The 70,811-nt window shown below is 37.7% G+C and overlaps 6 protein-coding genes across 10 annotated transcripts; 4 read left to right on the forward strand and 2 right to left on the reverse strand.

Moving 5' to 3' along the window:
* Nucleotides 1-10,526: 10,526 nt before the first annotated feature.
* On the forward strand, nt 10,527-12,178 carry LOC113312741. The gene is made up of 2 exons (XM_026561479.1): nt 10,527-11,057; nt 11,168-12,178. The coding sequence occupies exons 1-2, from the start codon at nt 10,527-10,529 to the stop codon at nt 12,176-12,178; spliced, it is 1,542 nt and encodes a 513-aa protein (XP_026417264.1).
* Nucleotides 11,844-19,984, forward strand: LOC113311123. Of its 5 annotated transcripts, none has more exons than XM_026559972.1 (4): nt 11,844-13,386; nt 16,303-16,313; nt 16,589-19,183; nt 19,278-19,984. In XM_026559972.1, exons 1-3 carry the CDS (start codon nt 12,300-12,302, stop codon nt 16,607-16,609), a joined length of 1,119 nt encoding a protein of 372 aa, XP_026415757.1. In that variant the 5' UTR covers nt 11,844-12,299; the 3' UTR covers nt 16,610-19,183; nt 19,278-19,984. The 5 variants fall into 5 exon arrangements, with proteins under 5 accessions (XP_026415757.1, XP_026415755.1, XP_026415756.1 ...); XM_026559970.1 differs by lacking the exon at nt 16,303-16,313 and having other exon boundaries at nt 11,846-15,084; nt 19,278-19,490; nt 19,583-19,984; XM_026559971.1 differs by lacking the exon at nt 16,303-16,313 and having other exon boundaries at nt 11,846-15,084; nt 19,278-19,452; nt 19,583-19,984.
* On the forward strand, nt 18,618-22,417 carry LOC113312742. The gene is made up of 6 exons (XM_026561480.1): nt 18,618-18,871; nt 19,278-19,452; nt 19,844-19,999; nt 20,703-20,936; nt 21,064-21,165; nt 21,266-22,417. Exons 1-6 carry the CDS (start codon nt 18,618-18,620, stop codon nt 22,028-22,030), a joined length of 1,686 nt encoding a protein of 561 aa, XP_026417265.1. The 3' UTR covers nt 22,031-22,417.
* A 25,530-nt stretch (nt 22,418-47,947) lies between these two features.
* On the reverse strand, nt 47,948-53,447 carry LOC113309746 (probable LRR receptor-like serine/threonine-protein kinase At1g67720). The gene is made up of 15 exons (XM_026558259.1): nt 53,123-53,447; nt 52,095-52,629; nt 51,306-51,811; nt 51,065-51,197; nt 50,881-50,952; nt 50,706-50,774; nt 50,549-50,620; nt 50,383-50,451; nt 50,054-50,208; nt 49,704-49,948; nt 49,466-49,592; nt 49,294-49,362; nt 49,021-49,207; nt 48,659-48,794; nt 47,948-48,544 (listed from the first exon to the last, which is right to left on the reverse strand). Exons 1-15 carry the CDS (start codon nt 53,208-53,210, stop codon nt 48,212-48,214), a joined length of 2,796 nt encoding a protein of 931 aa, XP_026414044.1. The 5' UTR covers nt 53,211-53,447; the 3' UTR covers nt 47,948-48,211.
* Nucleotides 53,448-54,013: 566 nt separating this feature from the next.
* LOC113312743 (zinc finger BED domain-containing protein DAYSLEEPER-like) lies at nt 54,014-57,744 on the reverse strand. Its single transcript, XM_026561481.1, has 4 exons — nt 57,439-57,744; nt 56,651-56,960; nt 56,468-56,568; nt 54,014-54,097 (listed from the first exon to the last, which is right to left on the reverse strand). Exons 1-4 carry the CDS (start codon nt 57,742-57,744, stop codon nt 54,014-54,016), a joined length of 801 nt encoding a protein of 266 aa, XP_026417266.1.
* Nucleotides 57,745-66,639: 8,895 nt separating this feature from the next.
* Nucleotides 66,640-69,750, forward strand: LOC113312744. Its single transcript, XM_026561482.1, has 5 exons — nt 66,640-66,812; nt 66,979-68,031; nt 68,297-68,429; nt 68,609-68,810; nt 69,062-69,750. Exons 1-5 carry the CDS (start codon nt 66,640-66,642, stop codon nt 69,748-69,750), a joined length of 2,250 nt encoding a protein of 749 aa, XP_026417267.1.
* Nucleotides 69,751-70,811: the final 1,061 nt, after the last annotated feature.

Genomic DNA, 70,811 nt, shown 5'->3' on the forward strand with positions numbered 1-70,811 from the left:
ATTGTCGTGGAGTAACATCCTTAGTATCTGGTGAACCAGATTTATCTTTAGAGGATTCAGAATTTTCTGCAACTTTAAGAGAAATCACCTTTTTTCCAGACCGGTGTTCATTATCAAAGATCTTTAACTTTCCAACGAGAGTATTTCTGGAGAGTGTAGAAAGATCGTCAATGGCATGTTTCTTCGACTCATATCTTGATGGTAGAGACCTGAGAATTTTGCATACAATAACTTTCTCCGGAATAGTTCTTCCTAAAGAATATGAGGAGTTAACTATTTGAGAAAGTCTTTGGTTAAACTCATCAAAGGTTTCATCATCAGACATGCGAAGGTTTTCCCAGTCAGAAGCTAGTTTTTGAAGTCTTGTTTCTTTCTCTGCGGCATTCCCTTCAAATAAGGTTTCTAAGATATCCCAAGCATCTTTAGACTTATTGCATGTAGTCACGTGGTACTGAAGATATGGGGTAATGGCATGGATGATAGAACTTAATATGTTAGAATTTTGCTTTGCAGCAAGAATCTCAAGATCATCATAATCACCAATATCCTTTGAAACAGTTACACCGTCTACTGTAACTAATGGAGGATTATAGCCATTAACAATACGAACCCATGATTGAAAATCCCGCGCCTGTATAAAGGAACGCATAGAAATTTTCCACCATAAATAGTTCGTGCCATCGAAGGCTGGCGGTACGTTTATAGAGATAGCACTTTTGTCCATAATAATCAGATTGCTTCAAATACAGACTTATAAGGTCTTAGCGTGTTTGCCTGCTATGATACCAATTGAAAAAAGCGGGGGTATAACAACCACACCCAATAATTCGTTTGGAAAGCTGTAGGGGCTAACTCCAATATAATTTCGAGAGAATCAACTAGACAGTCAGACTCAATCAAGGAAAGATATCAAAGAGTTATATCTCTTTCTCAAATCAATCAACAACTCAACATGAAGGAATCCTTTAACTGATTGATATGAGAATCACTTGAACGGTACCAAAGACCAATTTCCAAGTGTCAATCAATTTTTATCCAACAAACAAGGTCAGATTTCTCAATTGATTGAATTACGCACAACCTGCGATATTTCAATTATAAAGATAAACAATATAATGCGGAAGAGAAATAACACAGACACCAGAAATTTTGTTAACGAGGAAAACGCAAATGCATAAAACCCTGGGACCTAGTCCAGAATAAACACACACTGATTATAAGATGTTACACCAATTTCCAACTACCTATTCGGACTATATGTAATACCTTCTTCAGTTGTATTCAAGCACATGTAGAACTCCTAAAAAAACACCAATTATCTTTAGGAAATATTCTCGTAAATCTTCTAGTAGAACACAAATTCTCTTTAAAAGTTATTCTCGAAAAACTTCTGGCAGAACAAAGTTCTCTTCAGAAGTACTCTGAAAAATCTTCTAGCAGAATGTTAATTCTCTTTAGAAGATGCAACAACAACTGATACTTTTCGATCTTTTATTTTCACAAAATACCGGTTTAATTTCCCTTTAGATGTGAATCAAGGTTTTGGAAATCTTGTGTTTGTTTTGAGAAAAATAATTACTAGGTAAAGGTAATATCAAAAAAAAACTTGTAGATTAAGGATTATTATACTCTTCAAAAAAAGGAAGAGAAATCTAATTATTCTACAACAAGAACAACTAGAATAAATCTAGAGACATCTTGTTTAAAACTTCTTAAGGATTTTTACGAGATACCTTAATCGAAGTTTTCTTTCTAGTTTCGATTTCGATTAACAAGTGTTGGTATACGATCGAGAACTAAAATCTATCAAAACCTAGGGTTTATGATCAACAACTCTTGAATGGTCTTATATTAGAAGACAAGACCTTAGAATAGACAAGAGGTGAAAAACCTAGGTAGATTTTATGCCAGTGATGGTAGGCCTTGACACAACCCGCACTAGGTAGGAACAAATTTTGGCACTTCCAGCGCCGCATTCGTTTTGGTACATACGATGAAGTAGACGCAACTTCGATGGAATTACGTATTCATGAAAAATAAAACGGTATACCCACATCCCTATTCAGACTTGCAGAGCTACTGGGGGGAGAGAATTCCCATATTCACGATCCTGCTAGCTGCAGAGCTACAGGGGGATTCCCCCCTTCACATCTGCTAGGATGATTTAACATGTTTCGCTGGTTAAAGGGTGAGTTCTAATTCCAAATTTAGATAAAAATGATTTAACATGTTCACTGGAGACCTCAATCATCATGATAAAAATGGATTGTTCACCGTTTTCATTCTGTAAGAAGCGGTGAAAGTGGTGGTGATGTGGTAAGAACAATTCGAAATTTTAAATTCAGAAAACGAATTTGTTAAATTATTGTGATCTTTAAATTTTAATTCTTTTTCCAAAATTAAACGAAGATGTAAAGGATACTGGCAAAGAATGCATAAAAATAGTTTTTAATAAGAAAGTTGTTTTAATCTTCGGAGGGCGCTGAAAAGATTTCCATACTTATTAGATGGTAATAAAGTACCAACTAGATTCTCATATTCCCTATTTCACAAGCATTTCAAAATGGTGCACCATATTCCTCACAGGAACAAGTTCATCCCGAAAGAATGAACAATCAAAATTACAACCAATCAAATTCCAATCTAAAGACTAATAACACTGCCAAAACAAAACAAAAAACGAAGAGGCAGTGGTCAAAAGAACTCAAAAATAGCGAGACAAAAAGCCAACAAGGTTTATCTTCATCAAGTAAGTTTAACATGGTTGAGTACATAGCATATGAACATCAAGCAGAATTAGCTAGATCAGCACAATTTGGTTTAGTGGGCAACTTCAAAACAGACGTATTTTACATGACAAATATTTTCTGATTATAACAAGATTAAAATTATTTCCATAAACTCTTCGACAATGAATTTTCAGCAACATATATTACGGCTAAGGGAAATTGGTAAGGTACAGAAACAATTGGATGCACAACAAATACCATAATATGTTTATTATGAGGACAATGATGCCTTTGAATACTTGCAACATTGGTTGAATGGTTTTACTTCAATATAGTTAGTTTTAATTTTCTTTAAATAAAATGTATTTCAAGATTTTTAAGGTAAATTGACTATTAGTAAATGTGTTATACTAATAATAGAAATTTTCTATGAGAGATTTCAGAAATATTGGCAAACATTTATTGGAAATAGGAAAACCGAAATTAGGTACTTTACTGAATATCTTAAGAATATTTTTGTTTTTGGAATTTCCTTGTTGTCCAAACAACCTTGGTCTAAAAATACTTGAGTTTTCATTTCTTGCAAACTATCCAAAGATCCGGGAAAACTTCATTCGTGTTTCTAGTGGAGCCGTCTATCCAGAGAGGAAAGTATAATTAGGCGAAATCTTATACGACCGCTCGTTTAAAGACTTTTGTGGATCAAGAAGCTCTACGTGTACCGTTGGTGGGAAACTAGATAATTGCATTGTTATTTTAGTTTTCGATTATTGATTTGATTGACTAACGGTTGTTGAAATTTTGATTGCACCTAGTTTGATTATATTTGGGAGCCTTCTCTTCTGACATAAGGGCCACTCAAACTAGATCAGAGTATCGACGGGATCTTTAAAACCATTTGTGAATCTAAAGACGTCTTGTGATAATCCATTGTTAACAGACTCCATTCTGTGTGTGATTCATCACAAGAGGATTCAAGTTTGTATTGTGCAGGTTATTGAGAAGGCAATTGAAGATTTGAAGACGAAGAAGATTTTATTATTAGTTTCTGTATCTTGTGAATTTGTGCACGCATCTTGATCGGCTGGGATCCAACTAGATCTTGTTTATCTTTGATAGACTTGTGATTATCTACTTGATAATATCAACATCACTTTATAGTTACTCTCTGAGTTCTATATTGATTGATTGCGAATCCAGAAATTGGTTATTTCGGTAATCAAGTTTTTGGGTTGATCTAACCAGACAAAAGAGTTTATTAGTTTAAACGGAAGAGCCTTTGTTGACAACTCATACGGAAGAGCCTTTGCCAAAGATTGAATAGAGTGGTTACCAAACAGATTCATTCCTTTGTTGTTTGGAATTCGATCTAAAGGAATGGTGAGGAAACTAAGTAGCTAGGGGTAGTCTACTTGGTCTCAACTATACGATGTTGGCATTAGATTTTGTATATCGGATTAATTCTGAGAGTATTCAAAACTGGACTAGGTCCCGGGGGTTTTCTGCATTTGTGGTTTCCTCATTAGCAAAATTTTTTTGTGTCATTTACTTTATTATTCCGCAATTATAATTTGGTTATTGTAATTTGAAGTAAATACACTTGTACGTTAATTCATAATCACTTAATATTAGTCATATAGTATTTCGGTTTAACACCGTACCATTATCAAGTGAACACTTTGTTGTTGTATTGTCTCGATTTCATATCCATAGACGATCACACAGGGTGTATACCGTAGTTGTCGTATTGTCTCGAATTTTTCCATAGATGATTATACTTGGTATATGACTTATAGGTTGATATTTAAAAGATTGTGGTATATTTGGATACCCTCGTCTTTCAACATAAAAACCTTAAATTTTGTTCCTCGACTTCACCGGTTCCTCTTCTAATGGATCTATCATCAAACTGATAAAAATATAAAGTTGATGACACTGTATTTCTACTATAACATTGCTGGGTTGAACCCACCAAGCGTTGGTATGTCAAGTTCGGTTGTCATATTTTATCTCCAAAACTCGAATGAGCTGTTTGATTAGATTACTATATTGTCAACTTCATTATGTTAGACTGGGAACATTAAAAATGTTAAGAATCGCTCGTGTTACTGTGAAGAACCTGAAGACCTATCAGCATTAACGAACACATCATCCTTTTATTCGAGGTTAGTAACTACATGAGATTAAGGAAGTAGACTTGCAAAAGTTGTTTCCTAGTTGAATGAATCAAAGGATCTATTGTAGGACCGATCCTTTAAATAGTGATTTATACTAAGACCGATCCTAAGGATCTCTAGTAGGACCAATCCCTTATCAAGGATCTCTACTATGACCGATCACAAGGATATCTCTTATGACCATTCCCATGGATCCGTAGATGGACCTATCCTTAGGTTAAACAATATGAATGATTTCGGTTTTTCCAACTACTTTAGGTTTACATAGATATAAAATGTTAGAACACTGCTCGGTCGAACTCGCAAGCGTTGCTATCTCAAGCTTGTTTGTCAAGTTTAGGTGTCAAAACTATAAGTCTTAATTTCTAATTTACTTCTAGCTATGTCTCGGATTAGGATCCAATGTGTAGTTGAGCTTTAGAATTCACGTCGTTCATCGATTAAAGACGAAAATCTACTAATGGGAGCTTGGAGGAACTTTATCAACAAAAGGTATGTGGAGACTTAGACTCATCTATCACTCAGAAGTATATTCTATTCTATCTCCTATTGAGACTAAGTCGTATAGTTATATATACTTTACATTATGCACATTTGATATTTCGAGCTGAGTTTAACTCGCTTATATCTTTCTCGAAATATGTGTTGGAAAGCTTTTTGCTTTAACTACGTTCATCATTATTCTTGACGAGTTTAGTTGGAAACAATTTATTTGTTGGAAACTAAATAATGAGTCAAAAGATGATCATGTGAAAATCGCCTTGTAACATCTTACATGATTTGTGTAAGACAGTCATTTGATGTAGACTCAGAATGTTTCGTATTGATCATTCGATCACTTGAAATTTACTTATAAGCTAATAGTTTGTGTGAGACGGCTATTGTCGTCTTCTAAGGATGTTTCAATGCTTGAAATTGGAGTTTAGAACAATCAACCATTGTCTGGATATAGCACCGTAAATGCATACCCGTATGCAAACTGTTGTAAAAATTATTCAGGTCCGGGAACCAAGTATGCATACCCGTATGCGAACGGTTTTAACTTTTAAAGTCCTGGAACCAAGTTTGCGTACCCGTTTGCAAACTGTTTCACCCGAGTTCGGTCTGGAACGACAGTATGCGTACCCGTTTGCGGACTGTCAAAAAAGATTAAAGTCTGGAACTCTAGTTTGTGTACCCGTTTGCAAACTGAGTTGATTTAAGTTTTAAAATCAGTTAAGTATGATTTCATACACATGAACAAATACATTTATAAATTGAGGAATGCAATCTTTGCAAACCGTGGCTAAAATTTCGTGAACTGATTCTTTTGAATCAATCCGATTTTGCTTCAATTGTGTCTTGTATACTTATATGAGAATATAAACAATTGAACAACTCTATGAGTAACAAAATTAGACTCATTTAATTATCATTTGATCCAGAAGTTTTAAGATGAATGTGGTTAATACAAAAGTGTTCATATGGCTAACTTCGGTTAACTATTGTTGAACCAACTCAATATACACGTTTAGGTACGGTTACTCATATCTAAATGAAGGTATATTTCATTTGTGTGTAACAAGCTAAGACCATATAACGGTGGAGAGATATTTCTTTGGTTTTAAGCAAACTTAGCTTGAATCTTAAATCAGATTATCATCTAACGGTGAATATTGATTGCTTTATTTCAAAGTTATCAAACCTTGATTTGAAGGCTATATAAGGGAGAACTCTAGCAATTGGAAAACATAATCCCCACACCTCATGTGTGAAACTAGTTGCGACTAGAGTCGATTCTCCTTTAACCTAGGTTTTTCCTAAAACCATCATAGGTTAACGACTTGAAGACTTCATTGGGATTCTGAAGCCAGACCCAACTATTTTCTCTGTAGTTGCATCTTACTTGTTCTATCGTATTGAGTACTATCTTCCCTAATATTTTCTTGAGATTTATCTCTGATATGTAAGATATAAAAAGTAATCACAAAGCTCTTCATCTCATTTTTTTTTTGATTCCACAATAACTTGTTCTACTACCATATAGTTAAGTTATTGTGAGGTGATTGATATTTCTAGGATGTTTTTCGGGAATGTAAGACCTGATTATCAATTGGTTCCTGTTCACCTTGATTTATCAAAAGACGTAACAAAAACTTCATAGGTATTTCTGTGCGAAATAGATTTATCTGTCGGAATAGACTTTTCTGTGGGAGACAGATTTGTTTATTCAACTACACTCAACTACATTCCAGTCCGAAGTTAACTTGTAGTAGGCTAGAGTCTGTAGCCGCTTAATACAGTGTAGTGTTCAAATCTGGACTAGGTCCCAGGGTTTTTCTGCATTTGCGGTTTCCTAGTTAACAAAATTTCTGGTGTCTGTGTTATTTCTTTTCCGCATTATATTTGTTTATATAATTGAAATATCATAGGTTGTGCGTAGTTCAATCAATTGGTAAATCCGACCTTTGGTTGTTGATTGAAATTGATTGACACTTGAACATTGGTTTTTGATACCGTTCAAGTTATTTCTCATATCAATCGGGCTCACAGATTTCTATCTGTTCGATTGCAGATTGTGTTGAGAAATTGAGATATAACTCTTGGATGTTTTTCCTCGATTGAGTCTGACTGTCTAGTTGATTATCTTGGAATTATATTGGAGTTAGTCCATATATATTGCCAAACGAAATATTGGGTGTGGTTGTTAGACCCCCTCTTTTTCAATTGGTATCAAAGCAGGCAAACACGATAAACCTAATAAGTTTTTGTTTGTTTGATCCTAGAGAATGTTCCTATGGGAAATCACTTTGAGAAACTTGTTCTGTGCGTTTGTAACGCATACCAGAAATCCTCAGAGATTGTTCAGAGTTTATTCTTCTCAAGACCTCTGGTCTCTCAAGATAATCTCACATCATCCAAGACGTTAGAAATCTTAGATGATGGAAAACTATCTAAAGGAAAAATAAAAGATTCCTTTAAAAAGATTCGTTGCAGGAAATGTGTGAATAAAGCTCAAGGATATGGAACCTCGAGACTTCTTATCAATCTTTTTGAGAGCGCTTTTAAATCTCTGGAATGACTAATTTCTATTAAAGAAAAGGTTTGCACTGGTAAAAATTCCGGTTCTGTCATTCGTGACGTACATTCGGGTATTGGCAACTACTTGGTCAAAATTGATAAAAAGATTTTTTCTAGTAATGTTGCAAGCTCCAGTTGTCAGAAAAATCCTTCCTTTAATCATAAGAAAAAGGATTCAAAAAATTCAAATAACCCTGAGTATCATCATTACAATGATTATACTTCTGGTACATTTCACAAACATCGACCGGAGAAGGTGCATGAGAGTCACTCTGCCACCCAGCCTCTTGGTAATGAGTTTGGCTTCACCCCATTTGTATATAACTTGAAATGGGGCAAGTAACGGTTTGATTTATTTTGTGTCTTTGTACTATGGGTTAGTTTAGTCTTTGAAATTTATTTTTCCTTAAAAAAAAAAAACTTGCTTGACATAATGTTTCTGTCCACCTGAGGATAAATTATGCTTTGTAGTCTTGTAATACAATTTTTATTATTGTTTCAACTCTTCTCAGTGTGCGAACCTCTTGGTTCTGGATTTAGAAATGGAATCATGTTTCCCTTTATGGGTTACCGAACCAATACGGGTCCAAGCTCACTACCAGTTTTCTTTTAAGGGTTCCAGTACGCGTACCCTTCATCTTCCTCATCTCTTTGTCCGCGTTCGTGAACAAGGGAGATTCTAGGGTTCACACACCATCTCCATTAATCTTCTTTTGGAGATCAAAAAGGGGCAAAGGCTTGTCATCATATTCAAGGAGCATTTCAAACCAAGAGGAAAAAGACCATCATATGAAACCATTTCTAATGGTCTTTGTCGCAATAATGTTGATTGGTTTGAAGGGAAATTTCCTACTCATAATCAGTACACCAATTCTGGGATTCGTAACGGCTTACTGGCAGTTACAAAATTGTTGTAACAGGCACGAGCTGTTACGAAATTTCCCAAAATTTGTAACATGATCGAGCCGTTACGAATTTTTTTTATAGGCGTGCCATTCACACGCTTGGTCACACTAGGGTCGTAACACCTAAAGATTTTAGGTGTGCGAATCACACACGTGACAGTTTTTTCACCCCACATCAAATCAACTGTAGAATGTTTCTACCTTATCCCCTTATCCTCTTATACACTCGATCGATTCAACAACAGGTTTTCTGCTCTTTTTCTTTTTTTCAGTCTCTCTTTCCTCAGACGAAAAAATCTTCTTCTCCCCTTATACTCAAATCATCAACTGAATCAATTAAGAGGTTAACAAATTTTAGGGTTTCAAACATCAGTTGGATCAATTAACGTATTGGGTAAGTGTTTTATCATTTAACAGTTTCGATTTTAGGGTTTGTTTTCATCGTCTATGTTTTTTAGGGTTTCATATGTAAATCGATTTTAGGTTTTTTTCTAAAGTGATTTGTTAATATGTGAATATGTTAATCCAATCATTTGCTAAATCTGTTTAATCTGATTTCATTTTAGGGTTTGAGGAACTTTGAAGAACTCTCAAGAACTAAGTTGTACAAAGTTGGAGAACATAGCCAGTGTATATATTTCTATGAACTTTAGTTATTTTGGATGTACTTTAGTGTTGTTTCTGTTTGATTTTGAAATAGAATAAGTTTCATGTTAAGTTATTATAAGTTTCTGTTAGCCAGGGTATATGTTTCATGTCAAGTTGTTTATAAATTTTTGGTTTTGTTTGTGTGAGCATGATTATAATAGTTGATTATAATAGAAGTTGGTAATAGCATGATTATAATAGTCTGGTTTTATGTATTCATGTTAAGTTGTTTATAAATAAGTTGCAGCTGACTATGCCGTGCTCTATAATAGTTATATGAATAGTTGTTGTGCCACTATGTTAGGTGTAATAGTTTCATCTCTTGTGATTGGACAATATTCACATATTTTATCCATATTATTATCATTTTGTATGCTCTTATATGAGAATATAACATTCAACAACTTCTTTAGATGATAGTAATCATCAAAATTATTGTTATTTAGTTGTCAAAATATCAAAATTGTTGAAGGAAATAGTTAAACGCAAGGAACTAACCTCATGAGTTTTAGATGATGTCGCGTAGTTGAAGTTTCAATTTTAGTTGTTCTTAATTATAATAGCTTATGTGTCTGTTTTGCCATGGAAACTGTAATGAAAACTATGCACATTTTCTTATAACTTGATAGTCACGATGTCGTACTAGAACTAACTAGGAATGATGCAGTGCACGAACTAACTAGGAATGATGAAGAGCATGATGATAACAATCCTAGTGGTTATTCGCAAAAGCTACTTGTAGCTCATTCTCTCCTCTTTGAGACGATGTTTCTATCGTTAGCCTCAAGGGGTTCGGCAACCCTACCACTAGGACTAAGTGATTTTATTTTATTTTATTTTTTTAAATATCCATTTTGAAGGGTAATATGTCATCTGATGTGATCAAGAAATGAGTGAAGTGTCCTTGTAAGTCTCTAGAATACAGACTAGGTGTGAAGTCATTCATAGAGTTTGCCAAGAATAATGGTGATGGGAGTCATTTATTTTCATGCCCTTGTCGACGTTGTATGAATGGTAAAGGTTTAGTTACACTGAGTGAGATCTCATTGCATTTTCTCAAAAATGGTATGCATGAGGTGTACACATCATGGCGCTATCATGTGGAAAGTTCAGTACAAGCAGAAAAATTAACACATAAGGATAACACTACAACTGAATGTGTAGACTATAATGATGTTACAGCATGTTTGAATGAGAATATTACCACATATAGGGATGAGAATATTAGGGCAGGGATGGATGAGAATGTAGAAGCAGTTGTTGATGAGAATGTTACAGCAGGTGTTGATGAGAATGTTACAGTAGGGTTGGATGAGAATGTTGGAACCAGCATGTGTGGTCAGAATAAGAGATCAGTGGCTGAGAAGGCAAGAGAACCATTGTATCCTTCATGTCCTAATGGAAAGTCAGCAATGTACGCTGCGATAATGGTGAACAACATAAAGACTCAGTATGGAATTTCAGACAATGGTGTTACCGCAATATTAGAATTGATAAAAGACTCAGTATGGAAAGTCAGCAATGTACGCTTCTCGAAGGTAACACCCTGCCATGTAAGTTTCCAGATATCAAGAAGATGATTAAATAGCTGGGGATGGATTATATGATTTATGATGCATGTGTAAATGAATGTATACCTTATTGGAAGGATAATAGTTCATTGGTGAAGTGTTCTGTATGTCAAGAACCTCGGTACGTAAGAGTTTTTAATGATGAAAGAAAACTTACACGAGTTGCGCAGAAGACGTTAAGGCATTTTCCAATAATTGCAAGGCTGAAAAGACTTTATAGTATACCATGGATAGTAGAGGAAATGATTTGGCATTATAAAGCACAAAAAGATGTTAATATAATGCGTCATCCGGTGGATTCTATAGCTTGGCGGTGTGCGGATAATTTCTGTCCAGAATTTTCTAAGGAAGCAAGGAATGTTACTCTTGGGATAGCAACTGACGGCTTCAACCCAAATGGATGCTTTGGTCTGAATTACAGTTGTTGTCCGGTGATACTGTGTTCGTACAACCTTCCTCCTTCGATGTATATGAAGCGCGAATTCTCCATGTTATGTTTTTTGATATTAGGTCCGAGAGCACCAGGTAAATATATTGATGTTTACTTAAAACCATTGATAGAGGAGTTGAAAGAGTTATGGAATGATGGTATTATGACATTTGACAGCTTCACAAACTCTGAATTTCTATTGAAGACAAGGTTTTTATGGGTCATTCATGATTTTCCGGCATTAGGGACTCTATCTGGATGTGTGACTCATGGGTATTATGCGTGTCCTACCTGTGGTGAAGAAAAAGTATCAGAGTGGCTGTCGTACAGTAAGAAGATATGTTATATAGGACACCGAAGATGGCTGCCATCCAAACAGTACAGATATGACAAAAAAAACTTTAGTGGAGGGATAGAAGAAGGTAAAGCTCCATGGCCACTAACAGGATTGCAATTTCAAGATATAGTGAAAGATATGAAAAGAAAACAGGGCAAGGTTAAACCACCAGGAAAGAAACGTAAAAGAGGAGAAGAAGGACAGGGTGTCGATGAAGATGTTTCTGACCACTCGTTATTTTCTCGAAGGTCCATACTTCATGATTTGCCGAATTTGGGATCGAATGCAATTCGTCATTGTACAGATGTTGTGCATAGATAAAAGAACATAACTAAACATATTGTTAACACTCTCATAGGGATTAGGTCCCCATGGGAAGGAAATAAATACAGGAGGAGGTCAAACAGAGGTGTAGAACATCACTGTTGAAGGTGATACAGAGATGGTTGTAGAAATCGAACATGCGGTTCAAGGAATTGGAGGAGACCATATATCTTCTTCCGAAATTTTGAAGGGAGGGTCATCAAATGGATCATTGTTCTCTTACAAAGATGTTGTTAATCAGAAAGGAAGGAATTGGGAAGAGTGTTTTAAGAATTGGGGAATCAATGATATTGAGGAGGAATTGATGCTACAAGAACGGGAGGAAGGAACGGAGATTGATGAAACTGAGAAGATTCCTGCTATCCAAATTGATGCTCAAACTCGGAGAAGAATTATCCAGCCATGGAAGAATTGTTTGATTGGAAAAGTGGTGGGGAAAACAGTTGGGTATAAGTATATTGCTACCAAAACTCATGAATTATGGTGTTCTTCTGGTAAGGTCGAAATTCTAGATTTAGGAAATGATTATTTTTTGTTTAAATTTGAACAGCCTGAAGATTTTAAGCATGCTTTGTTAGAAGGTCCATGGTTTGTTAATAGACATCATCTTGCCATGATGAGATGGACTGCAAATTTTAAACCTTCTGAATCATCAATTAATAGAACAGTGGTGTGGATCAGGTTGCCGGAACTCCCACCGGAATATTATGATGAAAAGATACTATTTGAGGTAGCAGGAAAATTAGGGAGACCCATCAAGATTGATAAGAATACTGAATTAGTAATGAGAGGTAGATTTGCCCGATTATGTGTTGAAGTTGATACTAATGCTCCGTTAAAATCTCTTATCCGAAATGGCCAGATAAAACAGAAGATTGAATATGAAGGAATTCATTTGATTTGTTTTAATTGTGGTAAAATTAGTCATAAGAAAGAAAATTGCCCGTTATTGCAGAAAGCTAATGATTCTAATGTAGGCTCTAGCTCTCAGGTTAATGCTGGTGCAACTACTACAAAGGAGAAAGAAGGCGACTATGGCCCCTGGATGCTGGTGCAACACAAGAGAAGCTCCACAAAAAGTTTTGGCGCGAAAGCTGTGAGCAGTCAGAAAACAAAGGATGCTAATGGCATGGTAAATGCTAAGGAGGGGGAGATGGGAAGTCAATGGAAAACGGTGCCAAAGGCTAAACCTAAGAACAATTCTGGTATGCATGTTTCTAACCAGGTGAATGCTAAAATAGTTAATGTTCAATTCTCTCAATGTTTGTTGGGCCACACAAAATTTGGTCAAATGAACACCCAGGCTAAGAGCATCAGTGGTGTTAGTAAGATTAATTATGGGAATGTGATGAGAAATGACAGTTACAAAAGTTTAAAAAATAAGAACATTAATGCTTTTACTGTTTTAGAAAATGAGCAGTTATAAGTGGAGGAGAGTAATGGTAAGGAAGATGATTTGTGTGTAACGTCAAATCAAATTAAGGGAAATAATGGTGATCATAATGGAGGAATAATTGTTGTTAGTGGGGAGGTAATAAAAGGCTGGGGAACTGGCTATTTAAACAATGGGAAATCACAAATGTATCACACAAAGTTTAATCAAGATGAGCAGTCAGAGAGACATTCTAAATTTGTTTTCTCAAGCCTCACCAATGTTATTGGTGGAAGAGTGGATGGTGGAAGATCTCATGGTGCGCAGAGCACAAGAGGAACTGGTGGCAATGTAGAACAGTATGGTGGAGCTGATAATGGAGCAAGCAACAGGAACAGATCAAGTGATACAATTAATGGAGGAAGTAAATCAGTTACAGAGAGGATTGATAGCAATACTGCCACAAATAGTACATGCCCCGGAATTGGTGAATGTAAATGGAGTTTTGGATCGGATCCAAAGGACACTGAGCCCCATACGTATTTCTCCTTCAAACTGGACTCATCCAGATCCAGTCGAGTTCCTAAACGAATGGAGAATAGAGGCAGCCTGCATGTCAAAGATGTGGTGAGAAGCAACCATCTTGGAAGCAGAAATTCCACCAATGGTGGAAACCCCAGCTGTAATAAGAATCCCAAAAGGTCTCTGGAAGATTGGGATGCAGTTCAGTACCAGATTGGATTGGGAAATGGGAGTGCAAATAATCTTCAAGACAAGGTTCAATCCACTGATTGGAATGAATCAAGTAAGAATGCAGGAGGGTGTGATGGAGAGTGCCAATAACCATGTAAGTGGTGGTTGATCTGTGTCTCCTTTAGCTAATTTTAATATGAAGATAATAATGTGGAATTGCAGGGGGGTTGTCAAGTCCCTCTTTTAGTAGAGTAATGAAGCATCTTGTCAAGAAGCATAAGCTTCAAATAGTGGCTTTGTTAGAAACCAGAACCATCACTGAACATGCACAAAATTTAGTGAAGAGACTGGGATATAACAAAGCTATTATTGTGGATCCTGCTGGATTTTCTGGAGGCATGGTGCTTCTTTGGAATGAAGAGGAAGTGGACATTCAGGCCACTTCAGAAACTAGATGGTCAATTCATGCAGTTGTTACATAAAAGTTCAGAAGTCTTGGATCTTATCACCTATCTATGCCAGCACAAATAAATTGTGTAGGAAGAGAGTTTGGGAGGAAGTGAATGGAATTGGTGGAATGAAAAATGCGGATTGGATGGTGATGGGAGACTTGAACACTATAGGCAGTGAAAAAGAGAAGGTTGTAGGAAGGAAACCAACATCAACACAAATAGAGGAACTGAGGAATGTGATGAATCAAAATGGGCTTGTGGATCTGGGTGCTCATGGTCCAAAGTGGACCTGGAATAACAAGCGTGTGGGCTTGGAAAACATCAAGGAGAGGTTGGACAGGGTAATGGCAAATACTTTGTGGTGTGATAGGTTTCCCAATGCTCAGGTATTGCATTTACCTTATTTTAATTCGGACCATAGGGTGTTCTTAATTGATCTAAAACCTAAAAAACAGTTTAGACATAGACCATATAGATTAGAGGCCATGTGGACTGAAGATGATAGGTTTGTAAAAGTGGTTAAAAATGCCTGGCAACCTAGCGAAACAAATAGACAAGAACAGAGCTTTTTTGGGAGTGTTGATAGATTTCAAACTGATTCTAGGAAATGGAATAGGGAATTCTTTGGTAATTTGTCTAGGAATATTGAGAATGCTTTGGTTGAAATGAGTAAGGCTCAGTATGATTTTGATGAGGTCCCATCTGATGCTAATAAGGCTATTATGACTAATTGTTTGCGTACCTATCTAAATTTTCTCAGGATGGAAGAAATTTTTTGGAAGCAGAAGTCTAGAGTTAGTTGGCTTTTGGAAGGGGATTTAAACACTAAGTTTTTCCACACTTCTACTCTGGTTAGAAGATGTAGAAACTCAATTATTAGGCTTAAAGATAATAATGGCAATTGGTTGGATAGTCAATCTGACATTGAAAATCACATTGTAGACCGTTTCTGTAATTTGTTTTCTAGTAGTAGCAATGATTTTGATAATGGAAGTATTGAATGTTTGTTTTCCCCAGTCATTTCTGCTTCTGAGAATGTGAAATTGATTAGGAATGTTAGTGAAAATGAAATTAAAAAAGCAATGAAACAGCTAGGTGCTTATAAGGCCCCTGGACCGGATGGTCTGCAAGGCTATTTCTTTGCCAAATATTGGGATCAGGTAGGAGACAGTGTTATCCAAGTGGTGAATGACTTTTTCCAAAAAGTTTATTTGGACCCTAAGCTCAATAGGACTTTTATAGCTCTCATTCCTAAAAATAGCAGTCCTGGGACTATTAAGGATTACAAACCAATTATTCTATGCAATTTCACTATGAAAATTATCACTAAAATCATTGCAAATAGACTTATACCTTTGGTCTTTAAGTTTATTTCTCCTAGTCAGCATGCATTTGTGATTAGGTAGATCTATTTTTGACTCTGTTGTTATCTGTAATGAGATTATACACTCTTTCAAGCATAAAAAATGAGAAAAAGGGTGGATGGATTTAAATCTTGACTTTGACAAAGCTTATGATAGAGTCAGTTGGCCTTTTATTTTTAAAATTTTGAGTTGTTTGGGTTTTGATGACACTTTTATTCATGGGATTGTGTGTGTCTTCAGTTTCTTTTCAGGTACTTATTAATGGATCTCCTAGTGAGTCTTTTATATCTGGAAATAGGCTTAGACAGGGGGATCCATTATCCCCATTCATGTTTATTATATGTCTTGATACTTTATCAAGGCTAATTCAAAAAGGAATACGGGATAGAGATCTCTCTGGGATTGCTATTGCTAGGGGGGCGCCCATCATCACTCATTCTCTTTATGCTGATGACTGCATTGTTTTTCTCAAAGCCTCGTATCAGAATGCTTGTAATCTAAGAATTATTCTTGATAAATTTTGCAGGTGGTCTGGGCAGATGATTAGTGATGCTAAGTCAACCTTGCTTACCTCTGCAAATTTGGGGAGAAGCTTTTCTAAAGGAATGGCAAGAGCTCTCAAGGTTCAAGTGGCAAAGGATCCAGGTAAGTATCTCGGAATCCCATTACAATGGGGAAGAATTGGAACTAATACTTATCTTCATCTTACTGAGAAATTAGCTAATAGAATGCAGGGTTGGAATTCAAAAACTTTGAACCCTGCAGGTAGAACAACCTTGATCAAGTATGTGTTGGATCCTGTTTCCAATCACATTATGAGTATGCTCAAACTTCCCAAAAGCCTGATTACTAAGATTGATAGGTATAAGAAAAATTTCTTGTGGGGGGAGATAAAGATAAGAAAAGTATCAATAAGGTTGGGTGGGAGAAAGTTTGTAGGCCTTTAGACTTTGGTGGTTTAGGTGTGAGGGACTTAGAGCTGAATAACTTAGCTCTTTTGGAAAAAATGGCCTGGAGAATTTATGATAATCCTGATTCGGAGGTCACCAACCTGTTAAAGGAAAAGTATTACTCGTACTCAAATATTTGGACTTGTGGAAAAAAGAATAGAACTTCTGTTAGTTGGAGGAGCATTCTCAAAGGAAGAGATACAGTGAAATCTAGTATCCGATGGAGTATAAGAGATGGCAGGAATGTGAGTGTTTGGAATGATCCTTGGATGTCTAATTTACCCCTTTCTGTCATAGCTGAGGCTTCAAATCAGAATGTGCCTGATTTATTGGTCAAGGATATTATTAACTTTGATTCTAGGACTTGGGACTTAACAGCAATTGATGGGTTCATTTCCGAGAGAGTGGCTGAAGAAATCAAAGCCATTAGTATTGGTAGTGACAAGTGTGAGGATCAGGTTGTGTGGTCTCATAGTAAGAATGGAGATATTATTGTTCGTGATGCTTATAACTTCCTCATTTCCAATAAGATAGGCAATATTTTGCCTGATCATAATTGGAGATTTCTGTGGAAACTTAATTGTCCACAGAAAATCAAATTTTCTTGTGGCTTCTTTGTCACAATGGACTCAATCTAAATGAGTCTCTTTATCGTAAGCATATAAGTAATCATCTTGGTTGTTGTTTATGTAACAATGAGTTCGAAACTTCTAATCATTTGTTCTTTGGTTGCAGAGCAGTGGCGCCTTTATGGGAAAAGATAAAGGATTGGATTGGTTTCCAACCCAATTTGGATTATATTAACCCATCTACTCTGAAATACTTTTGCAGGTTTAAAGGGAAAATTGGTGGAGTTAATTGGGTGAATATATTTCCATTTATCCTCTGGTCCATTTGGAATGGTAGGAATGAATGGGTATTCAACAAAAGAGTGTTTCTCCCTTCTCATGTGCTTGCTAGAGCCTTAAGAAGTGCCAGGGAGTTTCTCAATGCTAGGGGAAACCTGGAGCATGAAATGTGCAGAACTGAAGACATTGTTGTTCCATGGATTTTCCAAGGCATGGTTTTAGCAAGATTAAATGTGATGGAGCTTCAAACAATGTTAAGGACGCAGAAATTGGGGGAATCATAAGAGTTGATAATGGTGGATTTCAGGCTTGCCTTGCAAGACATATATACAAGAATGACAATAATGTTGCGGAGGTGTGGGAAATAAGAGAAGGTTTGTTGTTGGAAAAAAATATTGGCATAAAGAAGCTAGAGGTAGAAACTGATTCTACTTATGCAGTGCAGTTGTGCAAAAGAGAGACGTCGACGCCATGGGTGATGAGGAGCTTAATCAAAGATATAGAAGAACTGATGCTGAGTTTTGATGATATTGTAATTGGCCAGAGATACAGAGAGGCAAATGGTGTTGCAGACTACCTAGCTAAATCAAGTGTTGCGAAGGAGATTGAGGGGGAATGGATCACTTCTCCTCCTACTTCAATTCTCCGGTTGCTTAGCAATGATTTGGTAGGCAGAGCTGTAGTGAGGAATGTTAGATTGAGTGCTTAGTTTTGTGTTTCGTTTTCTGCTTATCAAAAAAAAAAAGTTAACACTCTCATGGGTAATAGTAAGTCAAAAGATGGTGTACATGCACGTAAAGATATGAAAGCTATGGGTATTAAAAAGCGGTTATGGGTGAAAGAGGGTAGTGCAACTGGTAAAACAACAATGGAAGATAGATCTTTTGCTTTGACAAAAGATGAAAAAGTATCTTTTTGTACAATGCTGAAGAACTTAAGGGTGCCTTCTAGCTTATGTTCCAATCTTCGAAACTGTGTGAGCATTAGTCCAAAGGAATTGAAGAATTTCAAGTCACACGATTAGCATGTGATTATCAATCTCTGTTTCCATTACTAGTTCATACTGCGACTTCATTACCTAACAATTTGCGAGTTTCTCTTCTCTGTGTTAGTATATTTTCCAACATTTTGTGCTCAAAGGTTATCAACAGAGATGAACTTCTAAAAGTGAAATCTAATCTAGTGGAAGCAATATACGTTATGGAAAAATATTTTCCTCAATCTTTTTTTGTTATTAGCATCCACTTGATGATTCATCTGTCCAATGAAGCTTTAATCTGCGGTCCAGTCATATTTAGGTGGATGTACCCCTTTGAGAGCTAGGTACAACCCTTTACTTTGTTGTTTAATTTTTAAGTTGAGAATTAGTATACGAACTATTAATCATCCTTGCTGATCTGTCAACTTTTTTTTGTAGGTTAATGAAAGGTTTTAAAGGATTGGTGCGCAATAAAAGGTACGTTGAGGGGTGCATTGCAAGAGGGTGTGCACTGCGAGAAGCTAGCTTATACCTTATGGAGGACCTGTCAGATGATGGTGATGGTACTCATAAACATACTCGACGGGCTTTTTTGGATGATGAATGTGATGAGGTAATGTGTTAGGTTTTCATCTATGGTTGCGCGATGAGGTAATGTGCTACTATAAATCTTTCAGTAGTGGTTTTAATACAAGTTGTTATGGTTTTGGTCGTGATACTGACTCTTCCATGATCTATAACAGTTATTAAAAGCCAAAGAAACTGATTCAACACTTTGGAGACTCGTCCAAGGACCACACTTCAAGGCACAATCATATAAGAAATACCAAGTCAATGGGTTTACTTTTAGCAAATTAAGTTCTGGGTGAAGAATATATCACAGAACAACGGTGTGTCAATGAAAACTGTTACAAGACTACAAACGAAGTCGATCTAGAAAGCAGAAATAACTTATTATGGTGTCATTAAAGAGATTTACAACTTGAACTACATTGAATTTGCAGAAACTGTTTTTTTATTGTGATTGGGTTAGTGTTGGAGATAAGAATGCTTGCAAAGTTGATGCAGTTTCAAAGTTTGTAAAGGTCAACTTATCGAAGACGAAAAGCATAAATAGAGTGGTTGATGAGCCGTTTATCCTTGCATCTGAAGCTACTCAAGTGTTCTACTCAAAGGATCTTACTGAATAGGGATGGTCCACGGTGTTGCACTCACGACAGGGGTTAACGTCTTCAGTTGATAAATTTGAAGTTCCTACATCTTATTAGTCAGTTCTTACTGACAATGAGAATTTGGAAAAGCTGTTCATTACTGATTTTTTGAACTGAAATTGTTGGGATGTGTTTTAGCTTATCCACCATTATAGACAATGACTGCTATCTTTTCATGAATTGTTTGGTTTTATTTGTTTGATCACTTATTTTTGAGGTGTTAGGTAGCTTCTTTTGCTAACGTGGATGCTCTTTTTTATCTCTGTTCTGTTAATCATTGTGCAATATTTTTCCTATTTTCATGTTTGGTATTTCACATGGTATGGCAGGAGTAGAGGTCAATGAATATGGACAACCAGTTTCCAGGAACGCAACAAAACTTGGTCACCGGAAAGGCGCCTTGGCTCGTAAACATGTGCCTATTTCATACAAAAGCTAGGATATTGTGCCTCAAAAGTATAAGGATGATGTTTGGAAAACCCTTAAGGTACAATACTTACCCCGAGACATGATTTTTGTTCTCTCGTCATTTAACTTCTTTCATGATTGTTGCAAATCAGTAAGGCATTAATTTTTTTCGTCTTTCCAGGATGAATATAATGTACCCGAGACATCAAAGGAAAATATTTTGAAGTCCACTGCTGGTCCATAGAGGAGATTCAAGTATGAGTTACGCATTTCCTACCATGATGTGCTCCCCACTCATGAAGAAAGGATTCTAAATGTTCCACCAAGTGTAAAATCAGAGGATTGGATAAAATTTTGCAAAAATGAAAGAGAAGAAAAGGCAAAGCAAAGTAGAATTGAGCATAAGAGTAAAAGAAAACAATATGGCTACACATATTGTACTGGTCGCAAACCTCATGCTTTGGTGAGAGCTGAACTGGTACGTATAATCGCAACTTACCTCAAACTTTGTTATATTCGCAACTTATCTGTAACTCGATTATATTCACAACTTACCTCAACCTCTTATGGACAATGACTTATTAACATTGTATATGTAAATTTAGGAGACTGCAAATCCTGATGCGATGATCACTTCTGAGGATGTGTGGGTTAAAACTCATACACAAGAAGGTGGTCCTATTTTTCCTAGCGCAGTGTCATTCGCTGTGAGTCGGTTTACTTTACAGTTATTTCAACTTTTTTAAAACTATGTACTAGGTAGTTAAGATATTAGAATTTACTTGATTGTTATGCTCAACACTACAGGAGAATCTCAAGAAGGCCCAAGATGAGATGAAAGAAAAACAGGATGCAAGTCTTCCAGTAAAAGAACCTTGTGCAATGACTAAAGATTTTGGGAAGGATTCTAGAGGACAGGTTTGTTATGTTGGTCCTATATCTCGTACACAAATCAATCTTTCTGCTCCAACGCGTAACAAGGTATATGAACTGAAAGAGAAGGAGGGTGGTCTTGGTGGGATGGTGGAAGAATTAGGTGGCAAGGTGGGTGTTCTAATTAATGGATTTGGGAAATTGTGCCACATAGTGGCTGAAATGAAATATGCAATTCCAGTATCAGTTGGCTCGAATGTGCCCAGCACCTCAAGAGATGTAGCCTTGCATACTCCATGTGGCGTTTCTGCTTCACCTCAAACAGGTTCGCATGCTGCGACAAGTTCACCTGTTGGGAATACTGTATCACCAGCTGAGACAAGTTCACCTATTGGGAATACTGTATCACCAACTTCATCAAGAGTACGTAGTTTGCCGCTTTGTTCATTACTGGACTTCGAGGGTGAAGTAGTTGCAAATGGTGAGCTCTGTACTGGTTCTTTAGCAAATCAGTTTCACAGAGATCTTGTACCTATACATCTTTCCAAGGTATGTATCGATGATATTCTCGAGCCAGATGCAATAACTGTGAAAGCTAACAAGTTAGCAGCGACCTTCAGAGAAGTTGGAACTAGAGGATATGTGCTTCATCCAAAGATGTGCCTCTCAAACAAACATACGTTATCTCTTACTTTTTGAGATAATATATCTCAGCCTTATTGAGCATCGCATAATATCTTCCTTGACTTATACTGATTTTTTTGTTATACTTGTGCGGTTTAAACTTTTGTACATGTGCTGACTGATGCGCATACTCTTATGCAGTTGTGCATAAAAAATATTTAGGATCTTTTTTTGGTAGTTCATACTTTTGTACGTATGCTGACTGATGCGCATACTCTTATTCAGTTGTGCATAAAAAGTATTTAGGATTTGTTTTGATCTTTTATGGCGGTTCACACTGTTGTGTGTGGTGACTAATATGGATACTTTTATGCGGCTGTGCATAAGAAGAGCTTCACCTGAAGCAACTTTTTTTTGTCCAATGTAACTTTTTTCTATATATGTGAATACAAACCAGCTTATGAATGGATATTTTCTTTCAGTTCATCATTTTTTTTGTATATATATGTAGGTGGTTTTTGTTATGTTATATGTGAATGCACAGGGACTTCACACAAGGTCAGTTGAAGCAGTAGTAGCCAGTCGGGGAAATATCAATCCCTAGTAAGTATTTCACTTGGTTATACTTGTACTATTAAGTTTAAATTTGTGGATTTGACATTCAGTTTATACTTGCGAGGTATTGCGCTGGTGGGAAGTGAACTGCAGTGGGGTTGGCATCAACTTGTGTACCTTCTAGATTACCTGGTAGTACTTCACTTGTATACTTGATAGATTTCCTGTTTCTTACAATTGTACTCAGTTCTTGTGAGAGAGTTTATGAATTTTGGTTTGTTGCAGGACCAATTGCCTTGATTTCTCGGCAGAATCTACATGAAATACAAAGATAGTGCCAACTTATGAAGCTTCATCTTACCTAGTTGCAGTTAACTAGTTAAGAATATTTTCCTTTCCTAATTTCATATTCTATACTGCCAGAATATACATGAATGACTATGAGTGAAGCTCTCAAAACTCTTGAAATTAACAAAGCAATGAATCACTATGAGTGTTGTTAATGATTTGGAATTTGAATTTTTGTTGAAGATGTTATGCATGTGTTGGTTGCAGTTGAAGCTGTGGTACTTGATTATATACACCATCATGTTGAAAGCCTGCAAAGGATATAAAGCTTAGTTGTGGTAAGTTTTCTACTCCAGTTCTCTTACTTCCCTGCAGCAATAACTTCATAACTTCTCCCTTTTCATATGGGATAACTTACTCTATTGGTTACTTCCAACATCTAAGTATACAAAAATTTTATGTTCGCAAGTTATTCGAATGATGTTATATTTGATCAGAAAAGGTGGAGGCCAAAGCAGCTTCAATCTTTGTAAGTTCCATGAATTCAAGTTTTGTAGGCAGTTAGTAGGTTTCTATGTATTCCCTTAGAAATTTGATACTTCACAAAAAAAAAAAGTTTCGTACTTAGATAAATTTCAATTCTTTTGTTATATGAATCTGATATGAATTTAATGAATGTGATAATATGAATTGAATGAATGTGATATAAATAGAGTGAAGAAAATATTGTTGAGTGTGGATGATGAATGTATTGAAAGGTGTATGCAGGGTACTGAATTTAGAATTCCTGCTTATTTCCGGCAGAAAATGAACTGCCAGTCAGCCTTGACCTGGTCAAAATTGGTCAATGCAGTATTTTTTTTGCAGTTACAAATATTTTTTGTAATGGCTCAAAGCTGTTTCAACTTGCCACGTAGTAACGGCTCGGGCACGTTACTAATGTGCCACGTAGTAACGGCTGGGACCTGTTACGTCAACGTTGTTACAAAAATTTCGTAACGACCCTCAGCTGTTATTACGTCTTGATTCGTAACGGCTCCCATCTGTTACTAACGCCATTACAACCCCAAGTTGCTATTACGAAAAAATTGTAATACCCACTTTTGAAACGGGTGATGGCCGTTACAACCCCGATTCGTAACGACTTGATTATGTTTCTAATCCCAGGATTTGGTGTAGTGAATCTTAGTCTTGCATTGATGAGTTTCGGAAAACTTGGTATTTCTAATCTTTGTCCCTCCATGATTGAGAACTCTCGATGGAGTTGAAAAAGTGGGGGTCTAACAACCTCACCCAATATTTTGCTTAGCAATCTGTATGGACTAACTCCAATATACTTTCAAGAGAATCAACTAGACAGTCAGACTCAATCTTAAGAAAAGTATATCAAGGAGTTATATCTCAGTTTCTCGATTCAATACTTACTCAAGCAAATAGCAATCTGCGAGTCTAATTGAATACAAGAGAAATTAACTTGAACGGTACCAAAGACCAATGTTCAAGGATCAATCAATTTCAATCAACAACCAAAGGTTGGATTTACCAATTGATCGATTCAACGCACAACCTGTGATATTTCAATTATATAAAAAAATAAAATGCGGAAAAGAAATAACACACACACCAGAAGTTTTGTTAACGAGAAAACCGCAAATGCAGAAAAACCGCGGGACCTAGTCCAGATTGAACACACACTGTATTAAGCCGCTACAGACACTAGCCTACACAAAATAACTTCGGCCTGGATTGTAGTTGAACCCCAATCAATCTCACACTGATCTAAGGTACAGTTGCGCTCCTTACATCTCTGATCCCAGCAGGATACTACGCACTTGATTCCCTTAGCTGATCTCACCCACAAATAAGAGTTGCTACGACCCAAAGTCGAAGACTTTAATAAACAAATCTGTATCACACAGAAAAGTCTACAAGAATAGATAAATTTGTCTCTCACAGAAATACCTATGAGTTTTGTTTCGTCTTTTGATAAATCAAGGTGAACAGGAAATAATTGATATACCGAACTTATATTCCCGAAGAACAACCTAGAATATCAATCACTTCACAATAATCTTAATTGACTAGCGAAACAAGATATTGCGGAATAAGAAACGATGAGACGAAGATGTTTGTGACTACTTTTCTATCTTGTCTATCGGAGAAATTAATCTCGAGTCAATGTTACAATTGTACTCAATACGATAAAAACAGCAAGATCAGATCGCTCAACTACAAGAGAAGTAGTTTCGTATGGCTTCACAATCCCAATGAAGTCTTCAAGTCGTTAACCTACAGGTTCTCGGTAGAAACCTAAGGTTAAAGGAGAATCGACTCTAGCTTATACAACTAGTATCACACAGGAGGTGTGGGGATTAGATTTCCCATTTGCTAGAGTTCTCCTTTATATAGTCTTGGTTTTCAATCAATGCTACCTTGGTAACAAAGCATTCAATATTCACCGTTAGATGAAAACCTAATTAGATTCAAGCTAATATCTTTCAACCGTTAGATCGAATCTTAGCTTGTTATACACAAATGAAATGCACGTTTATTTAGGTTTGTGTAACCGTACTTAAACATGTACACCTAGTTGGTTCAACAGTAGTTAACCAATGGTTAGCCATATGAGCACTTTCATGTCAACCTTATTCATCTTCACCACAACTAGTTCAAATGACTCAAGTGAACTAGTTAGAGAGTTGTTCAATTGCTTAGATCTCATAGAAGTATATAAGACACAATTGAAACAAAAAAAAATTTAATTCACTTGAATCGATTCATGAACATTATAGCCACGGTTTGCAAATGTGCATTCCTTAGTTTATATATGTCTCAGTTCATGAATAAACCGTTTTTATAAAATAACCCACTCAAGTATGCATACTTAAGTACCCGGATTGAGTTTGTTTTCAGTTCACAAACTCCAGCAAAAATTCACGGGATGTGAACTTCCGGCAGTACGTGTACGGGTAAGCGGACTTAACTTCCGGACATCCTGAACCAGTAAAGTTACTTTAGTTCAAGGATTTTGGACTTACACAAGTGTGAGTTCACATACAATGTTCATATCCATTCAAGGTTATACATTATAAACTCTCATTTCAATCATTGAAACATTCTTAGAGGATGTTAAATAGAGGTTATTCACAAACTATTTTTCATCAAAGCGATTTTCAAGATATTGAAATAATTAACATGACTTTCGTCTTTGCATGATGAACGTCGTGGAGTCTAGAGCTCAACTACACTTTCTATCCTAGTCCGAAACTTAGCTATAAGTATACTAGAAATCAAGACTTATAGTTTTGGCAACTAAACTTGACAAACAAGCTTGAGATAACAACGCTTGCGAGTTCGACCGAGCAGTGATCTAACAGGAGTCCTGATTTAGCGGAGTGTTGATGGTGGTTTTTAGTTCAAGGATAAAATTATGAAATCCTGTATTTAATGTGTTGTCATTCTGCAAAGAAACATATCCATTTAAAAGTGACGAGTGCCTAGGCCTCTTTACTTACATATGTGTCGAGCAATTCAGTATACTTATATATAAAATTTATCCAGAATGGTGCTTGTAGCAACAATCCAAAATATTATATAAATTTTATTAATCTTCCACCTGCATTATTCACTAATGCATGACCTATCGAGTATTTATTCCATGCTATGTTCCCCAGCTGAACTCTTGATACTTACATAACATGACAATTAATGTTCTCTCGCAGCTGAACTCTTGATACTTACATAACATGACAATTAATGTTCTCTCTGAGCTGAGTAGCATGAATTTCCCGACGTGTCAGGATTAAGATGTGCATGGAAGTACTCAATCAGAGGCACGCAAAGTTATGTTTACCTCTGAGATAAAATTAGTGGTTTTTGTACCAACGTGCATAATTCACCAAAATTGATTAATTTTGTGCTAGTTCACAAAATTCAATTTTTCTAACCTAAATTATCAATTTGCAAAAATTAGGTTTTTGCGGCCTGCTCAATATATCGAACCCTATTGGTCGAGACTAAACCTATGCAACCTAGGAAATTGATCCACCATGTACTAGTAGGAGCAAAATCCTACCAAAAGTCGGAAAAAACAAGAAATAAATAGGAAGTGCGGGAATTAAAGGCAGCAGCAAAAGGGACGCGGCCGCGCCACTTCACCGACCGGTTCGCCCAAGCTTGCATCGCCGAACTATCGGTTGGCCATGCCCATGTTTCCGCCTGCCGGCACCGATCAAATCGCTCCAAAAGCGCAGCCTACACTTTTAATTAAAGTTGGAAGTTGGTTGGTCGATACACTTAATTGCTTAAGAAATTGAATATAGGCTGCCCATATCAATATTAAAACGATCACGGCCGCACAATTTGGCCAACTGATTTGTCAAGCCTATCCGTCTCCTGACACGACCGGACAAGCTCTGTGGTACACACCGTCGGGCCCACTTATGCCTCAGCCAATCGGAGCCTTCCCAGCCTGTAAGCAAATCCTCAAACCGATCGCTCAAAGTAGGATGGTTGTGCGGCTTTAAAACCCTAATTTATGTTAGCGGAAACACATCACTGTCACAAAACAATCTCGGCCGTCCAACTTGGCTAGACAAATCGACCGTCCCAGATCCAATTTTACGCGGACAATGAAGTGCGGTATACTCACCGGCGACTCGCATTTATCCTTGGCCAATCGAATTGCTCCCAGCCTGCAGCTAATTCCTAAAACCGTTATCTCAAAGTAGGTTGGACACACGGTTTTAAAAGCCTCAAAGACGACCAACGACAACACATAACTTCCGCAAAGCAATCTTGGCCATCCAACTTCGCCAGCCGAATTGACTGGCCTAGATCTGATTTAGGGGAACCAATGAGATGCCATCATGATCACCGGCTGCACCTATCCTATATGAACGGATCGTCCCATCGTTAACCTGCACGTATAATTCTTGGCAGTTTCTCAAAGCACGCTAGTCGCGCTGCTTACAAAAGTATTAACAAATTCAACGGCAACCCCTCATTCCGAAATCGGATGAAGAATCTGCGGCCGTTCTGGCAAGATGACACAAATCTGAAATTTTCATCAAGTCAATACACCAAGGTCGCACTTACAATCAGGCAAGCAACAATGGGAGAGCTTACGCACGCATGGAATCAGGGAGGAGCTGCTTCAACGAAAATAAAAGAGGGGAAAGAAGGGAAGGAGAAATAACTCACGTGCACGTGTATGAGTTATATGAAAGGAAGAAACTCATCCTTTGGGCCATAAAGGCCGATCAAAGCTTTTTTAATGTTCGTGGTCGTGGCTAGCATCACCACCTATGCTCGCCTAATGCTCGTGGATGTAGCTATCACTGCTTATGCCTCTCTCGTTCATCCAAGATTCGTGGTCGTGGTTACCGAAGTTCATGACCACCATCACCACGCCTCTCCATGCCAAGTTTGTGCCCGTAGCCACCACGCATCTCCCTGCCAGGTTCGTGCTCGTAGCCACCATGCCTCTCCCAGCCAGGTCCGTGTCTGTATCCACCATTCCTCCCTGTCAAGGATCGTGACCGTAGACAGACAAGCTCCAGCCAACCTGTTTTGTTTCCACGAAAATGAAGTCTCTTCTGATCACAGCTGCATGCCAAGAACTGTTGTTGTTCGTTTATTGATATCATCCAGAACTTCACCATAGAAACAACCACTACGGACAAAGGTAATCCGAACTTCTGCATATTTTAGTTTCCCATAGAGGAACTAATAGAGTCACCAGTACGGAGGCAATATGGTGATATATTTATCATGGTCAACCCACCGTCCATACAAGATAGAACCACATAAACCACACTTGGGGACTGAGGCTTAACACGGAATCCCTTCACTGTCAAGGACCTCTTCAACTGAGAAGACACGGTCAACCAAGAAGCCATAACCGTAACAAGTTCACCACTCTTCAAATATGTAGCGTAAGGATATCATCACCTCCCTCTTTGGAAGGTGCCTGGCCAACAAGCAGTATTTGGTTCATCCATTCATAAGCGTTGTTATCAATGAAGAATCAAAGAGGAAAGTCGCGCCTCAGCAAGCCACACAGAAACCGCATTGTGTCTGCCACATCACCTACTCAGAACTTAGCACCGCCTACCCAAGGCTTGCACGAAGCTTCGCATCAAAAACCACATCGCCGACAAATTCAGATTCAGTGTTTCTAGATTTCCAATTTCCTATGAAGGGGTGCATGGGATGCCAGAAGTTTGGATATAATGTAGGTCTATCAAGTAAGACTCTCGTCCATTGATCAACAAATAACGGATCCAAAATATTACTGCTTTCGTCAACTCGTCAACCACCTTACCAGCAAATGCAATGGAAGTACGTCTTTCAGGAGAAAATAGGCTCGGGATAACTACACCTGGGGACTGCCAGCACGAGATATATTCAGGTCCCTCGACCAGGTTATTTCTGATGTCAACATCATCACTGTCAAAGATTTACGAGCCGCATGAATTTCTCAACATAAAGCCGTACACGTGCATCAATACCCCAAAAGAAGATCCAGAGATACTTATGGACATATCACCCTTGAGGAAATCCAAATACGGCGCACCTCGGCTGCAGAATTACTATCAAGGGACCCGTCTGATGATCAACAGTAAAACAGAACTACAGTTCCTATGAACGTTCTGAGACTCTTCAACAAACAAGAAAATTTGCCTTGACTGTTGCATGAAGCACGACCGCACACGAAGAATCACATGAATCATACTTGGGGGATTGAAGGCTTGCATAAGATCCCCTCACCGTTGAAAATCTCTCCAGCTCATAGAAGATAGACAACCAGAGCGCCGCAAATTTGATGAAGATTCTAAGCCCTAAGTACGCTTGATGAGTGCCAAATATTGTATATATTTATCCCTTTTTGTTGGCATTTAACTCATCTTTTGTGCATTAATTCTACATTTTATCCCATATTCTGTATTTTCATTGTTTTCAAGAATAAATATTTTTCTAATTAATTTTTAGGTAATAAATAAAGTCTGGATGACTTGCGGAGCGGAAAAGAGCTGAAGAGTAGTGAAAAGCCGGAAGAAATTACGCAAGGAAGCCGCGAAGAATGGTGCGCATAAGCCCAAAAGACTAGAAATGGGCTCAAGAAGGAAGAATTGCTCTTAAAGAAGATATGGGCTTGGCATACCCAAGGCCCAAAACCCTTACCCAAACCCATTTTCTATAACCAAAACCGCCTCCATTCTCAGCCGTCAGATTGGATCCAACTCATCATCCTACGGTCGCTCATTCATAGAGCATCAAAATCTGAAGTCTCTGCCAAACACCACAGCGCTTAAATTCCAAGCCTTCAGATTAGATTGTAGTTGAATCCAACGGTCTCTCCTATTTCTGTGCATCAAAATTAGATACTCCCGCTTTACACTACAGTACCTAACATCATCTAACACCGTTGACTTCGTTGTATTTCACAATCCGACGGTCGAAGTGATTCATCTCTTATATTACCGTTATATCTACAACCATATTTGCATCCAACGCTCAACGTTTCTGATCAACATCTCTGATGTACATGCTCCACAGTGAAAATTCCTATACCCTAAAAACCATCGAGAGTTTTTTCTCTCATTCCCTTCTTCTCTTCTGTTCTTCTTCCTCCTCCCTGTTGCCGTACCGCTCCGCCACCAACTCTGCTACCACCAACTCCACCATCTCCATCATTACCCGACACGACCCATCCCCCTAATTCGAAGTGCTTTAACCTCTCTCACCAACTGACCTAGGTGAGGGTTGATAAAACACCTCAAATTAGGGAGCAATTGTAGCGATTGGGAGCAGGAGAAGAACCGAGAGAGGCAGAGAAGACATGGGGCGACGTCAATTCAAAGTTTTGGTGAGTAAATTTCGGAAATTGAAAACCCTAATTTCAATTCTAGGGTTTCGGAAAATTTGGGTATTTGGTGATATAAATAGGGGGTGATGTAGAGCAGAGAGAAGGTGTTCTTGGGCTAGCCAAGATTCCCCCAAATTTGGGTTAGTGTATGTTTAATTTTAATTTTCAATTTCAACTTCAAATCAATTTAAATCTATAGGGTTATGTTTAATTTGTTCTCAATTCTGTTATTTTGAGCTGTTTAATTCTTGTTGTTATATTTCTGTTTAATATTTGCTGTTTTTATAATTCCATGACCTGTTTAATTTCTGAATACCATGTCCTGTTACTTGATGTTTAATGCTTACTGTTCCTATTCTTCTTATGTTTTGCTCACTGTAGTTCCTGTTCTTGTTCTGTTTAAGTGTCCAGTTTAGTGTTTTGTTTAGGGTTCATGTTTAGGTTAATATTGTTCATTGTTCCTGTTTGTCCCCTGTTAATGATAATCCTGTTAGTGTTAATTCTGTTTAATGTTAATGTTAGTTTAAATGCTCAAATGTTAAGTTTGTTCATTGTGAAGTGATGGAATGTTAGGCTAGAAGCCTTGAAGCATTGGATTGATTGAGAAGTGGGGAGAAACTAGTGCTCACTAGTGACTGTGAGCAAACTGGTTCTCTTCCCACTCTAGTTGTATGCCTAGGCTCTCTTGTTTTGTCAACTGTTAGCTTCCCAAATGTTAGGATTAGTCTACTGTTGTGTGTCAATGCTAGGTTAGAGCCTTAGAGCATTGAGTTGATTGAGCAGTGGGGAGAAACTAGTGCTCACTAGTGACTGTGAGCAAGCTGGTTCTCTTCCCACTCTAGATGAATGCCTAAAGCCATTGCCTTGGCTTTGCTTTTTTTCCTTCCTTTTTTTTTACTTCACTGTCTTCTTCACACCCCTGCCCTTGGCTTAGGCCTTGGTTCCATTGTTCTTGTTTAGTTTCATTGCACTGTCACTTTTCCTCATTCCTTCACTGCCACTGTTTTGCTTTCACTTGTCCTTCATTTTGTTTGCTATTTTCTCCTGCTACTTCAACTTCTCCTGCTGCTGCTCCAGCTTGCTTCTCTTGCCCTGTGCTACAGCCACTGCTGCTGCTGCAACTGAGTTTGGCTCACAGCACAAGCCCAGCTCATCATTAGGTTACCAAGCCCAGTTCTCAGTCATTACAAAGGCCCAGGTCACTTTTAAAGTAAAAGCCTGATTCAATCAAAGCCTGAACTCAATTAAAGGCCCAGTCCAATTCAGGTTTAAGGCAAAAGCCTAATTCAGTCCACCAAAGGCCCAGTTCACTGTCAAGGGTACTCAAAGCCCATTGACATTCAAAGCCCAGTGCACTTCAAGACCAACTGAGCCCAAGCTCAGTTCACTTCATTATCAAACAAGCCTATAATCCAAAGGTACCCTAAGCCCAAATCCCAAAAGGCTTCATAGTTAACAAACAACAAATTAGAGCCCAAAATAGCTAGAGAACTCCAAACACACCCAGTCTCTGTGGATCGACCCGTACTTGCACGAGCTACAACCGACGACCGTGCACTTGCGGTATTACTGTAGGCCCGTTTTCATTTCGCTTCAATTTTATACGCTTTCCCGGGCCCACCAAGTTTTTGGCGCCGCTGCCGGGGATTGGTGCTGTGTTTCTCTTGTAGTTTTATTAGCTATTTTTGCATTTCACTGCATAGCATTTGCATCTGCATCTGCTTCACTTCATTTGCTGTTGGACCTGCTGTTCTGAACCTGTTTTTCCTCTGCTGGGACGCCACTAAGGAAAAGAACCAAAGCCCAACTGGGTTTTTGCAACAATATCAGAGCAGCTGGGCTGTGCTTAAAAGGTAACCCATTTAAGAAAACCCGAATTGTGGGCTTCCAATTTTTAATTGTGGGCTTGTAATAATTAACCCAATTTTTGGGCTTTTTATTTTCTGTTGGGTTTGTAATTAATTTTTGTGGGCTTGTTTGATTAATTTGTGGGCTTGTATTTAATTTTTGTGAGCTTGTTTAATTTGGACTTGTATTTTGTATTCTGGGTTTAAACCCAGCTGAGCTTCTAACCGATTGTGGGCTTGTTTCCACTCAAGAGTGGACCTCGAAACCAAAGTTTTAAAACAAACGTCGGGCCTTAAACAACTGGGCCAAATTAAACTTTCAAAATTAAAACTTAGTGTTTCGTGGGCCGCAGCCTTCCTCCCATTCCATTAGAGGACCAACAGTGGGCTTGCTCCCAATTTCAAAAACCAAAAATTTCTCCCATAAAAACCAAAGTTTTCCAAATGTTTCCCTAAAAAGCCAAAAATTTTCTTTTTCCCATCAAAACCAAATGACTCCCGCCAAAACCAAATGTCTCCCGACAAAACCAAATCTTTTTCCCAAAAAGTCCAATCCCATTAAAAACCAAAATTTGCTTGTAGATAATCTGTTAGTTCAATTTCCTTTTGTATATATTTTGTGCTCATCCATTGTGACTCCGAATATGTTGGAGTTTTTCCTTGGATAACGGAGTTTTAATTCTGCTTTCGCCGAAATCGGGTATTCTCTCTCCTTTTACTCTACTCAGCATGTCCCTTTCCATATGTTGCATTTTAATTCTTTCCATATTTTGAAACATTGAGGACAATGTTTAGTTTAGGTTTGGGGGTATAGAGTAGATACCATGATAATTTGTCATAATTGAAAACAAACTCCTTCTTCTTTTTGAAAAAAAAAATTGAAAAATTCCAAAAAAAAAATTAAAAAATCAAAATTAAAAAAAATTAAAAAATGAAAAATCATAAAAATGGAGCTCATTTACCTTGAAATGTTGACTCTTGTGCAAATATGTATTTTTATTAGGAGTCTTAGTCTAGATATTTAGGCACCCTGATTCTAGCACAATTCACATAGTGATAAGAAATTTGCACGCGCACGATCTACCAATACATGTATGGCCTCGATCTTCAAGGTGTTTGATAGGAAGTTACGATTGCCAATCACTTTAGAATACTGAACGAAACTTGACTAGCTTGTTCTTTGGTTGGTTGGGATAGAAGGTGGAGGTTACATTAAGAAAGACAACCATCGAATTTAACTGGGTGCATCAAAAAGGGCTACCTCTTGCAAAGTGTCATGTAATCTTTTGTTTCTTTTTGTTATGTATCAAAAGTGTTTCCTTTTGCAAAAAAAAAAAAAAAAATAAATAAATAAAAAAAAATCAAGTATTCCATCATCTCTTGTTCCAAAAAATAAAAAGAGAATAGTCAATGTAAATAAGAGTCATGTAAAGAGTCATCTTTTGTGTTTTATTGTAATAAGCAAGGAGGGTGTATGCCATTGATGTACAACGCAAGTAATTGTGAAATACCTCCAACTCATTCACAATTCTCGTAAAGTCCGGACAGCTAGCTAGATTTCGACCTTGGTTCTTAGCCTGAGAAACTATCTCTTGGTGATTAGTAGTCATAACTTCAGATCTTTCTTTACACATGTGTAGATACACTTTACACTCTTATCACATGTCTTTTTTTGTTATCAGTGCTAGGATTGTGCCTTCGATAGCTAGATTGACATCTCCATTTTGCTGTGAGCTTAAACTGTTTTGCACATGTCACATTTGATGGAATCTGAGCTTATATTTTGACCTAGAACTTTGTAGGTACGTTCTAAGCAAACCTTCACGAGACTTCAACTCGTCCACTAGGGACACTTAGTGGTTTAAAAGGCTTAGTGCATACGCTAAATGCATTCGAGAGACCAGCGACAGTGGTATAGGTAGGATTTCCTTAGTTTTGTTTTACTTGAGGACAAGTAAAATTCAGGTTTGGGGGTATTTGATGAGTGCTAAAAAGTGCATATTTGTATATATTTTTCTTGGCATTTAACTCATCTTTTGTGCATTAATTCTACATTTTATCCCATATTCTGTATTTTCATTATTTTCAAGAATAAATATTTTTCTAATTAATTTTTAGGTAATAAATAAAGTCTGGATGACTTGCGGAGCGGAAAAGAGCTGAAGAGTAGTGAAAAGCCGGAAGAAATTACGCAAGGAAGCCGCGAAGAATGGTGCGCATAAGCCCAAAAGACTAGAAATGGGCTCAAGAAGGAAGAATTGCTCTTAAAGAAGATATGGGCTTGGCATACCCAAGGTCCAAAACCCTTACCCAAACCCATTTTCTATAACCAAAACCGCCTCCATTCTCAGCCGTCAGATTGGATCCAACTCATCATCCTACGGTCGCTCATTCATAGAGCATCAAAATCTGAAGTCTCTGCCAAACACCACAGCGCTTAAATTCCAAGCCTTCAGATTAGATTGTAGTTGAATCCAACGGTCTCTCCTATGCCTGTGCATAAAAATTAGATACTCCCGCTTTACACTACAGTACCTAACATCATCTAACACCGTTGACTTCGTTGTATTTCACAATCCGACGGTCGAAGTGATTCATCTCTTATATTACCGTTAGATCTACCAACCATATTTGCATCCAACGCTCAACGTTTCTGAGCATCATCTCCGATGTACATGCTCCACAGTGAAAATTCCTATACCATAAAAACCATCGAGAGTTTTTTCTCTCATTCCCTTCTTCTCTTCCGTTCTTCTTCCTCCTCCCTGTTGCCGTACCGCTCCGCCACCAACTCGCCACCAACTCCGCCACCAACTCTGCTACCACCAACTCCACCATCTCCATCATTACCCGACACGACCCATCCCCCTAATTCGAAGTGCTTTAACCTCTCTCACCAACTGACCTAGGTGAGGGTTGATAAAACACCTCAAATTAGGGAGCAATTGTAGCGATTGGGAGCAGGAGAAGAACCGAGAGAGGCAGAGAAGACATGGGGCGACGTCAATTCAAAGTTTTGGTGAGTAAATTTCGGAAATTGAAAACCCTAATTTCAATTCTAGGGTTTCGGAAAAATTGGGTATTTGGTGATATAAATAGGGGGTGATGTAGAGCAGAGAGAAGGTGTTCTTGGGCTAGCCAAGATTCCCCCAAATTTGGGTTAGTGTATGTTTAATTTTAATTTTCAATTTCAACTTCAAATCAATTTAAATCTTTAGGGTTATGTTTAATTTGTTCTCAATTCTGTTATTTTGAGCTGTTTAATTCTTGTTGTTATATTTCTGTTTAATATTTGCTGTTTTTATAATTCCATGACCTGTTTAATTTCTGAATACCATGTCCTGTTACTTGATGTTTAATGCTTACTGTTCCTATTCTTCTTATGTTTTGCTCACTGTAGTTCATGTTCTTGTTCTGTTTAAGTGTCCAGTTTAGTGTTCTGTTTAGGGTTCATGTTTAGGTTAATATTGTTCATTGTTCCTGTTTGTCCCCTGTTAATGATAATCCTGTTAGTGTTAATTCTGTTTAATGTTAATGTTAGTTTAAATGCTCAAATGTTAAGTTTGTTCATTGTGAAGTGATGAAATGTTAGGCTAGAAGCCTTGAAGCATTGGATTGATTGAGCAGTGGGGAGAAACTAGTGCTCACTAGTGACTGTGAGCAAACTGGTTCTCTTCCCACTCTAGTTGTATGCCTAGGCTCTCTTGTTTTGTCAACTGTTAGCTTCCCAAATGTTAGGATTAGTCTACTGTTGTGTGTCAATGCTAGGTTAGAGCCTTAGAGCATTGAGTTGATTGAGCAGTGGGGAGAAACTAGTGCTCACTAGTGACTGTGAGCAAGCTGGTTCTCTTCCCACTCTAGATGAATGCCTAAAGCCATTGCCTTGGCTTTGCTTTTTTTTTCCTTTTTTTTTACTTCACTGTCTTCTTCACACCCCTGCCCTTGGCTTAGGCCTTGGTTCCATTGTTCTTGTTTAGTTTCATTGCACTGTCACTTTTCCTCATTCCTTCACTGCCACTGTTTTGCTTTCACTTGTCCTTCATTTTGTTTGCTATTTTCTCCTGCTACTTCAACTTCTCCTGCTGCTGCTCCAGCTTGCTTCTCTTGCCCTGTGCTACAGCCACTGCTGCTGCTGCAACTGAGTTTGGCTCACAGCACAAGCCCAGCTCATCATTAGGTTACCAAGCCCAGTTCTCAGTCATTACAAAGGCCCAGGTCACTTTTAAAGTAAAAGCCTGATTCAATCAAAGCCTGAACTCAATTAAAGGCCCAGTCCAATTCAGGTTTAAGGCAAAAGCCTAATTCAGTCCACCAAAGGCCCAGTTCACTGTCAAGGGTACTCAAAGCCCATTGACATTCAAAGCCCAGTGCACTTCAAGACCAACTGAGCCCAAGCTCAGTTCACTTCATTATCAAACAAGCCTATAATCCAAAGGTACCCTAAGCCCAAAGCCCAAAAGGCTTCATAGTTAACCAACAACAAATTAGAGCCCAAAATAGCTAGAGAACTCCAAACACACCCAGTCTCTGTGGATCGACCCGTACTTGCACGAGCTACAACCGACGACCGTGCACTTGCGGTATTACTGTAGGCCCGTTTTCATTTCGCTTCAATTTTATACGCTTTCCCGGGCCCACCAAGTTTTTGGCGCCGCTGCCGGGGATTGTGTGATGTTTCTCTTGTAGTTTTATTAGCTATTTTTGCATTTCACTGCATAGCATTTGCATCTGCATCTGCTTCACTTCATTTGTTGTTGGACCTGCTGTTCTGAACCTGTTTTTCCTCTGCTGGGACGCCACTAAGGAAAAGAACCAAAGCCCAACTGGGTTTTTGCAACAATATCAGAGCAGCTGGGCGTGTGCTTAAAAGGTAACCCATTTAAGAAAACCCGAATTGTGGGCTTCCAATTTTTAATTGTGGGCTTGTAATAATTAACCCAATTTTTGGGCTTTTTATTTTCTGTTGGGTTTGTAATTAATTTTTGTGGGCTTGTTTGATTAATTTGTGGGCTTGTATTTAATTTTTGTGAGCTTGTTTAATTTGGACTTGTATTTTGTATTCTGGGTTTAAACCCAGCTGAGCTTCTAACCGATTGTGGGCTTGTTTCCACTCAAGAGTGGACCTCGAAACCAAAGTTTTAAAACAAACGTCGGGCCTTAAACAACTGGGCCAAATTAAACTTTCAAAATTAAAACTTAGTGTTTCGTGGGCCGCAGCCTTCCTCCCATTCCATTAGAGGACCAACAGTGGGCTTGCTCCCAATTTCAAAAACCAAAAATTTCTCCCATAAAAACCAAAGTTTTCCAAATGTTTCCCTAAAAAGCCAAAAATTTTCTTTTTCCCATCAAAACCAAATGACTCCCGCCAAAACCAAATGTCTCCCGACAAAACCAAATCTTTTTCCCAAAAAGTCCAATCCCATTAAAAACCAAAATTTGCTTGTAGATAATCTGTTAGTTCAATTTCCTTTTGTATATATTTTGTGCTCATCCATTGTGACTCCGAATATGTTGGAGTTTTTCCTTGGATAACGGAGTTTTAATTCTGCTTTCGCCGAAATCGGGTATTCTCTCTCCTTTTACTCTACTCAGCATGTCCCTTTCCATATGTTGCATTATAATTTTGTTATCTTTTGAAACATTGAGGACAGTGTTTAGTTTAGGTTTGGGGGTATGGAATGGATACCACGATAATATGCAATAATTGAAAACGAACTCCTTCTTCTTTTGAAAAAATCGAAAAAATGAAAAAAAAATTAAAAAATGAAAAATCATAAAAATGGAGCTCATTTACCGTGAAATGTTGACTCTTGTGCAAATATGTAATTATTAGGAGTCTTAGTCTAGATATTTAGGCACCCTGATTCTAGCACAATTCACATAGTGATAAGAAATTTGCACGCGCACGATCTACCAATACATGTATGGCCTCGATCTTCAAGGTGTTTGATAGGAAGTTACGATTGCCAATCACTTTAGAATACTGAACGAAACTTGACTAGCTTGTTCTTTGGTTGGTTGGGATAGAAGGTGGAGGTTACATTAAGAAAGACAACCATCGAATTTAACTGGGTGCATCAAAAAGGGCTACCTCTTGCAAAGTGTCATGTAATCTTTTGTTTCCTTTTGTTTGTATCAAAAGTGTTTCCTTAAAAAAAAAAAAAAAAAAAAAAAAAAACGATGTATATATTCAGAAAAAAAAAAAAAAAAATCAAGTATTTATCAATTCCATCCTCTCTTGTTCCAAAAAATAAAAAGAGAGTAGTCAATGTAAATAAGAGTCATGTAAAGAGTCATTTTGTTGTTTCATTGTAATAAGCAAGGAAGGGTGTATGCCATTGATGTACAACGCGAGTAATTGTGAAATACCTCCAACTCATTCACAATTCTCGTAAAGTCCGGACAGCTAGCGAGATTTCGACCTTGATTCTTAGCCTGAGAAACTATCTCTTGGTGATTAGTAGTCATAACTTCAGATCTTTCTTTACACATGTGTAGATACACTTTACACTCTTATTACATGTATTTTTTTGTTATCAGTGCTAGGATTGTGCCTTTGATAGCTAGATTGACATCTCCATTTTGCTGTGAGCTTAACTGACTTGCACATGTCACATTTGATGGAATCTGAGCTTATATTTTGACCTAGAACTTTGTAGGTACGTTCTAAGCAAACCTTCACGAGACTTCAACTCGTCCACTAGGGACACTTAGTGGTTTAAAAGGCTTAGTGCATACGCTAAATGCATTCGAGAGACCAGCGACAGTGGTATAGGTAGGATTTCCTTAGTTTTGTTTTACTTGAGGACAAGTAAAATTCAGGTTTGGGGGTATTTGATGAGTGCCAAATATTGTATATATTTATCCCTTTTTGTTGGCATTTAACTCATCTTTTGTGCATTAATTCTACATTTTATCCCATATTCTGTATTTTCATTGTTTTCAAGAATAAATATTTTTCTAATTAATTTTTAGGTAATAAATAAAGTCTGGATGACTTGCGGAGCGGAAAAGAGCTGAAGAGTAGTGAAAAGCCGGAAGAAATTACGCAAGGAAGCCGCGAAGAATGGTGCGCATAAGCCCAAAAGACTAGAAATGGGCTCAAGAAGGAAGAATTGCTCTTAAAGAATATATGGGCTTGGCATACCCAAGGCCCAAAACCCTTACCCAAACCCATTTTCTATAACCAAAACCGCCTCCATTCTCAGCCGTCAGATTGGATCCAACTCATCATCCTACGGTCGCTCATTCATAGAGCATCAAAATCTGAAGTCTCTGCCAAACACCACAGCGCTTAAATTCCAAGCCTTCAGATTAGATTGTAGTTGAATCCAACGGTCTCTCCTATGCCTGTGCATCAAAATTAGATACTCCCGCTTTACACTACAGTACCTAACATCATCTAACACCGTTGACTTCGTTGTATTTCACAATCCGACGGTCGAAGTGATTCATCTCTTATATTACCGTTAGATCTACCAACCATATTTGCATCCAACGCTCAACGTTTCTGAGCATCATCTCCGATGTACATGCTCCACAGTGAAAATTCTTATACCCTAAAAACCATCGAGAGTTTTTTCTCTCATTCCCTTCTTCTCTTCCGTTCTTCTTCCTCCTCCCTGTTGCCGTACCGCTCCGCCACCAACTCGCCACCAGCTCCGCCACCAACTCTGCTACCACCAACTCCACCATCTCCATCATTACCCGACACGACCCATCCCCCTAATTCGAAGTGCTTTAACCTCTCTCACCAACTGACCTAGGTGAGGGTTGATAAAACACCTCAAATTAGGGAGCAATTGTAGCGATTGGGAGCAGGAGAAGAACCGAGAGAGGCAGAGAAGACATGGGGCGACGTCAATTCAAAGTTTTGGTGAGTAAATTTCGGAAATTGAAAACCCTAATTTCAATTCTAGGGTTTCGGAAAAATTGGGTATTTGGTGATATAAATAGGGGGTGATGTAGAGCAGAGAGAAGGTGTTCTTGGGCTAGCCAAGATTCCCCCAAATTTGGGTTAGTGTATGTTTAATTTTAATTTTCAATTTCAACTTCAAATCAATTTAAATCTTTAGGGTTATGTTTAATTTGTTCTCAATTCTGTTATTTTGAGCTGTTTAATTCTTGTTGTTATATTTCTGTTTAATATTTGCTGTTTTTATAATTCCATGACCTGTTTAATTTCTGAATACCATGTCCTGTTACTTGATGTTTAATGCTTATTGTTCCTATTCTTCTTATGTTTTGCTCACTGTAGTTCCTGTTCTTGTTCTGTTTAAGTGTCCAGTTTAGCGTTCTGTTTAGGGTTCATGTTTAGGTTAATATTGTTCATTGTTCCTGTTTGTCCCCTGTTAATGATAATCCTGTTAGTGTTAATTCTGTTTAATGTTAATGTTAGTTTAAATGCTCAAATGTTAAGTTTGTTCATTGTGAAGTGATGGAATGTTAGGCTAGAAGCCTTGAAGCATTGGATTGATTGAGCAGTGGGGAGAAACTAGTGCTCACTAGTGACTGTGAGCAAACTGGTTCTCTTCCCACTCTAGTTGTATGCCTAGGCTCTCTTGTTTTGTCAACTGTTAGCTTCCCAAATGTTAGGATTAGTCTACTGTTGTGTGTCAATGCTAGGTTAGAGCCTTAGAGCATTGAGTTGATTGAGCAGTGGGGAGAAACTAGTGCTCACTAGTGACTGTGAGCAAGCTGGTTCTCTTCCCACTCTAGATGAATGCCTAAAGCCATTGCCTTGGCTTTGCTTTTTTTCCTTCCTTTTTTTTTACTTCACTGTCTTCTTCACACCCCTGCCCTTGGCTTAGGCCTTGGTTCCATTGTTCTTGTTTAGTTTCATTGCACTGTCACTTTTCCTCATTCCTTCACTGCCACTGTTTTGCTTTCACTTGTCCTTCATTTTGTTTGTTATTTTCTCCTGCTACTTCAACTTCTCCTGCTGCTGCTCCAGCTTGCTTCTCTTGCCCTGTGCTACAGCCACTGTTGCTGCTGCAACTGAGTTTGGCTCACAGCACAAGCCCAGCTCATCATTAGGTTACCAAGCCCAGTTCTCAGTCATTACAAAGGCCCAGGTCACTTTTAAAGTAAAAGCCTGATTCAATCAAAGCCTGAACTCAATTAAAGGCCCAGTCCAATTCAGGTTTAAGGCAAAAGCCTAATTCAGTCCATCAAAGGCCCAGTTCACTGTCAAGGGTACTCAAAGCTCATTGACATTCAAAGCCCAGTGCACTTCAAGACCAACTGAGCCCAAGCTCAGTTCACTTCATTATCAAACAAGCCTATAATCCAAAGGTACCCTAAGCCCAAAGCCCAAAAGGCTTCATAGTTAACCAACAACAAATTAGAGCCCAAAATAGCTAGAGAACTCCAAACACACCCAGTCTCTGTGGATCGACCCGTACTTGCACGAGCTACAACCGACGACCGTGCACTTGCGGTATTACTGTAGGCCCGTTTTCATTTCGCTTCAATTTTATACGCTTTCCCGGGCCCACCAACGCTGCACAGATATCTTCACATATCCGACCACGTCATCGGATCTGAAGTGTAACTGGGGACTGCTCATCGCATCTCATTCCATAAAACAATCCGAGATTCAGAAGATAGTTCAAAGGGAGTCGCTTGGAACGAAGTCCTTGAAGACTTGATAGCAGCACGTCGGCAGCGGAACGCCTCTCAGCTAGTCTACTTCACCCAATGGCTTCGGAAGATTTTGCCCATACAAGCATTCAAAGCATATCATCATAGCAATAGAAAGGGAAAGAATGGGCCTATGAGCTAAAGAGTTAGAATAATTACAATTTCGTTCTAGTAAATGCTCAGGAGTTTAAAGAACACTTTAATTGCGACTCAGCAGTCCAGACACCAAAAAACTTAAAGTCAAGGCCTCTCGCAATCGAGCGCAATGGAGTTTGAAAAAATTTGAAATCCACTGGAGAAGCTACATACTCATTTTTCTGGAGACATGACCTTATTACACATTCCGGAGAAGATCGATGGTACAGCTTCTACACCCTCTGGTCCAGAAAGAAGAATCATCACGTGATTAGGATGAGTCTTAACATTCATATAAGATACTTCAAACAAGTCATCATCTATATTTGGCATTTCTTTGGAATCATTAATGCCTCCTGGCTTAGCAGTAGAAATATCTCTAGGAGTTCACTCAGGATTGGATGAAATTTCAAAGTCGTGGAAGTTATACATACATTTAAAGTTCATACTTGCAAAAAGAAGAAAGAACAAGATGTACTTACCTTGCCGATGACGATTGACACGCTCGTGATGGAGCTGCTGACAGTGACGCAGAGAAGTCGGATGCTGCAGTCGAAAGCACGGAGCCGGACGAGCAACAAAAAAAAAGGGTCGATACCCCTTTTATACGAATGGGGTTTCCAGAGTTCGAACGGAATAAGGATTCATTCTTGCTTCATGAACGGGAATAGATGGCTGGGCCCACTCCACTCATACCCCATAGCCGAGCTAGCAACACGCTACTAACAAGGCCACTGGCCACGCGGTCCCGCTGCTGAAGGACGATTAGAATTTTCCTGGTAATATCTACCTGCTTCGTCTTTTCAATTTTATTTTCGAATGTCACCATCTAGTGCTTACCCCGCAACAATGTCGACGTTACGTACTAAGCAGGGGACTTAATGTTGATGGTGGTTTTTGGTTCAGGGATAAAATTGTGAAACCCTGTATTTAATGTGTTGTCATTCTGAAAAGAAACAAAGTCATTTAAAAGTGACGAGTTCCTAGGCCTCTTTACTTACATATGTGTTGAGCAATTCAGTATACTTATATATAAAATATATCCAGAATGGTGCATGTAGCAACAATCCCTAATATTCTATAAATTTTATTAATCTTGCACCTGCATTATTCACTAATGCATGGCTTGTCGAGTATCTATTCCATGTTATGTTCCCCAGCTGAACTCTTAATACTGACATGACATGACAATTAATGTTCGCTCGCAGCTGAGTAGCATTAATTTCCCGGAGTGTCAGGATTAAGATGTGCATGGAAGTACTCAATCAGAGGCACGCAAAGTTATTCTGCCCTCTGAGATAAAAATTAGTGGTTTTTGTACCAACGTGCATAATTCACCAAAATTGATTAATTTTGTGTCAGTTCACAAATTCAATTTTTCTAACCCAATTTTATCAATTTGCAAAAATTAGGTTTTTGCGGTCTGCGCAATATCTCGAACCCTATTGGTCGAGACAAAACCTCGGCAAGCTAGGAAATTGATCCACCATGGACTAGTAGGAGCAAAATCCTACCAACAGTCGGAAAAAAAAACAAGAAATAAAAAGGAAGTGCGGCAATTAAAGGCAGCAGCAAAAGGGACGCGGCCGCGCCACTTCGCCGACCGGTTCGCCCAAGCTTGCGTCGCCGAACCGTCGGCCGGTCATTCCCATGTTGTCGCTTGCCGGCCCCTCTTCCCGATTGACCAATCAAATCGCTCCAAAAGGCAGCCTACACTTTTAATTAAAGTTGGAAGTTGGTAGGTCGATACTTAATTCCTTAAGAAATTGAATACAGGCTGCCCATGTCAGTTTTAAAACAATCACGGCCGCAAGATTTCGCCGACTGATTTGTCAAGCCTAGCAGCCTCCTGACACGACCGTACAAGCTCTGTGGTACACACCGGCGGGACCACTTATGCCTCAGCCAATCGGAGCCTTCCCAGCCTGCAAGAAAATCCTCAAACCGATTGCTCAAAGTTAGATGGCTGCGCGGCTTAAAAATCCTAATTTATGTTAGCGGCAGCGCATTACTGTCGCAAAACGATCTCGGCCGTCCAACTAGGCTAGCCAAATCGACCGAACCGGATCCAATTTTAGGCGGCCAATGAAGTGCAGGTATACTCACCGGCGACTCGCCTTTAGCCATGGCCAATCGAATTGCTCCCAGCCTGCAGCTAACGCCTAAAACTGTTAGCTCAAAGTAGGTTAGCCACACGGCTTTAAAATCCTCAAAGACGACCAACGACAACACATAACTGTCGCAAAGCAATCTTGGCCATCCAACTTCGCCAGCCGAATTGACTGGCCTAGATCTAATTTCGGGGATCCAATGAGATGTCGTCATGATCACCGGTCGCCCCTCTCCTATATGAACCGATCGGCCCATCGCCAACCCGCAGGTATAATTCCTGGTAGTTTCTCAAAGCAGGCTAGTCGTGCTGCTTACAAAAATATTAATGAATTCAACGGCAACTGATTACTTCCGCAAATCATCTTGGTCGTCCAACTTTGCTAGCCAAATTGACCGGCTTAGATCCAATTCTAGACGACCGATAAGGTGTTGTGGCGATCGCCGGCCGCCCCTCTTCCACAAGGGATGATCGACTTGCCCTTGGCCTGCTCGATCAGCTCCTAGCAGCTGCCCAAAGATGGTCCGTCGCGCTTCTTTTAATGCATTAATTTCCGAGACCAACCAAGACAAGCTCTATACAACGATATTTCATATATACATCGATTATTTTGATTTGCTTGCTTAAAAGCGATGCATAATATACATCTATTACAATCAACATTTTATAAATATCGCTTTCACAAAAAACTTAATTGTTTAACATAAGAGTATTACATGTTATTTCTTATGACAAGTCTCATAACTTGACTTGTAACATATTACCGCCAGCCGCCAAGATTGCACGTGATTGGTCAAAATAATTAGGTCTTGCAAGCAAAACTCACTCACCAGCTTGCTACATATTTTTCTACAAAATACTCGAGACATCAAACATGTCACAAATTGGTGGATGTTCATCAGGGTATTGTTCTGGCGGTATACAACGTGCAGCGTGCAACACGCCCATTATAAGAAAGTGTCAGGAAAGGCGGACAGTTAGTGATAGTATAGAAGTGGTGGGAATAAAACTAACCAGTCTTCCCCTCATAACAGGGACGTAGTTTTCACCATTATGCACGATCTCCACTTCTCCTCACTCATAATATGTGTTTGGTTGTTAGACCCCCGCTTTTTCACCGAAGATGTGTTTGGTTAATACGGAAAGCTCATAATATATCGATGTAATATTTTGAACATTTGTTAAACTCTTATCACTTAATGTTCAAGTATTTTCCTTAATACTCAAGGTGAGATCACGAACCAAAATATTATAAATATCTTTTTGACATTCGGAATTTATATGTTATTCATGTCCCAATGCATTAGCATATCTCTGGTTGCTATATTAGTAAAGAATGTGTTTTATGCTAGATAATATTTAATTTTCATCCTCGGTATATTAGTTGTATTACAGTTAGAATATTTACAAAACCAAAAATAAGCATTTATTGCATATCTTTTGTATTTACGGGTTTGGTAATTCCTTGTTGTCCAAACTACTTTGGTCATTATAAATAGTGAAGTTTGTCATTCTTGGAAACTCATTCCATAACACATTGAACTTATTGTTTGTGTGACGAATCCCACTAGCAGTATTATCGAAATACTCACTGGAGAGGAGAGTATCTTAATTAGGTGAAAATCTCTTATGTGCACTTCGTTTAAAGACTTCTTTGGGACCATTAAGCTTCTATTAGTACCGTTGTTGAGAAGCTAGATCACATGGTTAGTTTTTTATTGTTGGTGGCTAACGGTGTGTTGAACCTTGATATATCTAGTTTGTTTATTTTGTAATCCTTCTCTTTTGATATAAGGTCACTCGAACTAGTTCAAGGATCAATGGTTTTAGATCTGCTTTATGCATCATAAGACTTGTATAATTCATTGTTAACAGACTCCTTTCTATGTGTGATCGATCAATAGTGAAACAAAGTTGTTTGTGCATGTACTTTGAAGACTAGAAGATTTTCTTTTTGGTATTCTTATGTTTGTGATAACTTCGTGCACACTTAATTGACTGGGACCCGACAAGCTTGTTTATCTCGTATAGACTTTTTAAGATTGTTGTATAGATCGAAAATCTATCCCCGTGTACTTCTCTTTGATATTTACTTTGAGAGTTTGTGAACTAAAATTGATTATTTCGGTAATCTTGATCTTAGTTGATCTAACTGATACTAAGAGTTTATATTGATTAAACGAAAGAGCCATTGTGCTCAACTACATCTCTGATTTATTTCTTGAGGTTGATAGAGCGATTACTGAAACAAATTATTTAATAGTTAGTTTTGTAGATAAGTTGCTAGTCAATGGATCAAAACTAAGTTGAAACGAACTACTAGCTAGTTTTGCAATCATCTTTATAATTAAATAGACGTTGTACCCGACAAAACTCAGCAAAAACCCTTTGAAGCAAGTTGTGGCTCATGCGAAATCGACGTTGAAAATCTTCGTCAAAGTACACACATCCAGGAACAAATTATCATGCATCAGCCTCTTGTGGTAAAAGTTATCACCCTCACTACGTCCATGTTGTTGTGAGAATTTCTGTCGGATCTAAAGGCCTAATTATTATCCCCGAATGTGATTGCAACATGGAGTTTCGGCGCCTTCTCGCCTCAACCGACTCTTCATCCAAATATTTTTTGCTTTTCATAGTACAAATCCATTTCCTCTTCTAACGAATTAATATTACGATTCATGGTTATAAAGATTAGATTTTATGAAATTGAGAGAAAATTGATTTTTGGAAAGAGTGTGATTTGAAAGAGAGAATTGGTTTTTAGAAATAGGGAAAGAAGAGAATGGCGGAAACAGTGACGGAATGTGTAGAAGCTTATTTGGCAAGGGTAATTATCAAGAAAAAAAAATAGCCCAGGTCAAAATTCTACTTAGCCCATTAGTCGACATAATTACACTAACTCAACCGTATTGCCTGCCACTTTCAGCTAATAACAGTCTAACAACTCCCCCCAATAGTTCATATAAAGAAAAGAAACAAGTTAGTTATACAACATAGTTATCTAGTTTACAATTCCATTGCCACTGCATGCCACTGTCCCTCCAGACTTCATTTTGGGATTTAGTTTACAATTCCATCGCCACTTTTCGGAGACCTAGAAATTTATGTTTTTTGTAGACGGTACATTGCATCGTCATAATTCGTCTAATGTAGACAAGTTCCTTCTTGTATGCAATCAACACTTAAATGAGAATCGGCTCCATTCCTGGATTTCTACTTCTACTGTACTAAGCGGCAAAGTTAAAGAACTCAGTCTAGGCTTAAGACAAAACGACCCCTTTTTCCACTAATATAGCTGGAGATAGCAACTCACATTATTATCCTCCTTCCTAAGTAAATCCTTTTGTGTTTGTTGTCCATTATTTTTATAAGAGGCTGAAACAGATGTTAGACTAACTAATATCATTGTGTGTACACGCTTTGCTTTACCGTATGTTTATTTTCCTTTTCTTGGTAAAACTAATACACTACCATAGTCTCGTTGGTTTCAACTCTCAATTATCATAACGAAGTACTTATTAACATAAAAGCACACGTTAACGTGCATAATGATGTCCAAATGATGTATAGCAGCTCCTGGATACAGATGGGAACGAGTCGTAAATTCCAAACATAATTCAGTTTCTGACTATGAAAGATCAAATAACTCGGTTACAATAAAATTACTCCCGAAATAATGAGTTTAATGTTCAAGTTAAAATACTGTAATATTTAACTAAAAACGTTTGCTTTTTAACATTGGATTAGCATTAGTTTTACGTGTGATGAAGACGCAACGGAGAAGATTATATTTGAACTTGAATATACTATCGAGCTGTTGGCTGTACAGTGGACTCGTCAAGCAGAAGGTAAGGTTCATTGAAACCTAAATCCATGGATCCCAAGCCCATGTTAGAATTTATTGTACTCCTCGATAGATCATTGTTGCCATCTTTTGCCGCCTCCATTTCTCTCTCTATCATGATTGCGTCTTGAATCTCTTTCAACACTTCTGATATAGATGGTCTCATACTCCCGTGGGGTTGTACACACATCAATGCCTTTTCAGCTATCTTCCAAATTGATTGGACGTTATAATCATTTCCTAGTAGCGGATCTAGTATGCCCTGAATATCCCCACTCCCGACGTGTGATTTTGCCTGCAACATATAAACAGCTTTATCATGTTATAGATGGCAGAAGCACTGCACTGGATACATTTCATGTGCTTAACCCCCAATCAGATACCAAAATAGGAAACAAGCTGGACTCACCCATTGGACTATGTTACGACAGTTCACGCCAAAGCTTTCATTGGATATCGCTTCTTGGCCGGAAATCAACTCCAGAAGAATGACACCAAAACTATATACATCGCTTTTGTCTGTCAATTGCTGAGAGATATAATACCTGCATGCAAGAAAGAGAGATCCAGAATGAAAAGGGAGAAAATAATGACAGCAAAACATCTAAGTTTATCAAAAGAGTCCTAGACCATGTTTGTTACACAAAAAAAATAAAATAATCGAAGTTTAGCTGTTGCAGAGTCCGGATCGTAAGAACGCCAAAATCTGAAAGTTTTACAACTCATTTCCATTCTAGCAGAAGGTGAATTATTAATGAGTTGATATCTTACTCGGGATCTAGATACCCAACAGTCCCCCGCACTATGCTTGAGACATGGGAAGCTCCATCAACTTCAAGTTTTGAGAGACCAAAATCTGATACTTTTGCTCTCATGTGTTTGTCAAGAAGAATGTTGCTGCTTTTCACATCCCTATGGATGATGGATGGAACACATCCAGTGTGGAGATATTCAATCCCTGTAACAAGGGAAGAGAGTGTCATATGAAACTTGACTTTCTTTGACAGTAAGGCATGCTTCTTAAGAAAGTGAACAATTGCGTACCTTTAGCAGAATCTTCAGCAATTTCAAGGCGTTTGAGCCAACTGATAGCTCCTTCTCGTGTCAAAGGACCTGTTAATGATTAAAAACAGGTGACTCAGATTTCAAGTTCTCTTTTCCTTTTTCAGTAAAATGTCAGACTATTGTAACCTTCTTAAGAAGAGGTCAGACGTACCATAAAGATGTTCCTTGAGAGTTCCACTATGCATGTATTCATAAACAAGAATGTGCTTCGAATCTTCTTGACAGTATCCAAGAAACTGTACCAGGTTTCTATGGTGAATCCTTGAAAGCAAAGTCACCTGAACCAGGCAAGCATTAGTCAAGAGACAATTGATACCATTTGTAAATGTATGTGTGTGTGTGTGTGTGTGTGTGTGTGTGAGAGAGAGAGAGAGAGAGAGAGAGTTTACCTCGTTGGAAAATTCCCTCTTCCCCTGGTAAGAGTTACTCGTTAGTAGTTTCACTGCGATTTCTCTCCCGTCCTTCATCTTTCCATAATACACAACTCCAAAGCCCCCAGATCCAATTTTCTTTTCAAAATTCTTTGTCGCTTCTTCAATTTCAGATAATGCAAAGCAATGTGCAGATTCCGTCCCAGCGTCATTTAAGGAAGAAACTACAAGCCTATGAGAAGGCATGGGGGTGGTAAGCTCACCTGAAATTGGGGAACAGAAGATTCATTTTCACTATAGAGTATTCTTAACTTCTTGTGATTGAAAATATCAGAGACAAAAAAGTTCAGATCTAGTCGAATATAGACCTTTGTTATGGTGTTTTTTCCTTCCCTTATTCATAAATAAGCAAGATATAATGGTCGCCAGAAGTAGAACAGCAGCCCCAACTGTAGCGCCAATGATAATACCCGTTTTGGTTTTATGGTTGCCTCCTGGATGAAGGTCATTGTTTCCCGTGTAGCTGCAAACGATCAAAAAAAGTAGAAACAAGCCACGAAATGGTCTTTTTAGCTAATGTGTAGTAAATTTGGCATCAAAATCCAACTACTAAATAACATGTATTGTAAAAAATCTTTATCGTATTCACTAGCTAGTATTCAATTCCCAATTTTTAAGGTCAAAGGCAAAATCGCACTTGAAAACTAGATTTTTATTGAGAAGTCCAGATGGAATTTCCCCAGATAACTTGTTGTTCTGCAAGTACCTGCAACCAACACAATCAAGCTACAAATAATAAACACCAAAATGAAATGAGAATGCTTATCAATAAAACTCCTCTTGTTTATAGTCATAAAACTTACAACTCCTTTAGATTATCTAGGTCTGTCAAAGATGAAGGCAGTTCACCACTCAGTTGATTGTTCTCAAGATGACTACAAAAGACAAAGATAAAACCTTTTAGTCACTTAAAGAACTGGAAAAATGGCGTAATCAGCGACGTAGGGCTTAGATTTGTACAGAATTTTCAAGTCTGTGGATCCAGTAAAATCAGGTATAGGACCAGTGAGGGAATTCCCACCAAGTCTTCTGCAATCACAAGTTCGCTAGTTACTATCGACATGGGTGTATACTAAAATAGACGCAAAAACACATATAAGAAGCTTGCAAAATAAGCACTCAATTTGAATCTTACAGCTCAGTTAGTCCTGGCAAAGTTGCCAATTCTGAGGGGATATTCCCTGACAGATTCTTCCCCGACAAATCACTGTGAAGTACCATGAACCAAAAATAGTTTATTAACAGATAAACACTGTAATGACACAGGAATACGAATGTCGTAGAATCACCAGAGAATCATTAGAGATATGTCTGCTTACATTGAGGTTATTCTTGGTTGTGGATCCGAGTTACAGTTTACCCACGACCATGGAACAGGCAAGCACGGGTCACCACCTTCCCTTGCCCAATCAGCTAAAGGGTAGTGTGAAACTAGACCAGCAAAAGCAATTACTGCAATTCATAAAAACCTTATATTAGAAGCTCAAAATTAACAGCTGACTACTGAAATCAGAAGCATATTACTCAAGGCAATGAACAAATGGCAAAATGTATGTGTACCATCTAATGAACCATCGTTTATCTTCAGATACTTATTTATCTCCATAGCATTCAGGAGGGGACCCAAGGTTGACTCAGCTGTTTTTAAGAATTTAAAATTTAATACAAAGGGGAATGATATGTTGGTATATCCAGGTTCATACAACCGATTTTTGCCTTGAGCATTTTCTTGAATATTGACTGCAGCCTTGGTGACGTCAGGCATGCCTGGGACAACAAGCCTAAATATCCTAGTATCACTTGGTTTCAGATCTTCAATCTCAGCGAAGTACGAGACCGCCCATCCAAAACCTGGAAAGCCATCCAAGTTTAAACGGTAGGTCAATGATCCTTTTGTACCAACCACAGCAGTCTGCATCACTTTTTGAGGAGGCCGGTCATCTTTGTTAATATCAATTGGCGATTTAGTTGACACCTTCACAGTTCCTGCGGCGACTTCAACGAGGTAGTTTGCCTTTTTCAAAGAGTCCGACGCCCATATTCTATCGAACGGATCATCTGGATATCTGAAGAACAAAGGATTCTATAAGAATAATTCGATTTAAAACCTAAGGAATGTAAAAGTGGCTGCTCTTGGCAGTTTTACTTTTAAGTTTTTGACATTTTGTATGTCGGAAGTATAATTATCAAACATTTAGTTTCGACTAAACTCAATCAACATCTAACTTATCTCGTTTTTCCTCAATTATAGTCAACTAGCCTACTGGCCCCAAAGAAAGTACTATAAAAGGTCCAACAGCGAAAGCTCAATGCAAATACACGCCACCAACCAGATAATTTAAGGCATACCTGACAGGATCTTCGCTCTCGGCGCCAAAATTTATTCTTGCAGACACACTGAGGTAGAATTGAGATTCATGGTCTGTAAGATAGAGAGAACCATTAAATGGCCGAAGCTCAATAGTGGAGATAAATGGTCGCCCAGTTGTAGCATTAGATAAACAAATGCTGATAGTAGGGGAAGTAGCCAAAAATATCAACTCTTTCACCTCCATTGTACTAGCATCATTAATGACGATCGTCGACCAATAAGTTGCCCCAATTGAAATATCGAACTTTGGGTAAACATTATTGTTATCAAAGTTCCCGTATAAGAAAGTCGTTCTTACTAGATAACGAACCCTTTGTTTGACATCAAGGGAATAACAGTATTTTCTTTTAGCATCTACTGGGAAGTATCTCACTGTTGAATACTGCGTCCGAGTCTCATTAGCAACAGATATATTGGCCGTCTCACCAAACATAAACTGATTATCTGAAGTCCACTGAAGTCCTAGAAAATCTGTGTAGTTGCCACTACCTCCACAGTCCAAGCTCACAAACCCTGTTTTACATAATCAAATACAATGAAGTGTTATACATCACTGAAATGCTCAATAAGAGAAATTTCCACTTGAAATCAACATAAATTCTCTACATTTCTAAGTTTGCACTATTCTGTGCGGAATGGCACACAAAATTCAGACAATTTTATGCTAGATCCAATCAAATTGTTTTGCATACCCCAACCCTAATAGATGGTCTGGAAATCTAATCTTGGAAAAATAACCCAAAACAGAAATCATGGGTTTTCAAGTCGAGGAGATCTCGTAAACATGGTTTAAATTGAAAGAGTAACCAAAATAAATAAAAAAAACACAGTTTTTTCCATTTTAAGAAGCATGAAGAAGTGAAATTGCGTAGAAAACATGAGTAGGGTAGATACACGAAGACTAAACGTTCATTTATGAATGTGGAATTTAAGATAAGTGACAAGAAATTAATTAAGCATAAGATATATAGTGAAGTTTTAGAAGTAAAGCAGAGATCATAATTACCTGGAACCTGAGCTTGTGCGTTATGAAATAGAAGAAGAAGTGAAATAGATAGATAAGGTGTCATAAAGAGAAGCCGCCTAATCTCCATTAATCTTCTGTGTTTCAAGATTCAAAAAATGTTTTTTTCAGATTGAGAAAGAGAGACTGAGACAAAACATAGGGTTATCAAATGTAGAAGAGGAAACGAGGGACAGAGAGTGATGGATGGAAAGGCAGTGAAGAAGAAGAAGAAGAAGAAGAGAGAGTGAGGGAAAGCAAGCAAGAAAGAGTCTACTTTTCTGTACTGTAGAAAAACAGGTGGGACCCACAAACTCAGCTCGATGAGTTCCTGGACTCTTTCCACTACTGCTGCCAACGATACTTCATTATTAAACTGTACAGTGTACACGAAAAGTGAAAAGCTTCAAACTTAAATGTCTCTATGTCCAGCATACTTTGATACTCTACTCCTAAATTACCATTCAATTTCAGTGGGCCCATCTTCCCGGTCTTCATTTTTGTTTGTTAGGTAGTAGTAATTCACTATTACGGGCTTACTAATCTAATCTAGGAATTGCCAAAAACGAAATTACCCCTCAAATTAGGGATGTACATGGGCGGGTATAAGCTAAACCCAACCTCGCAGCCACAGACTGCGGCTTTTTTTTGCATAAGCAATCCCGCACCCACAAACAGCGGGCGGATTTTGTTACCCGCCCGCTACGGGTTGGGCGGATATGAGTTTAAACCCGCTTTATATTCAATAATCATTCACACACATGTTTTACTTAAGTTCTTCATAACTTAAAAAAACAAACATAACTACACAAGTCTTACAATAAAAACAAGTTTAACCAGACTACATCAAAGTTCAGAATTCAGATTAAAACTTAAACAATAAAAACAAATGACTCATGTCTCTTCTATCATCTTCAAGTCTCTCCTCCTAGCATCCCCAAGGATCAACGACTTCCGATACCGTCTTTTTAAACAACTCTGCAACCAAATTGAAAATTATGTTACATTCCTTAAATGCATATAAAACTTTCAAATGCATATCATCATTATCCATGTTATAAAGCAAAGGAAACTCCCAAGAAGGATTATGTGGTATCCTCCAGGACCAGGTTACCAAAAAAAAAGCTTCCAAGTATATTATTGTCACGAAAGGTACTCCATAGTGCAGTTTATAAGTAGTTGTGGATTGTCAACCATCGTATACATTTGGTTGAATCAATAACGATACCGAGATTCATCTCGATAAAACATTCAAGAATTGTAATCCAATTTTGAACCGAAAGAAATCCTTGTACTATTTACTAGAAACTCTAAGACTGGTTATCTCCTAAATCTCTCAAATAAAATTAGTAATCAAACCAAAATTGAATCCAAAACCCAATCCAATCAGATAAATAACTAATCGATGATCACAAAAAATAGAAAAATCTGATCAAATTGAAATCATTTATCCTTGTATTTAGAGTAACTTCATATTTTTACCTCAAAAACAGATACAAAATGAAACAAAAATCAATCCACATCCAAAGAGTAACTTCATATTTCTATTGTCACTTGACTTATCCTTGATTAAGTGAGAAAAAAAACCAAAACCTTCCAAAATTTTCATAACTAGGAAGTTCACAGATGAAGATTAAGTGTTAAATCTGTTGATTTTTCAATTGTTGTTGATTTATGGTGAAGATTCGAAGTTGTTGTTGTCGATTTCTGGTGAAGATTTCTGGTAATTGTCGTTCGTATGTGAAGAATAAGAACTGAGGAGGAAGAAGAGGAGAGGCCGAACAGAGAGAAGAATGTAGAAAGTGAATGAGGGTTATCAATTATCCTATCTACTAGTATTAGGGTTTCATAATGGACGGGTAGGATTAATTTTATCCAATGGTATATAATCTGCGGGTTTTTTGGGCGGGTATTAGCTTAAACCAACCTCGCACCCACAGACAACGGGTTTTTTCTCATAACCAACCCCTCACCCACAACGGGCGGGTATGGACTAAAAACCCACGGATTTAGCGGGTACGGGCGGATTTGGGTATCGTGGGCGGGTCTTGTGCAGCCCTACCTCAAACTGAAGGCAACGAACGTTAGGTGATTGGTGATTAGTGCTAGTCAAAATTGTCTACTTTTTCTAGGAAAACAAAGGTTTAATTTCCCACACTTTGTTTCTTTTCCCTTTACATATTTTCAGTCAACATCTTCATTTGTTTCATACTAATGGATGTACTTTCCCACACCTTGATATTCAATCCAACGGTGGTGATAAATAGTACATCAGAGTTTGACAATCTATACGCGGGATATAAAACTCGTCCACCATTATTTTGCATTATCCAAGTAGAATCAGAATTTATGTTTCTATCTTAAATTAATCACCAACACAGTACTACTGAACGAGGATTAAACATATTCATGTAGATTGTGAATCTCAGCCTTGGGTTACGTAGACTGATAAAAACAAAATAAGATTTAGTCAACATTAGAGCTGGTAAACGGGCGGGACGGGTCTGGCTTGTGACCAACCCGCGGGTTACGGGTTAATACAAGCCTGAGTTCGCGGGTTGAAATTTTTCACGGGTGATCATTTATCCCACCCGTGCCCGTCCCGGGTAAAGCTCGCGGGTTCACGGGTGTTCACGGGTTACCTGGTTTTTGTTGAGTCAACTCGCCAGAAATCGATTTCTGGGCTATTTCCTTCCACATTCAGGCCATCTAAAGTTCCTTTCCTACAAGCTACAACCTAAGTATCTAACATTCATCCAATTCATTTGGTATATCAATTCAAAACAAAAACTCAAAATTGCAAAACTAAACAAATTAGTCTTCTTAAAGAAACACAGACACAGATACTATCATAGTATCATACATTCATACTAGTCATTAGTAGTTTACTTTAGTACTTAAGTACTTTAGTCACAGTTACACAGTACTTCATCAGTTCATGATGATAATTGATAAATAATGAAAATAAACTTCCGAGACCGAGACTGTAGATACCATTGTTTCTAATTTGTATCACCAAGTGCGACAATATTAATAACCACTTCCTGCACAAAATATATATTGTGTGGTTAATCAAAAAAAGTGTTAACTATCAAAAAAACATCTCCAATCTCTTTTCTATGCAATATTTGGAGATACTGGTAAGTGATAAATAATTGTCTGTCCAAAAAACATTCTCATATTCCATGTTTATCTTTGAGTTGCTCCAACTATTCAATATGAATCTGTAATTTCAAGAAAAAATAAACCAAACAAAAAAAAGATTCAAGTCAAAAACATGGAATTTGCATAATTACCCCGCTTTATATTGAAGAAGTACGCATACTAACTAGACGCATAAGAACTTACTTCCTCCACATCCTCCACTGCCCCATCCTCCACGGCGTCAGGTTCAAATCCTAATATATCTTCTTCAACGATCACATTGTCCTCATCCATATCTTCTTTTCCTATATGGATCATAATAAAACAACCAATGTTATAGATAAGATTTAGACACTCAACTAAATAAAATATTATTGATTTACTTACCAATTCCATATTCCCAATCACGAGTTGTTATTAACGCCTCAGCATTTTCAGGTAATAAGGAACTGCGAAATCGATCAATCACCCTTCCTCCAATGCTAAATGCAGACTCCGATGCGACGGTTGAAATAGGAATTGACAAAATATCCCCTGCCATTCTTGAAAGTACTGGATATTGTTGTTCATGGTTCTTCCAATAGTTTAGGATGTCTAGTGAATTTAGACAACCTCTGTACGTCTCGCCAAGATATTCATCTAACTCTGACAAGTCAGTTAATACATTACCACCACGTTCCTGTGTTGCAACATATTCCTGTTGACAATACCCTTAAAGTCAGTAACTTTAAAAAGAAAAACTCCACCACCTAGTTCTAACCGAAGCCCGGTAAAGGAATTCATACACTCATACACACTAGATATCAAGACACAGAATCTCAAACAATCCAACAACCAATTCTTGGGTACATTCCTCATTCTATCATAAGTAATTACAATGACAAATAAACGATATATGGCATGCTCAGAGTTTACATTGACATATTAAATCTGGGTTCAAAGTTATCATCTTGTATTAAACATATATAGCATCAGAATCAGGCATCATTGAAAGATCAAACCACATAAATACTTAACATAGATTCCAATTGTGAATTATCAAGAGATACTAACAAAGTTATCATCTTTCTATCGTAGTTATCATCTTGTATTAAAAAAAAAGAACATGTTTTGCAGACTTATACCAATCATGAAGAACTCAAATGAATCAAACTGAACATAAAAGTTGAAATTACCTGAAAAAAATCACTCCCTTCTTGGGCAGCAAAATTCCCACCATTTTGAACACTCAAATTTTGAGCTGCACAACTGTTGGAAGCTCTTGAACTTGACAAGGTGTAATACTCATTAAAAAGTGCTTTCATATTACTATGCACTTTATTAACTTGAGATTCTAATTCTCTCTCATCAGGATACAACTTGGAGTAAGTAAATTTCACAAAATTCATTTTCGATCTAGGATCTAACACAACTGCCATAGCTAATATAGGACTCAACTCCTTCCAGTAACTATCAAATTTTGCTTGCATCTCTTTTACCATGTTCCTAATGAATTCAATATTACTTATGCTCTCTTTCTTTAGTAACACCTGAACTTGACAAATTCTTTCAAAATACAGATTGGAAGTAGGATACTTACTACCAGAAAAAACCTTTGTGAGTTCATGAAACACCTTGAGAACTTTGTGACTACTTCAATTTGTTCCCATTCTTCATTAGTTGGACAGTCTTCATAGTCTGAATCCACCAACTTCAAATGAGAGAAAACTGGCTTATACAAGATACAACTGTCTAACATAAGATAAGTTGAATTCCACCTGCATAAAAAAAACATTCAGTGAGTATCTAAAAAAACATTAATACAAATTATACAATTCTCCAACTTTATAATTTATAACAGAATAGAAGTGGAATCCCACCTTGTCTTTACGTCTTGCCGAATACCCTTTTTCAGACCAGACATTCCTAAAGTTTCAACAATGTCCAAGAACTTTTGTTTTCTTACTTGGGACTTTTTAAGGGACTTCACTGACGCTCGAATCTTAAGTACCGCTGGATCAATCTTCGTAAGTCCTTCTTTTACAATAAGAGCTAAGATATGAGCACAACAACGCACATGAAAGTATTTTCCATCGTTCAACAAGATCTTCTTTGCAACAAGTCTACTCTTCATAATTCCAGCACAATCTCCGTTATTTGCAGCATTATCTAAGGTGATGTTGGATACCTTGTCTTCAGTTCCCCAATCTTCTATCCTTGCAAATAACTTAGAAGAAAGGTGTTCACCTGTTTGAGGTAGTAGAAAGGGGAATAAGTTAACATGAAATTATATTTAAGATAATAAAGAAATAAAATTAAGTTTTTTACCTGTATGAGGTGGTGTAAGGGGAGAGAAATTCAGAAGCTTCTTTTGCAATACCCAATCTTTATCAAGATAGTGCGCAGTTAAGCTTATATATCCAGTAGTTGTTACAGAAGTCCACATGTTTGATGTTAGACATATCCTACCTGTAAGGGTAAGTCATACACATTATAAAAGTATAATCAAATCATATGGTTCATTAGGATTTGAAATTTTGAATCATACCTGGAGCAAGTTTAAATCTGTTGCGAATAACTTCTTTTTGTGCTTTATGTTTCTTTACCACATCGGCTTTCCCAGTATTCCTTGATATTGGTTTAAAGTCATCATTTAAATAAGCACATATATCCCTAAACTCTTTCCACTCCACCAAAGCAAATGGAACATTTCTTGCAATGAGTAAAGCTGAGAACAAATCCCGTAATTTCATTTGATCAACCTTGCGTACACGGGTAGACAGCTGGCTATTTTGTGAAGCTAATATCATCTGCCCTACGTCCATAGACTGACGTTTAATGCACTTATGCCTTTTCATGGCTTAGGTTCCACCTCTTTGGCTTTCATATTTATATCCTACATTACAAGCCTTGCACACCCCCTTCGTTGTACCATCCTTATACTTAACGAGTTTAAAAAATTCCCAAACTTCGGATCTAAGTCTATTTTTCTTTCCACGTGCAACTTGTGCAGGTGCACAACCAACAGTTGGATCCTCATTCACAGAATCTAGCATCTCAACATCATCATCTTCATCATCAGCACTCATAACATCGTTGTAATGGTCTGGTTCTGGTAACTCTTGTTCTTGTACACTTGACATCCTGAAATGGATGGAGCGACCATAAAGAACAAGTCAAAGAGTCATTTAGAAACATGAAAATTACATAAACAGAAATTGAAAAAATACATATACATCCAACAAAACTATTATAGTACATGCATTTTCAAGTCACCCAAAACAATAGCATCTAACAAAACAAACAACTCAAACAAATCCCCTAAATCTCTGTAAAGAACATAAAAAATCTCAAGACCCACAGGCCACAACAGTAAGAAATTTAATTCAGTTAAAACTGTCATTCCTTGTTTCAACAAGAATTCATGTGATAAAAAAAAAGATGGAGACACCAATAAGCAGTAACAGTGTAAGACTAAGAGTCTAAGACCCTGACTTAAATCAAGAATTGCATTATATGAAACAACATCTGGTCTGCAATTCCATTTCAACATCTGGTCTGCAATTCCAAATAACACTTTAGTTTTGATAATGATCCCAATTCCCAATACATGATTAAATGTAACATAAGATGGTAAAAACTAATTGATCAACTAAAAACTTAACCAATAAACCAAACCACATGCATGTTAATATTCTTAAGGATTTCAACTAAAAACTTAACTATCCACAAATTAGACGAAATTGTGAATACCCATTGATTGGCTCACAGAAATCAAATCACCAAATCAACTAAATCCATTAAACCAAGAAAAACTAATGAGTAATAAAAAATTAATGATTAAGAAAAAACCCTTTTTTTGTGGTAAGAACTGAAACATCATGAAATTAAGAAAATTAAAGATTACCTATCTTCACAGAATCACAATCACAAGTTCACAACAATACTAAGAATATTAAAGATTTGTTGGGATTCCTATGTAAAACCCTAGATTCATAGAAGAAGAAAATAAAGAAGAAAACAAAAATTAAAATCTGATTACCTGCTAGCCTTGAATCTTTAGATCAAATTAACTGCCTTTGATGTTCAGTTGTTCTGTGCGTCAGGACTCAGGAGACTCTCTCTGAGTCAGGGAAGAAGAAAAAAATAGGAAGAACCGAAGAAGAAAGATATGAAAGCTTAGGGTTTTCCCGTTTTATACGATGGAGATTTGGATGATACGTAACAAGCTACGTGTTTCAGTTTCAGCAGGGTATAAAATTACGGGTTACGGGCCAGATCGCGGGTTTCATGGTACGGGCCGGGTTAACCCGTTTCTTCACAAGCCACTAATTGTACAACCCGCGCCCGTCTTGTTTAGTTACCATCCGGGACGGGTGCGGGTTTTCACGGGACGGGATGGGCCAACCCGCGGGTTTTGGCTTGGTTTGCCAGCTCGAGTCAACATGAGAAAATATAAATTTTTATATTGACAAGAGTCAAACTCAGACGACCAGAGTCAAAGGCGATTCTGAGGCGATTTTTTTATTTTCTAGGGTTCTTCTCTTCGCATCTCCTCTGGTGAGATGCAATCTTCTTCTTCTTTCATTCCTATGGTGGCTTCCTCCATACCATCAGGGGATTCGCTTATGGGGGATAATCATTCTTCAATCTCTAATGGTACTGCTGGTGTTAATCCTGTTATTCCTCCTGGTTTCGAGAACCATCCAATTTCTGGATCAAGGGTTTCTACTGCAGCGTAGTCATCGTTATTTGATAAGGCAAAAGAAGCAGTTATTTCCACGGATATGGAGTTCTATTCTTATCCGGTAGTGGATGGAAAGAAATCCATGGACATTCCCTATGGGGTATTTGATGAAGATATTAGATTATGTGAAGACAAAGTGATTGGGGCGTTTGTGGGTAGATGATTACCTTTCAATTGGGTTCGAAGTGCTGTTAATCGAGCCTGGAAACCAAAAGGTGAGATTCAGATGACCATCCATGGTGAGAATATTTTTATTTTTGATTTTACAGTTGCAGAGGATAGAGTTAGAGCTTTAGAAATGGGTCATACGTTCATTTCAGATAGACTGTTTATTATTAAACCTTGGTCTAGATTGGTTGAGAAGGAAATAGCAGAATTGAAATCCATTCATGTGTGGATGAACTTCAGAAATGTCCCTTTGTTTATGTGGAATAATAAGGGTTTGAGTATGATTGCTAGTTACCTTGGAAAGCCTCTTATGATGGATACTCAGACTCTCAACAAAACTAGAATGAGTTATGCTAGAATCTGTGTTGAAGTAGATGTAAACTGTGATTTTCCAGAGTCTTTTGCTTTTACTCTAAGGGGTAATGATACTATCGAAATCAAGATGGATTACTCATGGAAACCTCCAAAGTGTAGAGATTGTGTTGTTTGGTCATACTACTGCTAATTGCCCAAAGCATGTTAAGCCTGTTCAGAAAGTTGTTCAACAGTGGGTGCCAAAGCAAACTGTAAACACCACAACTGAAGCTGGATGGGTTGTAAAATCAAGGAAAGGGAATAAACCTACTGAGTTTAAATCTAGCAATCAAAATAATGGGAGCTCCCAGGAAGTTAATGAAGTAGTATCTATGGATTCTGATCAAGGGAATATTAATGTCTTACAAGAGGTAAACCAAAGGAAAGATAGTAATGTTAATGAACTTATTTCTTCAAATCCTTTCTTCATTTTGGACAAGGGGTTGGATAATTCACAAGAGAAACTATCTGAGCAAAATAAGGAAAATCATCTACATGTTTTACAAGCTCCTCAACATCAGTCTAGCGCACCGGAATCTTCTAACTCTGGGTCTAGAGCACATTTTATGAAGAGAGGCATCCTTGCTCCACCAGCAATAAATCTTTTTCCTAAGATTGCAGACTTGAAGAAGTCTGCTAGAGGTTCTATTTCTCTCCCTTTAAATCTTAAATGATGTTCACCATTGGTGGTTGGAATATCATGGGGCTTAATGACCTTTTGAAACAGTTGGAAGTCAAAAACCTTATAAGAAATAATAATTTACCTTTCATTGGTCTAGTTGAAACTCATGTTCAAGCAATAAATAAAGTTAGAATAAGGAACCATATTAATCCTTCATGGTGCTTCTTAGATAAGATACAAATGATTGTTTTGGTAGAATTTGCTGGGACCCAAATAAGATTCAAGTGAATGCTTTTATGATTTCTTCTCAAGCTATTTTCCTAGAAGTCACTGCTCCTAGATTAAATTTCATTGTAACTGTTGTTTATGGAGATAATTACTACCTTACTAGGAATCATCTTTGGGATATGATTACTTCTTTTGCTGAGTCGAATAACAAGCCTTGGGTTCTACTTGGTGATTTTAGCTCAATTCTTTTTCCTTCTGATAAAGTGGGTGGTTCTCTAATTATGCCTTATCATTATGAAGGTTTTGCTAGATGCAGTCATTTATCCCATCTCTTGGACCTGCTGTAGATGGGGAAAAACGATTTGCTGGTTTTCACGGGATTGAGGAGACGATCGTACGGAGGAGACTCCTTGAACCGAGCGAAATGTTCAACCTCACACAGATGCACTGCAAGAAGGGAGTGCTTTGAATTCGAGAGATCAATTTGTAGTACTCCGGCCTAAACCAAGACAATGGTCGTTCCAGAGTAAATTCGGTCACAAGAGAGGATGGGTTGATCTGTAGGAGGGAAGCTGAGAAATGCGTGGAATCAATGGTAATCAAAGATTGTAGGTGTGTTGTGAATTCTGAATAAGATAAGTTCTGAATGATTGAAGTTACTCAGTTGAGAGTAATTGCTCAATTGATGAAGTGTTGATCTCGTGTTGTCTGTGAGTGAGATTCTTGTATATTCAATCATGATTTCAGAGACTTATTTATATTGCTGGAATTGTAGACACCATGATCCCATGAAGTGTGACAGTTGATGGAATCAAAGAGTGGCAAAATGGAAATCGTGTTTGAAACCAGTTGCTCATCGTGCGGAGACTTGGTCGATTTTCCATCCACTACTTTGTTAACTCCTTCAACTGATTGCACGACTTGCTCACATTCCATCGTGTGTATGAACACACGTGCCGTAGACCGCCAGACCAAAACCCTAGTTAATATCTCCCATGTGACACGATTGACGTCTCGTGGTTAATTAGTCAGTTGTTGACTTCATGACTTTATGGGATAATGAGTCCATGTATTTGCTGAGTTGAACATGATTTTGCAAAATGTTCTGAAACTCATGAATTGAACGTGTTTGTTGAGACAGAGGTATAATTCTCACGTTGATAGTTGCGGCGAGCAAGTATTGCTCATTCGATGAATTGTTGAATATTGATAGTTGAACCAATATTACTTGATTTGAGCAAATATTGTTTATCTGAGCAAGTGTTGCTCGTCTGATGAATTATTGGTAGCGTGACCAAAATAAAACATTAATTAGAATACTGGTAGTTGAACCGAGCATAATTAATAAGAATACTGATCATGAGATCGTCGTAAAGTTATTAGTGTTCGAATCTGGAATTATGATCCTTGGACTCAGAAACCCTAATTTGATCAATTGATGACCAATTGATGGTTTATTTCAAAATCAATCCATGGAATGAAGGAGGGATCGGCTACATGGGATCATGGATCGACCATGTAGCGCCCATATGCTCATGTGAGCAAATACCCAAGGTCTCTTGAAGAGTTGGTGACTTGTTGATGAAAGAATGATTAAATGCTGGTTCAATCATTTCTCCTATAATGCTCGTCTGAGCCTTAGGTGATAAAACCTAATTAATTATGAAGAGGTGAAGGACCGACCAAGGGGTCATGAAATCATCCCTGGGTGGTCACGGGATCGACTGACGATCATTCCATGAAAATCCAAAATTATTTGGAAGAGTTTTGGACCTAATACGTGCAATTGCGCAAAGGGATATTTTGACTTTGGGTCCCATAAAATGGTATACCTTTGTATTTGGAGCCTAACTTTGTCCAGCTTTGAGTTTGGGTCCCGGTCAAAGGTTGACTATTCTTGACCATCCAACAATCAGTTAAATATGGGTTATTTTAACGAAAATATTACTTTTTATTTATTTACTAACTCTACCAAGTTATCCAAGACAGTGAAATGACTAACGAAAACGTTTTATTTTTGTTAAAATATCTCATATTTAACTGATTGTTGGATGGTCAAGAATAGTCAATCTTTGACCGGGACCCAAACTCAAAGCTGGACAAAGTTAGGCTCCAAATGCAAAGGTATACCATTTTATGGGACCCAAAATCAAAACGTCCCTTGCGCAAATTAGGTCAAATCATGAAAATACATGGGACCGACTCATTGCTAGCCAAGGAGCCAACCCTGGTCGGCCAAGGTAAAATGCTCACGTCAGTGTCTCAAACCTGAGAATTTTGATATTTTCTGGCGTGCAGTTGAGCATCCATTCGAGAAAATATGACAAAATTAGGGTTTTGCTGAAACTGAGGAAACTTCATGAGATGAAGGAAAATAATTATAAAATGAAGGAATATGTGGCGTGGGACCGCTAGAGCTAAGGCATGGACGGACGGCCAGTGACCACGGTCCCATGGTGCCTTTTTCTAATTTTATAATATTTTTCATGATTTAATGAAAATATCATGAAATCAAGGAATTTTGTTGAAATTAAGGAGTTTCCTTAAAGTGAGAGTTTTCATGGGATCAAGGAAGCAAATAATATTAAAATAATAAAATAAGGGCGTGTGAGGCCGGCTAGGGCATGGCCGGCCGGTTTGGTCCCGATCCCACGAGTTTCCTTAATTTTATGTATTTTATGTGTATTTTTCCATGATTTGAAGGAATTTTCATAATTTGTGAGAAATACCATGAAATCAAGGAATTTCATGGGATCAAGGAAACCTTAAAATAATAATAATAAAATAATAGGGCGTGTGGGACCGGCTGAGGCATGGCCGGCCGGCTGGGGCCCGGTCTCACGGGTTTCCCTAATTTTATATTATATTTTCCATGGTTTTGTGAAAATACCATGAGATTAAGGAGTTTTCATGAGTTTAGGGAAATAATAATAAAATAATAAGGAACCATGAGGTGTGGGGCCGGCTGGGATCAAGGCATGGCCGGTTGGCCAATAATCACGGCCCCATAATATTTTTCCTAATTTTATATTATTTCCTTGGTGTGAAGGAAACACCACGAAATTGAGGAGTTTCCTCAAAACGAAGGATATTTGTTCAAATGAAAGGATTTTCATGAGATCAAGGAAAATAACAGAAAATATGACAAAAATATAAAACTGGCGTGGGATTGACCACGGCATGGCCGGCTCGGTGGGCCCATGCTCCCAGCGCCTTGGTCAATATTTTAATTATTTATTATTTTCCTTCCTATTTTGTATAGGTTCATCATTTCGTCGTATTCTGAAATACTCGTTCGCGCGGTGATTGTTAGTGCATCATCGTTGAGTACACTTGCACCTTTTGAGCCAGGGCTTACTCAGAGGTAACTCAGACGCCCGTGCGTTAAATATGTATTACTAACCCATGGAATTCTGCTGGGAAGAACCATAGATTGAAGTAACGAAATATTGCGAAAATATTTGAATATTTTCGGAAATTCAGTGGACGAATCCAAGAATTTAAGAATAATTAACTGATGGCTCTATACTAGCAGAGCAAGCTGTCTAGGAGCATTAATTATTCTGACATGAGCTTGCTGGAGCTTCATATCTTTTATATAGTCAGGGAAAACTTGTTGCTTGTATCCTGAAGACGTTGTCGCTCTATACTAGCAGAGCAAGCTGTCTAGGAGCCGTCAATCTCGTGATTCTATATAGAAATAATTACTGAAGTGTTCAGTATTCATTGAGATATGTTGTTGTCCAGCCGAGAGACTACATATCCGCATGTATTCTGAGAGAAAGTATTTTCAATCAGAGATTCGATGAGAGACTCGTATCTCAATACTCACATCTGATTGTTGGATCAGGAGTTCGTATAATTATGGGTTTACGATTTTAGCCTTTGTCGAAAATCCACCATCTAGACCTGCCTTTCACTGGCTGCTTTTATACCTGGATTAATTTTCAACAAGATGGTGCCATCATCAGATCAAAGTTGGACAGAGTTATGGTTAACATGGAATGGATGCAGTACTTTCAAATGTCCAAAGCAGAATTCTTATTACCAGGTATCTCAGACCATTCTCCTATTATTGTTTCAATTTGTAAAAACAAAAATCATGGCCTCCCTCCTTTTAGGTTTTATAATTATTTGTCTGAAGAACAATATTTTCTAGAAGTTGTTAGAAATGCCTGGAATTTTCCTGTCAGAGGTAACCCCATGATAATTCTGGTCAATAGAATGAAGAATGTTAAGCATGATCTTATTAAATAGAGAAGAACTAGATTTAGAGCTATGTCAGATCAAGTTAGGCTTGCTAAAGAAAACATGGACTCGGCTCAAACTTTACTTCAAGCTCACCCTATTGATCAAGATCTTACTAGAAGAGAAAGAGATTATGTTGTTGAATATGTAAAGCTAGCTAAGTATGAGGAATCTGCTCTTAAACAACATTCTAAAGTTAAAAGGTTAAATCTGGGAGATTCAAATACTTCTTTTTTTTCACAACTCTCTTAAAGAAAGAAAATCTATGAATAATATTCTTTTTCTTTATAATAATGATAATGTTAAAGTCTCTAAGGACAAGGAAATTGCGAGTGAATGTATTTCTTATTACTCAAACCTTTTTGGTAGTGACCTTGAGGATAATGTTATTGATGATTTCTCTAATTTAAGGTTTGAAGCTTATGTTAAGCAAGATGATGTGGCTGACCTTATTAGGCCTGTTACTAGAGAGGAAGTTATTTTAGCTCTTAACTCTATTGGTTCTAGTAAAGCCCCTGGACCAGATGGCTTCTCAAGTCACTTTTTTAAGACTAGCTTGTCCATTGTTGGTGATGATCTTGTAGCAGCAGTTCAAAAATTTTTCACTAAATCTAAGCTCTTAAAGGAAATTAATAGCACCTTCATTACCTTAATTGCTAAGTCTAAGAATCCTTCTAATGTTTCAGATTATAGGCATATTTCTTGTTGCAATGTCACCTATAAGTGTATCACCAAAATTATTTCTCTTAGAATGAAGAAGATTTTGGGGGGTCTTATTATCCAGAATCAATCAGCTTTCATCTCTGGTAGAAGTATCCAAGATAATATAATGTTGGCTCATGAATTGGTTAGAAATTATCACAGATCAAAAGGGTCTCCTAGGTGTGCTCTAAAAATCGACTTCAGAAAGGCTTATGACACTGTCAAGTGGTCTGCAATCTTCTATGTCTTGAAGCAAATGGGCTTCCCTGATCAGTTTATTAATTGGATTTCTTTATGTATTACTTCTGCTAAGTTCTTTGTGCTAGTAAATGGTTCTCCTTATGGTTTCTTTGGGGCTAAAAGAGGACTCGGACAAGGCTTCCCAATTTCGCCTTATCTTTTTGTGCTTGCTATGGAGATATTAAGTGCAACTCTCCTCAAACAAGTGCAGCTGCAAAATTTCGGCTTCCATCCCAGGTGCAAGCTTACAAGCCTTACACACTTATGCTTTGTCGATAATGTTATGTTATTCTTCAAAGGTACTTCCTCAGCTGCTTTAAGTGTTAAGAATGCTTTGAATGAGTTTAGTCTTTATACTGGTCTTGAAATGAATAACCAAAAAACCTCCTTATTCTATTCTGCTATTGAAGATGATATTTTACAACAAATTCTTATTATTTTGAATTGCTCTGAGGGGGGAACTTTCTGTCAGATACTTAGGTATTCCTCTTCTCTCTTCTAGATTGTCTTATAAAGATTGCATGCCTTTACTGGAGAGAGTAGATGATAGACTGATGTCCTGGAAGCCAAAGTTTTTAGCATACCCAGGAAGGGCTCTTCTTATTAAATTTGTGTTGAGTGGGATGCTCTTTTTTTGGTTTTTTTGCTTTATTCTTCCTAAGAGAGTTATTAAGGAGCTAAATTCTAAATTTAAAAGATTTCTCTGGTCTGGCACTGAAATGAAAAAGAGTTACAATCCTCTCAGTTGGACTTATTTATCTCATGCTTATGAGGAAGGTGGCCTTGGAGTTAAAAGTCTGGAGTATACAAATGTTGCAGCAAATCTCAGGCACATCTGGGACCTGATTTCTGGGAAAGAAACCATATGGACTACCTGGGTGAAGAGTAACCTTATTAAGCATCATGATTTCTGGACAATGCCTATCCCTCAGGATTGTTCCTGGTGTTGGAGAAGAATTTTGGAGCATAGATACTTAGCTAAGCAGCACATTGGGGTTCTGTTAGGTGATGGTACCACTACTAACTTCTTATATGATAACTGGCACTCAAATTGAAGGTTAGTGGACTGGTGGATTCTAATACCTTGGAGACTTTAGGTGTTACTGATACAACAAAAGTTGCTGATTTTATTTCTAATGGAAGTTGGAATTTTCCTTCTTACATGGAGGAAAGTGTTCAAGATATAGTACAACAAATCACCACAACTGACTTCAACATTCATGAAAGTGATCAAGTTTTTTGGAAGGATAGCATCACAGGTCAGTTCTCCATGAAACATACTTACTTGGAAATTTCTGATCATTTATCTTCCCCTATCTGACACTGTCTTGTTTGGTTTAAAAATCACATCCCCAGACACTCCTTCATTGCTTGGCTTGCTCTCATAGAAGACTTAAAACAAGAAATAAACTTCTTAGATGGGGTGTTATTACTGAGGCTTCTTGTGTGTTATGTGGTGAAGAGGGAGAAACAGAGGACCATTTGTTTCATGATTGCTTATTTTCTTCAGGTATTTGGATTGGCCTCTTGCTAAAATTAGGCTTCATTAGAGTACCTGCTAACACATGGGAAGAGGAAATTACTTGGTGTACTCAGAATTTCACAGGTCATAATACTGTTACTACCATCAAAAAATTGGTTCTTAACTTTTTTATTTACCACATATGGAAACAAAGGAACAATAGAATATTCAGATCTTCTTTCAATTCCCAAGACCAAGTGAGCCTTCTGATTGTTCAAGAAGTGAGATATAAAATGTCTGCTTCTTTTTGCAAGGAGGAGGATAATGTTCAATCAAGATGGTTTATGAGCAGATGGAGAGTGGATTGCCTTTTTACTCAACCTGATTTCATTGAGTGTACTTGGCTTGCTCCTGAAACAAATGAAACAATGATTAATACTGATGGTTCAAATTCTGATGATGCTGGTAGTTTTGGTGCCATCCTAAGAGATCATAATGCTGAAGTTCTGAGTGATGCTAGTGGTGATGGACCTTCCATTTCTGTTTTGGCTCATGAATTGCAGGGAGTAGAACTGGGGATGAAGATGGCTATTCAACTTGATAAGTTCAAAGTTCATATTGCTACAGATTCCATGGCAGTGGTTAATTTATTTACAAATCCTGAGCCAGACCCTCCTTGGAATGTTATACAAATATGGAGAAGAATAAAGCTGCTGAAAAGAAGGTTTACTTCCTAGAAAATTTCTCACTGCTACAAAGAGACTAATAGAGTTGCTGATTTTCTTGCAAGCATACATCCTGGTGGTACTTGGGTGGAACTTAGACACGACGATTTCTCCCCGGATTTCAGAGAAATCCTTGCTGCTGACAACGCTCAGCAAGTTTATTAGAGGCGCAGAAGAACATATTTGTTTCTTTGTTTTTTCCTTTTCTTTTGTTTTTTAGTTTTTCTGTTATTGGTTTGGGTCTCCTTAACCCAGCGGACCTTGTCAAGGTGAAAAAAAAAAATACATACTGTACTAGAAAGGTATAGTTACAGACTCGCACGAACTAAAAAGAAAGGGAGTGGATAACCACGTGCGTTTTGGTTCTATTGTATGTACTACATCATTTGACATACTTTGACAGCCTTGACCAGATGCCTCTTTTTTCTTCAAAACCTTATTCATACGAGTTCTGATGAGGGGCGGCACACTTTATATGTGAATCGTGATCCTTCCTCGGTGTCTCAATTGATATAAGGAAGGCTTACGAGGTAAAAACTTCCGTTGCAACATGCAGACACACATTAGCTCGATGTCAACCGCGTCATTGCCCGCGAAAAATCGTACAGAATCGCATAGCACTGAGTCGTCATCAAAAAAGTAAGTTAAGAGACTCTCTTAAGACCATAAACTGATGAAACTAGGCGTGATGCTAATGACAACCTTTACAAGCATGGAGAGGGTTCTATCTGTTCATACATTATATTTTGGTTACGGCAACTTTTAATCAGAAACAAAAAATCATCTAAAACTTCAACAAAGTTGACAATTGTTTTTGTTTGTTTAAGCATGACTTTTATCAAAGTGCCCAGCTTTACATAAAGAAGAAAGGCCTTTTCTTTTTTTTTCCTTTGTCTTTCGCCTTTCTTTGTAATTGCATCCCCACCCAAAACATCTAGTTGTAGTTGGGAATGGAATCATACAGTTCGGTATCCTCTGTTTTTCTCCATGCAAAAGCTCTCTTTTTACAACTTTTCTTAGTGTCTAAGCATCTTATATAACCCATATATGAATTATATAAACATTAAAATCAA

The sequence above is a fragment of the Papaver somniferum genome, chromosome 9, assembly GCF_003573695.1.
Source record: "Papaver somniferum cultivar HN1 chromosome 9, ASM357369v1, whole genome shotgun sequence".
In the NCBI taxonomy this organism is placed as follows: domain Eukaryota; kingdom Viridiplantae; phylum Streptophyta; class Magnoliopsida; order Ranunculales; family Papaveraceae; genus Papaver; species Papaver somniferum.

What these genes read in the sequence shown, in the direction of transcription:
- LOC113312741 (XM_026561479.1), top strand. Translation starts at nt 10,527, where the DNA reads ATGAATGGTAAAGGTTTAGTTACACTGAGTGAGATCTCATTGCATTTT. An exon ending in GCAATGTACGCTTCTCGAAG is followed by an intron (nt 11,058 to 11,167) that starts GTAACACCCTGC and finishes CCTTATTGGAAG; the next exon opens with GATAATAGTTCATTGGTGAA.
- LOC113312744 (XM_026561482.1), top strand. Translation starts at nt 66,640, where the DNA reads ATGTCAGATCAAGTTAGGCTTGCTAAAGAAAACATGGACTCGGCTCAA. An exon ending in ACTTTCTGTCAGATACTTAG is followed by an intron (nt 68,032 to 68,296) that starts GTATTCCTCTTC and finishes CAATCCTCTCAG; the next exon opens with TTGGACTTATTTATCTCATG. An exon ending in TTGGAAGGATAGCATCACAG is followed by an intron (nt 68,811 to 69,061) that starts GTCAGTTCTCCA and finishes TATTTTCTTCAG; the next exon opens with GTATTTGGATTGGCCTCTTG.
- LOC113312742 (XM_026561480.1), top strand. Translation starts at nt 18,618, where the DNA reads ATGGGTAATAGTAAGTCAAAAGATGGTGTACATGCACGTAAAGATATG. An exon ending in TTGCATCTGAAGCTACTCAA is followed by an intron (nt 20,000 to 20,702) that starts GTGTTCTACTCA and finishes GCTGGTCCATAG; the next exon opens with AGGAGATTCAAGTATGAGTT. An exon ending in CTAGCGCAGTGTCATTCGCT is followed by an intron (nt 21,166 to 21,265) that starts GTGAGTCGGTTT and finishes TCAACACTACAG; the next exon opens with GAGAATCTCAAGAAGGCCCA.
- LOC113312743 (XM_026561481.1), bottom strand. Translation starts at nt 57,744, where the DNA reads ATGGTAAAAGAGATGCAAGCAAAATTTGATAGTTACTGGAAGGAGTTG. An exon ending in TGATTGGGAATATGGAATTG is followed by an intron (nt 56,569 to 56,650) that starts GTAAGTAAATCA and finishes TGATCCATATAG; the next exon opens with GAAAAGAAGATATGGATGAG. An exon ending in CAGTGGAGGATGTGGAGGAA is followed by an intron (nt 54,098 to 56,467) that starts GTAAGTTCTTAT and finishes ATTTGGTTGCAG; the next exon opens with AGTTGTTTAAAAAGACGGTA.
- LOC113309746 (XM_026558259.1), bottom strand. Translation starts at nt 53,210, where the DNA reads ATGGAGATTAGGCGGCTTCTCTTTATGACACCTTATCTATCTATTTCA. An exon ending in AATAAAAATCTAGTTTTCAA is followed by an intron (nt 50,209 to 50,382) that starts GTGCGATTTTGC and finishes GATCGTTTGCAG; the next exon opens with CTACACGGGAAACAATGACC. An exon ending in TGCTGAAGATTCTGCTAAAG is followed by an intron (nt 49,208 to 49,293) that starts GTACGCAATTGT and finishes CCCTTGTTACAG; the next exon opens with GGATTGAATATCTCCACACT.
- LOC113311123 (XM_026559969.1), top strand. Translation starts at nt 12,300, where the DNA reads ATGGTTGTAGAAATCGAACATGCGGTTCAAGGAATTGGAGGAGACCAT.